At 40.4% G+C, this 72,089-nt stretch overlaps 1 non-coding gene across 1 annotated transcript; it reads left to right on the forward strand.

The window, feature by feature from the left end:
- Positions 1-29,950: 29,950 nt before the first annotated feature.
- On the forward strand, positions 29,951-30,056 carry LOC122695819. The gene has a single exon (XR_006341569.1). It is a non-coding gene; the product is annotated as a U6 spliceosomal RNA (small nuclear RNA).
- Positions 30,057-72,089: the final 42,033 nt, after the last annotated feature.

Genomic DNA, 72,089 nt, shown 5'->3' on the forward strand with positions numbered 1-72,089 from the left:
CAGTTTATAACAAGATAAAAATTACACTCCCTGCAACAGTGTTTGCGGTAGTAAGGATGCTACTAAACTTTTAGCCACCAGCAATTACCTGAAGATAGACAGGACCCGGCGAGTACTCTAGAAAAGGTTCCCATGTTGATGGGTGAGACAGCTGAAGGTAGGGAGGATTAACTCCCGTACAAAATGTAGCTCACTGGTGTGGGGACCTTGGCTAGACCAGTGGCCCACGCCAAGTTCTTTAGGCAAAGAGGGCCGCATGGCAGTTGAGTGAACTCTGATGTTTGGCTTAGTTGTCTCAGACGTGTTTACTTTAGTAGAGGGTTATGGAAAGGTTGAATCAATAAACACTTTCTTTTCAGTCAGCAGACTTGCCATGGACATCAATAGTCATGCTTAAAGTGAAACTGGTCTTTCTCTATGAATGGAAGCATTTCTTGTTTCCTTAGAGAAAATGAGATCCCATAGATGCTGAGTGCTAATAATCAGGGGCCTGACCAGACACTCTGATACCTTTCATTTTATTCTGGACAAGATTTTGAGTAACTGGTAAATGAAAATCTAAACAGTAAACTTGCTTTTTACATCTTTATTATCAATTTGAATAAGAGATGATAAGTAAACTGTGTAACGATTTTGTGATTTCCATCCTATAATCTGCTTGGAGTAAAATAAATCATGATGGTCATGGTAATCTTATGACCCTAGGTCACATACAGAATTTAGGTCTTCCATCCTAATTTTGCTTTAATATTTCCATACATGAACACTTTATTTAAAAGAAAACAAATTTAATTCTCTGATATAGCACTGTCTTGTCATGTGTCTCTAGCAAAAAAAAAAAAATAATAACACACAAAAAAGCAAATTAATGAATAAAGAGGTTGAAAAATAGCCATGGGAAAATTATAAACACAAGGTGAAAAGTGTAGACTTGTTTTTCTGAAAATGCAGCTATCTTAAGATGAAGAAAAACAACCAAATGAAGCATACTTTCAAACCTTTCTCTCTTCTAATCTCTCAGAGCTACCTGTTCTGTTATGCTGGGCTAGTAGAAAAAGTCACGTGTGCAACCTTAATTCCGGAAGTCATGTATAAACACCAGACGAGCTTAGAAGATGCCTGTCTTCCATTGGACGTCCTCTGTCACATACACGCATTAACAAAGCCACCACACAGGGAAGTTGAAAACAATACGATTTTACAGTGTGTGCAGTTTGTTTTTAAAGAGCTTCGTTTCTTATTATGCCTTTGACATCCAGTCACTGCTATCAGCCCCGAGAGTTCAGTTTTCTGCAGACAAAAGCTTTTAGACATCTTCTGGGACCGCGTCCAGTCTGACTACAATAAGGTGTTTATTTCTTCTCCTGTTTGGCCTGTTGGGTGCCCACAACACACAGGTGCACATCCAGTGCCATGGCTTTCCCCTTGTCCTTGAAACGGAAGAAACTGATGAGGAAGTACTGAGTGGATCGGGGAGGACCGGAAGCCGGTGGGGAAACCGAGCCTCGGCGCCAGGATTATCACCTCGGTGAAACCACGCTCCCTCTTCCCGGGGTCCACGTGGGGAGGGCGTGAAGGCGGGCGAGGCCTCTGCAGACCCAGGGAGAACTGGAGGCCGCTGATGAGGCTGTGCAGACCATCGGACGCCTCTGCTCCCACAACATGACAGAGAGGCCACCACGAGGGACGTGGCCAGCCCCGCGGGCTGAGGCCACCGCCGTGAGAAAGAGTTCTGCAGTGACTGTTGGAAAGCCCGTAATCGATGCTCTGGAAACGGACCTGAGAACATACGTGCACATCCTTCTTTGTGAACAAGTGGGGGTCCACGATCATTTTATAGCTATCTTTGTTTTCATTCTGTCTTTTTCATCTTAGTTTTCTTAGCTATCAGTAACAAGCAGTGATGAACACTCAAGGTTTGAGTCTGGCCTTCCATCTTTTGCACTGTCCTTTCCCCATGTTTGCTAATGAACAAAGGCTGGGTTTTTGAAAGCCTTGGAAAGGTTAAATATAATAAGCTGGCTGAAGGGCAATATAAGAAAATAATCGTGGATAGGTGGGAAGATGAATGCACAAAGATGTTTACGACAGAGAATGAGAAACTGGAAATACTCTGAAGTTGAACCACAGGAGCTAGGCCGCATAAGTTATGGTTCAGCTAAACAGGCCAACACTGCCGCTTTTTAAAGCAATTAGATAGAACAATACATATTGATATTGAGGATATGTTTTCAGCATTTTAATTTAGTGTGGTTTTGTGCGGTTTTGATAAAATTCAAACCCAAAGGTCAGTAGTGTGCTGGCTGGCAGGATGATGACTGAGTGCAGAAGTGGCCTTTAAGTTCCCCCTGTGCTAACCCTCCCATCAGACAATGGAGTCCATGACCCCGCCTCTGGATTCCAGGATTGCCCACGTGAACTGCTTTCTCAACATGCCATTGGCATATATGATACAGTTAGAGACTCGGAAGGAGCGTGTGACTTGGGACCTTCCTGCTTGCTTCTCCTAGCAACCTTGCTACTGCTGCTGTTAGAACAAGGTTGAACAATGTGACGCTGATGCCCCGGTCACCTCCGAGCGATCCCCAGGAATGGAGCCACCTAACCTACTGATGGCAGGAGGACCTTCCAGCCAAGGCCAGCCCAAATGGCTGACTCAGAGAAATGTAAACTAAATAGATGGCTATTATATTAAGCCATGAATTTAGGGATAGTTTGTTATGTAGCAAAAGCTGTGTGTGTGTGTGCAAGCTTGTTTCTGATGAATATAAACCAAGCTTTGTTTTACCTTGGGATGTGGGATTATGGGTGAACTGCTTGAGGGAGAGGAGTGGTAAATAGGCAGTTGTTCAAAGGATCTTTCAGTTCAGTCACTCAGTCATGTCCGACTCTTTGTGACCCCATGAATCACAGCACACCAGGCCTCCTGTCCGTCACCAACTCCTGGAGCTTACTCAAACTCATGTCCATCGCATCGGTGATGCCATCCAACCGTCTCATCCTCTGTTGTCCCCTTCTCCTTCCACCTTCAGTCTTTCCCAGCATCATGGTCTTTTCCAATGAGTCAGTTCTTTGCATGAGATGGCCAAAGTATTGGAGTTTCAGCTTCAGCATCAATCCTTCCAATGAATATTCAGGACTGATCTCCTTTAGGATGGACTGGTTGGATCTCCTTGCAGTCCAAGGGAATCTCAAGAGTCTTCTCCAACACCACAGTTCAAAAGCATCAATTCTTCAGCACTCAGCTTTCTTCACAGTCCAACTCTCACATCCATACATGACCACTGGAAAGACCATTGCCTTGACTAGATGGACCTTTGTTGGCAAAGTAAAGTCTCTGCTTTTTAATGTCTCTGCTGTCTAGGTTGGTCATAGCCTTCTTCCAAGGAGCAAGCATCTTTTAATTTCATGGCTGCAGTCACCACCTGCAGTGATTTTGGAGGCCAAGAAAATAAATTCTCTCACAGTTTCTATTGTTTCCCTGTCTATAAAGAGGATTTTTTTTTTTTTAAGAGGATCTTTAGGGCAGTAAAAATGCTCTGTCTGATACTGTAATGATGGGAACCAGTCTTTCAACTTTTGACCAGAAACAGAATATGCAAGACTAAGCATGAACCATGATGTTAAACTGTGGGCTTTGTGTGATTATGATGTGTTAGTGTAGGGTCGTCAGTTGTAACCCATGTCCCTCTTTGGTTGGAGATGTTGCTGGCAGGAGAGGCCATGCATATAGTGGGTAGGAACATATGGAACCTCTGAATCGTCCCTTCAGTCCTGCAGTGAATCTGAAACAGCTTTTCTGAAAGTCTTAGTTTTTAAAATGCTTCCAAAAAGCATGGGAAAGATGAATACAGAGCAGAGAGAGATTCTGTTTGAGTTCCTTGTTATGTCTAGGTCTCTGCATTCTTTGGGCTTCCCTGGTGGTTCAGAGGTAAAGAATCTGTGTGCCAATGCAGGAAATGCAGGAGATGCGGGTTGGATCCCCGGACAAGGAAAGATCCCCTGGATGAGGAAAAGGCAACCCACCCAAGTATTCTTGCCTGGAGAATCCCATGCGGCCTGGCACACCACAGGCCTTGGGGTCACAAATGAGTTGGGCACAATTTAGTGACTAAATGACAACAAAGCAACAACTGCCTTCTTTACATCAATGAGAAGATTGGAAAATGAAAACGCCTAACACCAATGGCATTTTTAAAGGGCCCATGCTCCTATTGCTTGGACTTTGGCTTTTTCAATCATATTTTATCAATATAAACACAGAAGAAAAGTGAGAAGGTGTGAAAAGGAAAAATTTTCATGGCTTGATCGATTTGATACCAGAGTGGTAATACCATGCTTCAGAAAGACAATGAAACACCAGGCATTGAGCTGAATAATGAACCTTCAGAAGCTGGAAGGCATTTGCCAGTTGGGAAGACTTCCTATTGCACTGGGCCTCGAAAGCGTGTGCCTATGAGCTTATTACACTCATCACATTGTTTAAGGATGAGTGAGAATAAAGAAACCACATTTGAAACTCCAAGTAACCTTCCAGTGAACCACAAATACAGTATCTTCTGAGAGAATACGAACTCACCTTTATATTTTGTGGGCTTCCCTGGCGGCTCAGATGGTAAAGAATCCACCTACAATGCAGGAGCCCTTGGTTCCATCCCTGGGTTGGGATGACTCCATGGAGAAGGGAATGGCTAGCCACCCCAGTATTCTTGCCTGGAGAATTCCATGGACAGAGGAGCCTGGTGGGCTACAGTCCATGGGGTCACAAAGAGTCTGACACAACTGAGCAACTGCCATTTTCACTTTATGCTTTGTATAATCACACTATTTTAAAAATCCCTGAAAAGTTTACCATCCCTTTCTTCTTACGAACTTTCTCTTTATCTCAAATTTCCAACTGCTACTTTATGGCCTCAATTATCGATGATTGAAGGAAGGTTCCATTCATAAGATAATTTAGGACCGATTTCTCTACTTTTGTCTGAGCCCTATCTTTGTAATATTCATGAGGTTTAATCTCTCAATACATATAAACTATTTCAATTTTTTTTTTTTTCAGAGTTTAGGAAGGTGCCACTTACCAAATGCAGAAGACTGGGATATTGTAAAAGGGTTGAGTTTAACAGAGAATATTCAATTATTATTGCGTAAATGGAAGAGCAGGGAAAAAATCCAGTGAGTGGAGTTGGTTTTTCAACAGCTTTACTTAAGTCTCGAAGTTTCCTTCTCGTTTGCTCCTCTTTTTTGGGTATTGGGGCAGTATTTGGGGGTTGGGGAGAGGTAGATTGTGCCAGCTACTGCATGCTGTTATGCTGGGAACATCTTGAAAACTTCACTGCATGCATCTGTTAGGTCACAGTGCTTGCTTTCTCAAACAGTTTGACATTTTGAGCCGTCAGCAGCCTGGAAAGTTTGCCTTCCAGATGCAATTGCTCCGAGTGCCAGTTTCCACGTGGTCCATTTCTGCCCCCTTCGCCAGCGGTGGGCCAAACTCACATACCTGGCTGACCACACTGGCTGGCTGTACAACGCAATCACCTATCAGGGTTTCTCCCCACGAATGCCAAATCCTGTCCTCCGCAGACACACCTAGCCAGCCAGGCTGGTGGTGGTTGAAAACTCGGCTCGAAGTAAAACATTTATTTTCTTCCCCATACCTGATTTCTTGTCAGATCTTGCTTCTTATGCTGAAACATAACTTTAGTTTTCTGCCTTTTTTTGAACATGGAAAATAGTAACTTATTGCAAGAGATGTCTCCCGCACTGGAGATACTGATTCTGTGTTTCCAGCAGCCTCTATGTCTTTGGTGGTGGTGTTTACTAATGATTTTTGAAGACATCCTATTTCTTATATGGCATACCAATTGGGACAGTTTTATTGAGAACTAAAAAAGAGATAAAATAAGACTTTCCTCAGATGTAAAATGAAGATAAAATAGTACCTGCAGAAAATGTCTAGCGAAATAAAGTAGATTATTGGTTGCTTAGAGCTGAGCACAAAGGATTTTACTGAGATGAAGAAATGCTTTAAAAGAGGTTGTGGTGAAGGTTGCACAGTGCAGGAAATTTGCTAAAAATCATGGAATTTTACCTTTAAAATGTGTACATAGTAAGGTCCATATACTATGCCTCAATCAGGTCGTTTAGTCAAGGGGACGGTGGTGTCTGCTTAACAAGGTTCTTTTGAAGACATTTGGTTTTCTTCTATATTTCTTGGATTTAATACATGCTCATTAATATCAACCCAAATTGTTATAATTAACTTCCGTCAAAGTCAGCTCATTTCCAAGTTTCCTTTATATCTCTAGCAGTTATTCATACACACAAGTGTGCGCACACACACACACACACACACACACACACACACACCCCTTAACTTCTGGGTCTGATTCTGTCAGGTGACACAGTACCAATCGAGATACTCTCCCCTAAGCCCCTTCAAGACTTTCTCAGCTGTCATTTTATTACCTGATTTCTTATCATACTGTATAGCTCTATAAGTCCGTCACTGACATCAAAAGCCTTACAATTTCTTCCTTTAAGATTTGGAGCAAATCTTACCTCTGAGAATCACGCATCAGTGTTGCTAGGCTCACTCTCCATTTTATCAACACCACACCAAACGAATCTTTCATTCTTACAAACTCCACAAATACAAAACTGAGTTTCTCTCTGGGGCTCCTGCCTCTGTTTCATTAATATATTTTTTCTTTGGTCTTGAAACCTCAGAGTTATCTTTGACCTGTTTCTTGATGCCTAGCACATAGAATTTCCACAGACCCACTCAGTCTGCGCTGGAAGGACTCGGCTCCGTGCCTCCCTCTTGATCTTGTATAAGGATTATGTTGAGAAACAAAGCGGACATTGAACCGATTTCCTTGGTCTGTCCCTCTGTTCCAGGATATCCTGATTCCCTTGCCAGATTAATGCTCCCAAATGTCAGATTTTCTCCTTTTCCCTCCTCCTAGAGAATGTAATTATTTAGTACCACACTCGATGCACATTGACAAACATTTTAAAAGCCTAAAAGTTTAAATTCTGAAAGCCCTTGATGTACACACGTGTGTATTTGTGGTGGGGCAAGTATACAAAATCTCATCCCTTTCCTGAATTTCAGAATGCATCATGGTGCAGTAAAGAAACTAAAAAGTGTTGTAGCAAAGAAATCTTAATTCAGCTTAATCTGAAGTTTGTTAAGGTGTTTTGAACATAGACTACTTTAATAATGTGCGTAGAATCAGCCTGTGCAGGACTGTTAAGCAAAGAATAGATTTGGTGACTGAGATGGTAAAGAATCTGCCTGCAAAGCAGACCCAGGTTTGATCCCTGGACTTGGAAAGATCCTGTGGAGAAGTGAATGGCTCCCCATTCCAGTGTTCTTGCCTGGGAAATCCTCTGGACAGAGGAGCCTGGCAGGCTGTGGTCCGTGGGATTGCAAAGAGTCAGACAGGACTGAGTGACTAACACGTTCAGATTGAGAAATACTGTATAAACACAAGCCTCAATAGGAGAAAAAGTAAGATTTGTCTTCTCTTTTTAAAATTTTATTGTCACTATTATTATTTTTTGTTTTTCATTTTATTATTTTTGTTTTTAAATTTTTACATTGTTGTTATGGACACAGTCAGGGGAGGCAGAGAGTGGGACAGATGGAGAAAGTAGGATCAACACAGATTTAGTCTTTTCTAAATTCCAAAGTGGAAGAATTCAAGTCCAGCTCATTCTAACTTGTCCTATACCTCATAAGCTTAAACCATTATCCTTGTTCAGCCTGGTTGCATCTTGTCAGGAGTTTTCTTTTCCTCCTTATCTTCCGTGTCCTTGGACCAGTTCAGGACCCTTCCTGTAGGAGGTGGCTCTGATGATGAAACTTACCAGGACTCAGGCACATCCAACAAGTATTTTTTAATTAAATCGTTGGAAGCCAAGCCGGTCCTAACTGCGCCCAAGTGTGGTAATACAGAGGTGGGAAATTTGATTCCTCACCAGAGGTCCACTCTCTTTTTCCGGGTTGGCCACAAATATTTGGACCTGTGTGGTGTCTGTTCTCTGCCCGTGGCATATTATGAGGTTAACATCCATGGTGCACATATAGGCAGCCAAGGGCATATATGGGCCAGGTCTCTGACGGAAGAAAATGGTGTCTCACACCAAAAGCCAGCCGTCATTCCTACTTAATCTTTCTAGGAAAACAGTGTCACGCAAAAACATGCGAATCTATAATTGGCATCTTTAAAGATGCTTGCCATCTGGACCTCACTCAGTTTAATTAGTCATTGCAGGGTGGCGGTTCCCTTGTAAAAATCTTGCACTCCATTAACCTTGACTTTTCACACATTGCCATTTTGAGCCCCTTCTTTGCTTTCATATGGAGGAGTGGACACGTTTCCATTTAATGGGAGTCCACCTCAGGGTTCATGAGCCAGACGCTCGTTATTTGGCAAGGCCACTGAACCCAAGTCTATAAACCGTGGCAGCCAGGAAGGGTTGCAGGCGGCTAAAAACGGCAAGAGAGCAGGGGTTATGGGACTCACTCCACCCTTCCTCGGAGACTTCCAAACAGCCCGGGGAGCGAGAGCTGGGAAGGGCAGCTGAGGGAAGCAACACGTCGCCGTGAACCTGAGCAAAACGCAAGGATGGGTTCACGCACGAAGGCAGCGCTCCTCAGCGGCAGACAGCTACCCGAAGACGGATTATTTAGCAACTTCTGGAGCCACACGTTTTACACAGCTCACCATTTGTGTCTTTTACCATTTAAGCGCAGTATTGTCAAATGTGGGCGTCAGGAAATAAGGCTTCTGGTGTTTCGGAGCAGTCCGTGACATTCAATATTGTCTTCCCTTACCACTCTCTCCTTCCTCACCGCTTCCAATTCCCATTTGTTACTGTTTATTTTCTGAGGGTAGGTTTCAAGAATGGGAGTGACTGTGGTTGGTTGGTTGGTCAATAGAAGGTCTGTTTTACATAATTTGAGAGAATTTGAAGCTGAGCAGTGCAAATGGCCATAAGATGTGGCAAGAATGATGTCAGAGGGGTCATGGTAACAAGAGACAGTCTTTCTTCTTGGACCCAAGGGGAGTCCATATTTTATAGACTGACAGGTTTCTCTTCAGGCTTGTTGAAATACTGTGTCTTCCTTCTGAACTGTATTTTTAGCATTATTTCTGTGTTTTATTATTATAGGTATCATTATCTTAATTGTTATAATACATCAAGTGATCTCTTCTCATGGAGCATTTGACCATCTCTTTCTACCTTTCTATAATTATTGTATTCACTTAATAAACATTGAATGTGTGCCAAACTTCAGATAATAATGAAGGTCAGGAAACTAAGTTCTAAATCGTTATTCAGTGGGTACCAGACATGGAACACGGTCAAACGGGAGAGCTGACAATTAGTGATAAGTTAGAAATTACAGTCGCCGAAGTGCAGAAGTGGTGCCTTTGGGAGCAGGTCTCCAATGTGTGCAAGTCACTCAGTCATGTCTGACTCTTTACGACCCCGTGGACTATACAGTCCATGGAATTCTCCAGGCCAGAATACTGGAGTGGGTAGCCTTTCCCTTCTCTGGGGGATCTTCCCAACCCAGGGATCGAACCCAGGTCTCTTGCATTGCAGGTGGATTCTTTACCAGCTGAGCCACAAGAGAAGCCCAGGTCTCCAATACCTGTGCTTAAATATGTCAGCATCTCCAGAAACAGACCCCATGCTGTGTGTGGGCCGAGCTCCAGGGATAAGATATGGATGAACCAACTAAGTAGCTCTAGCTCTGGCAGATAGCTGCCATGTTCTAAAATTTCCCCAAATGTGCCAATTGCATCTTCAAACTCTCTTCCCATATTTTTGAACTCTAGAGGTTCACCATTGTGTTTTACCAACACAGTATGATAGAAGTATATGCTATTGAAATGGAAATTTCTCAAAGGGTGTTAGGCCTTTTTATTTTTGTGGGTGTATGTATGTGTGATTTTTTTAAAAATTATATTTATTCATTTATTTCATAGAATGGCTTGGAGTATGAGATTCAGTAAAACTGCGTTTCAAACCCTGATGTGGCTGTGAGAGGAGATATTGACCCCAAAACCCTTTCTGCAGGTTTTAAATTTTTTCTTTTTTTATAGTCTATGTATTTTGATAGGGATAGGAGGTAATAGAGGGCCTTTACTTCCTGTTTTCTACTAGTTATTTCTGTTGTCACAATAGTACTGTATCACAAACCACGTCACAGATGGATTAAAACAGGAAGCATTTTAAAAATCACGACTCTAGGAGCTAGCCGCTGATCCAGACTGTGCTCAGCTGTGCAGTTCTTTGGTTCCAGACGGGACCACTCAGCTCTCCGGTGTCTGAAGGCTGTGCTGGGACTGAGACGGCAGTGGCGCCTGCTTCTCACTCTCTAGCCGCCTAAAGTCCTGGTGAGTTTCCACGGCACAAGAGGGAATCCGGACAGAGCAAGGGAAATGCACGTGATGCTTATGCCTGGCGGGGAGCTGGTGCGTCTTCAAAATCACATGGCAAAGAATGTGATGGGAACAACCAGGGCTGAAGACTTGGACTGTTAACACGACTAATCTGAATGCATTTATTACTTAACAGAAAGATTTTGAACAGAAAAGTTTAATTTTCTCAAGCTTATTAAATGTCAAGCTGTGTATAGACACAAATAGTACAGAATTAGAAAACGGGAAGTTATTAAAGAGGTATCTGTAGGGTTGGCCTTGCTGGTCTGCCCACGGGAAGCATTGATTGTGCCTTTTTCTCCAGTCAGTAGCATACATTCTGTGCTATTTATGAAAAACTATATCAGTCCATTTTGGAAATGCCAAAGCATTGCATGGTACCTTTCATAAGAAACATTGCGACTTCAGACTTTACGACACTTGGTTGACCAAGTTCTGGTGTCTAACCATATCTTCCTCTGCCAACCTCCAGTTTTCCTAAACAGCCACATTATGTTCTTTAAAACCAGGTCCTGGTAGTGCTAGTAAAGGAATAATGAGCCAGTTAACAGGAACCTGGGCTGGTTTTTCCTTCCCCATCAGCAGTGCAGGTTTTCCTGTGAAAGAGCTACAATTTAAAACGTGACATGATGTGAGTTAACTGAATCTAGAGTCTTTCCTACCAAACCTACTGTTGCAGCTGGAGAAATAAACTTCAAACATGGATTGTTTGGAATCAATTGGAAACAAATGAGCCATTATGAGGAACTTACCTTATTTTTAATGCTTTTAGGTAAGGGTAAAATTATCCTCAGAGTAATTTACAAATAAGTTTTTGTTAAATATGCTATAAAACAATGAAAGTAAAATTAGTCACCATCACAAGCAGGTAACCAAATTTACCCGAACCTGAGGGGTTCCTGAGACATGGACTTTCAGGGCTCAAACATGAAAGGTGTCAGGAAGACTGTGCAGAGTCGGTAGCCCTACTCAGAAGTGTGCCTTCTGTAAGGTGATGTTTTGTATGGTTCTAGCAAATTTGGTTAAACTGAGTCTTCAAGTATTTATATGGGCTTCTCTGGTAGCTCAGCTGGTAAGGAATCTGCCTGCAATGCAAGAGACCCCAGTTCAATTCCTGGGTCAGGAAGATCCCCTGGAGAAGGGATAGGCTGCCCACTCCAGTATTCTTGAGCTTCCCTGCTGGCTCAGCCGGTAAAGAAACTGCCTGCAATGTGGGAGACCTGGGTTCTATTCCTGGGTTGGGAAGATCCCCTAGAGGAGGGAACGGCTACCCACTTCAGTATTCTGGCCTGGAGAATTCCATACACTGTATAGTCCATGGGGTTGCAAAGAGTTAGACACGGCCGAGCGACTTTCACACAAAAGGTATTTATATATGTTTTTCATGTATAGTAGTTTTATTTCATGTTATATGGCAAATTTTAAATTATTCAACTTTCATTTGCAGCTCAAAGCCTCTAGTGAAAGAAAGAAAAAAAAAAGTGAGATAGACCTGCTTTCCTTATGTGAAATTGGCTAAAAGAAAATAAATATTTTTGTGTAGTATAAGTATCAGAAATAAGATGTCATTATTTTAAATAATTATACAAAAGCCTTAATGCATTTCTTCTTTTTTTTCTGTCAAATAAAGGAGTTCTCTGATGATTTCTAAGATCCTACCAGCTATGATGATAAACTGTGATGTCCTAAAACTCTATGCTTATGATAAAACATATCAGCAGACATGAGGAGAGAAAGTACTTCAGAGTGAAGACTGACTTTTAAAGAGTTAAATAGCACTGCAAAGTGCTGCCATTTTAACAGAACATTTTAAACCAACCAAGTATACTAACTACTGTTATTGTTTATTTTCTTTCTAGTCTAGAGAAATTTTTTTTTCTTTTTAATCTGCCAGAAGGGACCTTAAGGATTTGAGCCTTAACATTGTTCTTAAGACTTGTATTTATTTTTTAATTAGAGTTAAAATAAAAATAAATGTTCACTTTCTAGAGCTAGGCAAGTTTGGGGAAGGGGAAAAAAAAAAAGAAATTTCCTCATCTGAAAAGATTTAATAGTAATCTATGCTGTAAAAGAGCATTTTGAAAAATATAAAACAAAGAGCTTTCAAAGTGGTCAGAGACTAATGTAAAGTGATATATTTCAGACCGGAGAGATGGTGTAACTTACTCCTGTCACTGCTGCCTATTTATTGTGTTTGTCTGGTTGGCCTGGCAACCAGCTCATGCCATTTCACTCATTTTATAACGTTCCTGTAAATGTTAGGTAGGCCTGGATTTATTAGACACTGTCAACACCTAAAATGGAACCCACTGCTTAACGTAGTCTATTTGGCTGGATTCCTCTGGCTTCTAAAAAAAAAAAAAATTATGCGTGTGTGTGTGGTGTGCTAAAGAAAAAAAAAAAAAAAAATTCTGTCGTGCCTCCAGAAGAAATGTAGCCCAGGCATGAGTGAAGTTGGGTGGCATGGGCTTCGTCAAAGGACCGTCTGAGCTCCGCGCCCCTTGTGTCTGTAGGCGGGGACGTCTGACTCACAGTATTTGTGACTGGGATTTAGAGGGACAGAGGACCAGGAGTCTTGTTTATGGCTGAATTTATCATCCCCAGTGAGACCAGATGGCCAATCGCTGTTGTCCAGAAAGGCCTGTGAGCCATCAGAGGATGAATCACAAGCTTATTAGAAGTTGGACGGGTTTCTTTCCTTCTTAGTAACACGCTGGTTTTAGCTGTCTGCTCGGTGACAAGGCAGTTTTGCTAGAGGCCCTGGAGAAGAGGATCATAGGGAGGCCACCTTTTTGGGTCACCTTGATAGAGCTTATACATTCTACTGAGATGGCCAGAGCATTAGGGTGAAACACACTCAGAGGCAAAGCTGCTTAGAAATACGTAACGGGGGAACGTGACGCTGTGGTCAGAACCAGTGGGGCAGACCCAGCCCAGCAGTGATGGAAATCGCAGGCAGGCACCCCAGCTTCCTTTCTGGCCAGCCACATGGTGGATCTGTGTGCTGGTCACGGAGGGAATTCCAGGAGCGGGGGGTTGGCTCTTAGCCACAGGGGACTTATATTGACAGGTCTGTTCAATATCAGTGAACAGATCATTAAATCCTATATTCTTTGGGTCAGCCAGTTCATCCTGTCCTGACCTCTATCAACGTGCATCTTTAACAAAATGATTGGCTATCTAGGCTGAACGCAAAGGGTAGCAGAAGCCAGGACCCCCTCTCACGAGGCTTTGCTTGAAGTCACATTCTTCCAACCTCGTTCCGAGTTGTGCATCTAATCATTACTGTTCAATTTTTAAAAATGGAAAAGATTTTTTACGAGAAAAAAATGTAGCACTCAGGCAATTTGAGAACCAAAGCTATTCTCAGTTTGTATTTTGTTTGTGTTCTAGAAATTGTGTCTGTTTACTAGTTGAGTAGTTATTACACTTACAGTTAGATGTACTTTGGGCTTACAATTCACCTGTGAGGAACATTTTAAAACAGATCAAATCCATTGATTACATTGCATTTTATTCCATCCCTACATCCAGTTTGAGTATTTTATGAGCTAACTAAGGAAGGGACAGTTTTCCTAGAAAAGGACATTTTTCTTTCTATTCTCCAACCTCCAAACCTAATGAACATGTGGGATCAACTTTCTGAAGAAAAATTGGAAAATCTGTTTTTAAAGCTCTAAATACCATGTGAAACTTTTGACTCAAGACAGATACATTTCAGAAAATTATCTTAAAAAAAATATATATATATGTATATAAAATCTGTGTGTCATGTGTGTGTGCTCTATATGCATACATATATTTGTAGCATGTGTACATACATATAGATACATACACATATATGTAATAGGCGTGCTTATATTGTATGCATATCTGTGTGTTTGTATATGTGGGTGTATGCATTAGGCATATGTATATAGTGCATATATGTTTACATGTGCATACATGTTTACATACATGTATATATTGGGCTTCCCTGGGGGCTCAGTGGTAAAGAATCTGCCTGCAATGCAAGAGACCCGGGTTCAACCCCTGGGTCAGGAAGATCCCCTGGAGAAGGAAATGGCAACCCGCTCCAGTATTCTTGCCTGGAGAATCCCATGGACATAGGAGCCTGGCGGGCTACAGGCTACTCTGTAACCCACACAGAGTCAGACATGACTTAGGGCCTAAACAACAAAAACATAAGCATACATGTGTATGTGTGATTCCCTTTTTATTTTTTTTTTGTATTGTGTAGGAATACTAAGTTTAAGAAAGACAAAGGTGATAGCTTTGGGATTTCTCTCGATGCAAATAGAATCATGCAGGCGTCTCCGGGGTCGTCTGTGTTAGGTAGCCCCTGTGAAAGCCCCTGGGAGCCCCTGGGAGAACGGGGCAGAGTCTGGTGATGGGGGAGCAGGCAGGCCCCCACTGGGGCCACTGCATTAGCTGGTCTGTGGACGCCTCAGGCTGACACGAGCCGTTTGAAGGAGCAACAGTCTGATTCATCTGCTTCCTGAATTAGGGCTTCCTGAATGCCTCTGTGGTACAGGAGTCCTTCCTGGTGAGGAAGCCCTTAGGTCTCTAGTGGACCTGATGGATCCAGCATGGCATTTGGAAAGTGATAACCTTTAGTAGTTAATCAAACAGCCCTGTTCAAACAAAATTTCACAACAAAAGCTAACTTGGGGGTGTTTTTCTCTTTCTGCATATGTTCCATGTCGGTTCTGTTTCTCCTGTGAGGTGACCCATGGTTTGAATTCACCCTCGCTGGCCCCAGCAGGAGAGTTAGATCCTCAGCAGTGATGACCGGTGATCCTACCAGCAAGGTCGGGGCTCAGGGGCCAGCAGCCTGGCGAGCCGGAAAGGATGGGAAGCTTTTGTGGATGACTCTGTTCCTTCTGAGAGGATCAGGCACTTTACCTTTACTCCTCAGGGAAATACACACAGCTGTCTGCTTCCGGATTTTCTGTTGGTCCAGATTTTTCCTCTTCTTTGGTTATACCACATTTAAAAAAATATTTATTTTAATTGGAGGCTAATTACTTTACAGTATTGTGGTGGTTTTTGCCATACATTGACATGAATCAGCCATGGGTGTACATGTGTCCCCATCCTGAACTCCCCTCCCCCCTCCCTCCCCATCCCATCCCTTAGGGTCATCCCAGTGCTCCAGCCCTGAGCACTTGTCTCATGCATCGAACCTGGACTGGCGATCCATTTCACATATGGTAATATACATGTTTCAATGCTATTCTCTCAGATCATCCCTCCCTCGCCTTCTCCCACAGAGTCCAAAAGTCTGTTCTTTATATCTGTATCTCTTTTGCTGTCTCGCATATAGGGTCATCGTTACCATCTTTCTAAATTCCATATATATGTGTTAATATACTGTATTGGTGTTTTTCTTTCTGACTTACTTCACTCTGTATAATAGGCTCCAGTTTCATCCACCTCATTAGAACTGATTCAAATGTGTTCTTTCTAATGGCTGAGTAATATTCCATCATGTATATGTACCACAGTTTTCTTATCCATTCGTCTGCTGATGGGCATCTAGGTTGCTTCCATGTCCTGGCTATTATAAACAGTGCTGCGATGAACATTGGGGTGCACGTGTCTCTTTCAGATCTGGTTTCCTCAGTGTGTATGCCCAGGAGTGGGATTGCTGGGTCATATGGCAGTTCTGTTTCCAGTTTTTTAAGGAATCTCCACACTGTTCTCCATAGCGGCTGTACTAGTTTGCATTCCCACCAACAGTGTAAGAGGGTTCCCTTTTCTCCACAGCCTCTCCAGCATTTATTGTCTGTAGACTTTTGGATAGCAGCCATCCTGACTGGCGTGTAATGGTACCTCATTGTGGTTTTGATTTGCATTTCTCTGGTGATGAGTGATGTTGAGCATCTTTTCATGTGTTTGTTAGCCATCTGTATGTCTTCTTTGGAGAAATGTCTGTTTAGTTCTTTGGCCTATTTTTTGATTGGGTCGTTTATTTTTCTGGTATTGAGCTTCATGAGCTGCTTGTATATTTTTTAGATTAATTCTTTGTCAGTTGCTTCATTTGCTATTATTTTCTCCCATTCTGAAGGCTGTCTTTTCACCTTGCTTATAGTTTCCTTCATTGTGCAAAAGCTTTTAAGTTTCATTAGGTCCCATTTGCTTATTTTTGCTTTTATTTCCTTTACTCTGGGAGATGGGTATACCACATGTTTTTATTTTTATAGTTTTGCTGTTTATCACCTGTGCCCCTTTTCCATTCTTTTGTTATCTGTACTCAAATTATTACCATTTCTCGATGAACTCCAGAACCATTTTACCAATTAAAGCAATACCATATTGGATTTCAAAAATACCTAACAAATATTTATAAATTTAATTTTGGAAAATGCATTGTGGAGTGTTCTCATTTAAGAGTATGTCCTTATTTAACTCTTTGCTTAACTTCCCATAAATATTTGTAGTTTTTAGACTATAGATATCATATTTTAGAACTGATCATTCCAATCGCTTCTCAGCCTTTTGGCTAAGATCAAGTGTAGAACTGATCATTCCGGCCATGTATTAGATAATAACTTGGTATCTATGTGTACTGGGGTGGAACACTGTCTGTACAATTCCCTTTGGGTTTTAATAATTATTCACTTCATTTAAATGTGTTTTTCTAGATATTGAATATTTTAGTTACAAATTGTGATAGGTAGTCTCCCTTTTTTAGTTGGCTGTCTTACTGCATTGACTGGAACTTCTGGAATAATTGTAACGATGGATATTCCTCTTTTCTGAATATGGGAATTCTTCCATTTACAGTTAAGAGTTTTATCATCTATCGATTTTATAAAATATATTATTAATTAATTAATTTTTTTTTACTGCATCGGGTCTCAGTAGTGGCAGGATGTTCAGTAGTTTTGGCACTCAGGCTTAGCTGCCCTGTGGGATCTTAGTTCCCCAACTGGGAATCAAGCCCAAGTCCCCTGCATGGCCAGGCAGATTCTTAAGCACTGGACCTCCAGGGAAGTTCCAATCACCCGCTGATTTTTAGCACATTTATAATACATGTTAAGTGGGTTTTTAAATTTCTGATTATCTTAGGCATATAAGGAGAGATTTTCTCTTTTGACATAATCATGCAGTTGTTATATACATAGAACTCCTAATATTCAAGTATATATAAATTTGGGATACACTTGACTCAGATATGGTTGTTGGTAAATTACATGAAAATATAAATTGTTTCCAATATTTCGTCTCATGCAGTAGCTCATAGTAGGTGTTCAATCAAAGTGTCAGTTCTTAAGTGGATACAATAGTGTCTCTTATAAAAAGATTTATACTTCTTATAAAGAATGTCCACATAGGTTATATTTCAGCTACATAGATTTCCATTTTCAAATTCAAATGCTTTATTATTTTGGCCTCTCAATTGTTTCTCTTCAATGTTTAGCCCTGGGACTTCCTTGGTGGTCCAGGGGCTAAGACTCCACGCTCCCAACACAGGGGTCCAGGGGCCCCGGTCAAGGAACCAGATCCCACATGCCACAACTAAGATGAGGTGCAGCTAAATAAATGTTTGTTTGTTTGTTTTCAAAGTTTACCCCCTGTCACCAGTGGCCTCTGCACCACTCTCCCCTCTGCCTGGAACACTACACCTTGATGCCCACGTGGTCAGCGCGCCTCCTCCTCAGCTGTGCGCTTGTCCCACTCACCGGCCGTGGATGCTCACTCACTCGGTTGCATTACACTCTTTGCGGCCCCATGGACCGTGGCCCACCAGGCTCTTCTGTCCATGGAATTTTCCAGAGTTGGTTGTCATTTCCTCTTCCAGGGGAATCTTCCTGACCCAGGGATCAAACCCGAGTTTCTTGTGCCTCCTGCATTGGCAGACAGATTCTTTACCACTATTGCCACCTGTCTAGTCCCTTATAAAGTTTGCTTTCTAGATTCTGTTTGCTCTCTCTCTAACTTTGTGTTGTTGACATATTCCCCATAACTGATATATAATGGGTACTTGATAAATATTTATTTAACAAATAATTTTTTAAAACTATATACTATAAACATTGATTGGCACATGCGAGTATAATGAAAAGCAAAGATATGCCAATAGAAAACTACTTTGAATCCTGGTTTCCATCATTTACTAACCATGTACCTTTGGGAAAATTAGTTAAATATTATACACCTCATTTTGCTAATGAAAGCAATGTAAGTAACGATTGTGTCCACATAGGACACCTGTATACATGGAGTAAGTTAAGTGAATGTCAAACATCCACTAGAATGTCTTGTTCTCAGGACACACAAAGCAAATATCAATTACTTTTTACTCAATGTATAATCAAATTACATTTAATCATTTAAGATGCATACTTACATGAAAATCATAGAATAAAAATTAAATAAAGGATGCCATAAGTGAGAATGTAGTCCTGAAATGCACACATCATCGTGAGGGAAGACCCCTTTAGGCAGGAGACCAACAGAAGCAAGTGTAAGACACCACACATCATCCTTCAAATGTGTAAAGCCAACTGACTGTTTCCTCAACCCTAAACAATCACATTACTTTGAAACTGTTCTCCATGATACAGCCTTCTGATTATTCACCGTTTTCATTATCATATGCTTATAAGCATGTTTTACTGATTTTATATTCATCTGAAAACCAGGGAGAAGCTTCCCAGGTGGTTCAGTGGTAAAGAACCGGCCTGCCAATGCCAGAGCTGCAAGTTCAATCCCTAGGCTGGGAAGATCCCCTGGAGAAGGGAATGGCAACCCACTCCAGTATTCTTGCCTGGAGAATCCCATGGACAGAGGCTGCAGTCCATGGGGTCACAAAAGAGTTAGACACAGCTGAGCAACTGAACAACAACAGCAAAAGCCAGGGACCATGAACTTCATGTAAATTATCCTGAAAGTGCCAAAATCTAAAATCAAACGAACAAGTTATAACACCCTCCCCTTTCAAGATGGAGATAGAATTTCTTACAAGTTCTTATAATTACTGCCCTACAATATTTTTTGTCCAAACCATGTCAGCCTGAAAAGCCTGATTGCTATCTGCTCTGGAAGCTGATATTGTGGCATTAGAATTGCCACTTTAACCACTTTAAGAAAGAGTGTTGTCTCATCGTATCTGCTGGTCCATTCCATGTTGGTGTCTGATAGCTTCTTCCACAAATATGATGACTTTCTGCAGCTCTGCATTAATGACCACCTACATAACGAGATCGAATCTTAATTCTTGGTGACAAACAGTAAATATATGGGGAGTTTATTTAGGCTGTATTTTGAAATGACTAAGTAGCCTGAGAAAACAAAGTTTAACAGGCTCATAAAGGTATGCTGTCTACATAACTAATGTGGACTTTGTTATTATGTTGCCTATTACAGACTATAAACAGTAACAATGAAGTCTATCTTTTATTCCACAGAGTTGTAAAATGTCCTGGCTATGACAACATATAGACTGAACACACTTTGTAAAGATGTTGCATTTATTTTGTATTTAAATGAAAGCAATAAACTGTTTAAAAAAAAAAAAAACAGTGTAAACTGAAGATAAACACGTTACACTGGAAAGGTACTTAAAATTAAATAAAATACCGAGGAGTTGTCTCTTAATATAAACCCTGTTATTGCAGAGGAGAACTTTCCTGCAGCAAAATTTGCATGTTTCAAGTTGCTCTTTAATCAGTCTTACCCGGAGTTCCTGACAGCACAGTGGCAGGGCCATGTCAGCGGAGTCATGACCGCCCCGTCTAATTATCTCACAATTTGCTCACTGGTTTTGGGTAATTGGAACAATTTGCTTGCAGAAACCTGTGAGGAATCAGATGTTAATTGACTTTGTCTTGCTTAATCAGCCCCTCAAGAAACAGGCTTCATTTTCCTGACTGTTTCCTAAGCCGTGTGCTGGCATCCTGTGATACAGTGGAAAGAAAACATACAGACAGTTGCCTTGGTATCGACCGGCCAAATCTGATTATGACTCCAGCTCTGAATGGAGAGATTCCAGGAATTAGCAGAGGGGCCTAGAGAAAATATTCAGAAATATGAAGTGACACTGAGAAGTATTGCTATGATTTATATACAGTCCAGTAAAAAAAGCAAAATGCGCATTTAAACTCAGGGCTCTAAACTCTCTGATTCCATCGCTCTGGTCTGGAACAATTCAGTTGTAATATACAGCTCAGTTTATTTGAGCGACTTGTTTGTTTCACTGTTTTGGACCATTCCAGGTATCAAAATTTAGCACCCCTGATTCACCTTTTCACTTGGAAATAACTTCCCAGTTTGTTTTATCTGTCTGCCCTGTCCCTCTCAAAGCCTCATAATAAAGATGGCTAAAAAGCATCTGAATTATCTAAACTGTAGATCGCTTTAAAAATATTCTATTTTTCCATATCCCTGATTCCAAGAATCCAAAAGTTTTGGTAAACAGTGGGGAGGAGTGAAGCACTGGACAAAACATAAAGTAGTTAAAAGAATACTATTTTTTCCTCTCCGTAGATCATGTTCCATCTGTCAGTCGCTGCCCTGTATATCCTTTATCTCATTTAATATGTCTTTTTTTTTTTTTTAATGAGGGAGAGTTACCATTTAATTTTTCCCATGTAAGTTTCAGTTCAGCGAATGGTTGCAAGTTTCTAGGCAGCTGCTTTGGTCTGTGATGTGCAATGTGGCTAGTCTATGGATTTTAGTCTACGGATTTCTAAACAGCCCTTGCATTCCTGAATCAAATCAGCTTGCTCATAGTGAATTCCATTGTATACAGCACAGAATTCAGTTTAGTTTGATGGCATAGTCTTTGGAATTTTTGCAGCCATGTTCATGAATAAATGAGCTTTTCCTTTTCTTCCCCATTCTGCTCTTTGTATGTGGGTTTCATACCAAAATTACACTGGCTTCCAAGGATGAGTTGAGACATAGACTCTGCCATTTTCTGGAAATTTTGAATGAGATTGAAATAATCTTGCACTCAAAATTTTGGAAAAATTGTCTTAAAAAACCCTGATGCCCTGGTATTTTCTTTGTGGCAGTATTCTAACTGTATGCATTTCTCTTTTCTAAAGCACACTTGTAGGGATTTTCAGGATATTCTTTTTGAGTACTTAAATCAGTAAAATTATCTATTCTAATTCTCGAATCAATTGATCAAAAATTGTTTAAATGACCTTTTTAAAAAAGTCTCTGTTGTACCTATATTAATTTGCCATTTCTATTCCTGGTCATTATTTTTGATCTTGAGAGAGTTTATTTCCCAGTTTCTCCAAAGAATCAATTTTTGACTTTGCTGATTTCCTTATTTAATTTTTATTTTTATTATGCTAATTTAAAGCTCTTCAATTTATTATTTCCTTTGTGTTATATTTTAAGGATTACATTATTATTATTTTTCTAACTTGTAATGATGGATGCTTAGTTCATAATTATCCCTTCTTTTTTCTTAAAGTGTAAATCTTCCATGAAGCTCCATTATCTTATACATCTCATAATTGTTAATACATAGAATTTTTTTATTCAATAATTATATTTCAAATTTCCATTACATTTTCTTCAGTTCAGTCGCTCATTTGTGTCTGACTCTTTGCGACCCCATGGACTGCAGCACGCCAGGCCTCCCTGTCCATCACCAACTCCCAGAGCTTTGCTCAAGCTCAGGTCCATCAAGTTGGTGATGCCATCCAACCACCTCATCCTCTGTCGTCTCCTTCTCCCCCCACCTTCAGTATTTCCCAGAATCAGAGTCTTTTCAAATGAGTCAGTTCTTCACATCAGGTGGCCAAAGTACTGGAATTTCAGCTTCAGCATCAGTCCTTCCAATGAATATTCAGGACTGATCTCCTTTAGGATGGACTGGTTGGATCTCCTTGCTGTCCAAGGGACTCTCAAGAGTCTTCTCGAACACCACAGTTCAAAAGCATCAATTCTTCAGCACTCAGCCTTCTTCATTGTCCAACTCTCGCATCCATGCATGACTACTGGAAAAACCATAGCTTTGACTAGATGGACATTTGTTGGCAAAGTAAGTCTCTGCTTTTTAATATGCTGTCTAGGTTGGTCACAGCTTTTCTTCCAAGGAACAAGCATCTTTTGATTTCATGGCTGCCGTCACCATCTGTGGTGATTTTGGAGCACTTCCCACCCCCCCCCCCCCCCAAAATACACTTTCTTAGAAGTTCATTTTTAAATACTAAATATGTAATTTTACATTTTCTTGACTTTTTATATAATTTTGTATTTACCAAAAGCATGGGCATTATGGTACTTATTATATTTTATAAAATTGACTGAGTCTTGAATGATGGCCTACTAGCATATATTTACACTTCCTAAAGTTTAGATGTACACTCAAGAAAAAATTGCATTCTCCAATGGTTAGATATATAATTCATGTGTGTCCATTAAATCAAGTTTGTTAGTTTTGTTGGTAAATAATCCATAGATCTAATTTTTTTTTCTATTTGCAACTTATCCCTGTGATAGGTGTGTTGGAACCTCCCATTGTGATTATGAGTCTTGTCATTCTTTTTTGCAGTTCTATCCATGTTTTGTTTATACATCCTAGGGCTAAATTAGTAGATGAATACAAGTTTAATTTATTTTTCTCTTATTGATAAATTGAACTATTTATTATTCATTATACAGTAACTATTTTTGGTAATGTTTTTGCTTTCATTTATCTTTTGCATGATACTTACATTGAGATATCAGCTACCTTTTAGTTAGTATATCTTGATTATATCTTTTTTACAATTCCTTTATTTGTTAAAAAAAAATAACTGTCTTTATGCTATAGAAGAGTGTCTTAGGAGCAGCATAAGGATTAGGGTTGGTATACTCTAAATATATATCTATAAACTGGGGTTGTTTTAAAGTACAGTTTGATCAGGTTTTTTAAATGGCAAGTTTATTCCATTTACACTGTCAGCGTCATTGGGCTCACTTACAGTTATATAGCTTTAAAGTTTTGTCTATCCTTTTTGAAAATCTCCTTTCTTGTATTCTTTAGGATTGATTAAAGTTTTTTGAGTTGTTGAGGTTTATTTTTCTTCTTGTTTTTCCAGATTAAAAAAAATTCCACCGTGTTTTTGTTGGTTTTGTTTTAATTGGAGGAAAATTGCCTTACAATGTTGTGTTGGTTTCCGCCCTACAACAATGTGACTCAGCCGTGATTATACATCTGTCCCCGCCCTCCTGAGCCTCCCTCACCTCCCCCCATCCCACCCCCCTAGGTCACCACAGAGTGCCCAGAGGCCCTGGGTTTGAAAAAAACCTATTTCTCCCTTCATCGAGGTCATTCTGGAAATTACATCATGAATATTTAAATAGGTCTAAAGTACAACATTAAAAAATGTTAAACCAGATTTAGAATTAAGCTTTATATTGCAACTCTTTCAGAGATTACTCCTGAAAGTTTATCAGACGAGTTTGATTATTCAAGTACAAAGGTTGATTAATGCTGTCTTAAACCTGTTTTTAACCACCTTCCTTCAATTTAGATGCTATCAGTTTCCTGCATGGAAGTAGTGTCCTTTAAAAATCCCTCATTTTGTTTTGTTTATTTGTTTTATTGAAGTACAGTTGGTTTACCATATTATATTTCAGGTTTATGACATAGTGATTGAATATCTTCGTAGATGAGACTCCATTAAAGTTACTACAAAACAATGGCTACATTTCCCGGTCTGTGTGATGTATCCTCATAGCTTAGTTATTTTATACGTGGTGGTTCGTCTCTCAACCCTGTACCTCTTTCTCTCCTTCAGTCTGCCTGCTGGTTTGTTCTCTGAGTCTCTGAGCCTGTTTCTGTTTTGTAATATCCATTCATTTGTTTTATTCTTTTAGATTTTACATATAAGAATCACTTTTTTTTATTAATATAGTGTTAACATTATTGCTTGTTTCAGCTTAATATATATGCACCACTTTTTCCCTTACTGTTTGTTTTTACATATTGAATTTCCTCCTAGACATATTTTCTTCTCCTTGAAGTTTATTTTCAAATGTGGTGTATTAGTGGAACCTTTGTTTTTTTATAAAAATTTTTGTTTCATCCTTATTTTTTGAAGATCAGTTAGCTTAGCACATTATTCTAATTTGACAGTTTCTCAAAGCACTATTATCTGAACAGTTCAGTGATTTCTGACTTTTGTTGTGACTTTTAAGAAATCTGTTTTTAGTCTAATTCTTATTTCTCTGTCAGTGAGAGTTCCTTTTCCAATTGTGCCACAAATTTGTAAATTAAAAATTCAGCTGATTTGCAGATGTTTACCCTATTAATGATGTATTCTACTGTCCTTTTCTACTTAGTAGTAGGAAATTTGCCATTACAGAACCTGAAAAAATAGCCCCAAAAGTTAAACCAGGGTAAAAAAAGAACAACTATTACATGCTTCATTTAATTTTATTTAACTAGATATTTAATACATATTTAGTATAGTATATATGTGTTATACACATACAAACACACATTTATATATGCAAGTATACACCTTAAATATTTTTAATATGTCATATTTACTTAAGCAAATAAATAGTAGAAATCATAAATAACTCTTAAATATCTGGTGCTGTGTAGATGTACTTATTTGGGGGTTTCTGTAGTTTAATATTACACCCAGAAGAATTTTTAAAAAATCATCACCCCCATGTAATGCTTTATGAACAGGCCATTAAAACACATCTGATCCACAGCCAAGTTTTGCACTACAGGGTTGGGAGACTCTGAATAAGTATTTGTGAGTTGGGTTCTTAACCAAATCAGACCTCACCACGTAGCGCTGTTGTCTGTGACATTCCTCTGCTTGTGTACAAAGCACGGTAACCAACTGTGGAAGTGACAAGTCCAGAAGGACATGAGACTTTGGAGGGGCTTCAGAGGAGCAGAATGATGATTCAAGGCTCAGAAAATCAGAGCTTGGAAAAAAGAACAGAACAGGGTTTTTGCAGTTTGAAGAATAACTAACTGAAGAGTTATTTAATAATAGTTTTCAGCCCGATGAGGAACTCTTAACAGGTGATGGTGACCCAGGGTCTTTGATAAAACACAGCTGGGGTATAAGGTAACCTTTGCGTTCAGTATGGGAATAGAGATTAACCACAGCTCATTGTCTAAAGGCTTCGGTTCTGTTGAGAAGCTCAGAACCCATCTTCCTCTCTCTCTAGCTTTACATGAGCCCCCATCCCCAACTCCCAACTCAAATCAACCAGATTTTCACAATACTTTTTGCATGTCACTATCACAGCACCTTCATGTAAGGTATCAAATAATTTACTTCCTAGCACTGGTGTCTGGCAACAAGATGGTGCTTCATAATAGACTTTGGCTAACTTGAGTTGAATGGATTGGAAATCTATGACTGTTACTAGTACTGTGTCTCACATATCAAGGAATAGTGATCTAAAGTCTTCATAAAAGAGGTGGTATTGAATTGGATCTTGAGGAATACAAGACTAGACATAAAGGAGTTTGGGAAGAAATAAGTCAAACTGAGTGCTGAAGAATTGATGCTTTCTAACTGTGGTGCTGGAGAAGACTCTGGAGAGTCCCTTGGACTGTAGGGCAATCAAGCTAGTCAATCCTAAAGGAAATCAACTCTGAATATTTATTGGAATAACTGATGCTAAAGCTGAAGCTCCAATATTTTGGCCACCTGATGCAGAAGCCAAATCATTGGAAAGTACTCTGATACTGGAAAAGATAGAAGGCAAAAGGAGAAGAGGGTGACAGAGGATGAGATGGTTAGATAGCATCACCAACTCAATGGACATGAATTTGAACAAAACTCTAGGAGATAGTAAAGGACAGGGAAGCCTAGTGTGCCGCAGTACGTGGGGTCTCAAAGAGTTGGACATGACTTAGTGGCTGAGTAACAAGAATTACAACAAGGAGTTGATACAAATGTTTCCCAAAATATGTTATTTAAAATATTCAATCTCAGAAACATTAGTAATTTTTACCTGCATGGAAAAAAAAAATGTTTCCATGTTCAATTAAATTTGAAAATGTGGAATACTAAATAAAATAAACCAAGTTTTCCATTGAGAGATTCCTTCAAGTCATTGATCTGCTAAGGAATATTGTAAATTTACTAAGGAGGACACTGCAGGCAGCCTGGATGGATTTACTCACCTGACCATTTGTCACCAAACAAATGACCAGCCGTGCTACACAGATAAACACAAGATAGACACATGGAGAAGGAGAGGAGGGTGGCAGAGGACAAAACTGTTAGATAACGTCACTGACTCAACACACATGAATTTGAGCAAACTCCAAGAGGTAGTGAAGGACAGGGAAGCCTGGTGTGCTGCAGTCCATGGGGTTGCAAAGAGTCAGACACAACTTAGCAACTAAACAATAAACAGCTTGAGACCCTGAAGGTGAATAACATGATCAAACTGATGATTAAAGAAGATTAATCTAGTGCCAGGCTAGTTAGATGAGAAAAGGGTCCAATACGAAGAGTACCATAGCTGAACAGGTGTGAAATAGTAGGAATTTGAATTAAAACCTTGCCATAGGACAAGCAAGGTAGACACAAAGAGGAAAGGACATAAAAGAACTGAATAAATCTGGTAAGTGACTGGGTTCACGGGGAGACAGCCAGCAGAATGAAAGCTAATTCCACAATTTCAAGCCTGGATGGCTGTAAGAATGGTGGCCCCATTGACAGAAAAAGGGAAGGGAGCCAGGAAATACCCTGAGTTCTGAGTGTGACGTGAGCGTGCAGCGTGAACGGCTGTGTTTCCCAGACTCACACGACTGGGAAAGGTCTCACGGGGCTTCACATTCACGTTCCCGTAGGCTGCTCAGCCTCCAGCTTACCTATCTCGGATGATGAAGAACTGTTTCAGAGAATGCTGTAAGGAAGGGGATTATAAAATATTTATCAGGGTAAGGCTCTGCTGTGTCCTCCAGACGAACATCCTTCTCTTCAGTTAGTGGAGATCTTCTGTTTGCTACTTGCAGTCACCCCCGCCTTATTCCAGGTACAGAATCAGCTGTTGCTTTTCACATGCAAACTTTTGTCTGAAAGTGAAGGCGTCCCTGGTGACTCAGTAGTAAAGAATCATCCTGCAATGCAGGAGCCACAGGAGATGTGGGTTCAATCCCTGGGTCAGGAAGATCCCCTGGAGAAGGAAATGGCAACCCACTCCAGTATTCTTGCCTGGAGAATCCCATGGGCAGAGGAGCCTGAAGGGCTACAGTCTATGGGGTTGCAAAGTCAGACATGACTGACGTGACTTAGCACATGCTTATGAAGGTCATTATAGATTAATTTTTCAATCTTTTCCCTCTCTATGAAATCATGGAATTTCTTAAATCTTTATAAGTTGACATTTATAGCTGTAGTGATTAAAAACTTAGTCATATGTAGGTCATGTTTATTGGATAATATACTAAATATATTAATAAATGGAAATCTGTGGAAAAAGAACACTGCTCATGGGAGCATTCTTGGTTTGAGAAATTCATCCCATTTTTTTAGAGTTTTACAAACTATGATCCCGACTCTTTGTCAGTAGGGATGTAGAGTCTGAAGGATTCTGGACCTAGAATAGCAGCAGGTACATTCTTTATAAGATATAGTAACCACAGAGACTGAATATTCTTGATAATATAATCTTCTGGGCTCAAATAAAATAATGCCTGCAAAAGTGATTATACAGTCAATTCATTTAAAAAATAGTCTATGTGTTATTAAGTAGTAACCACATGATATAAGAATGATGTCAAAAAAAAAAAAAAAGAATGATGTTAAGAATAAAGTATTTGCCTAAATCTCCTATGTATGCTTCTAAGGTTATGCTGTGGTAATGAATGACGTTGAATAATATGTTTACCAAACTGGACCATTCACAAATCTGAGCTGATATCAGCCACTGCCTCTGCATCATCAAAGATGACATGGAGATCAAGCAGCAAAGACAGGACAAGATTTCCTAACTACTTGGTCATATTCAGACTTTCAAATAAATCAACTACATGAAATATACATATAATTGTGAGTAACCTGAAAAATTAACATGCCCTTTTTATTGAAGGGGGAGGAAGCTGTCTTTCTAGTTTCCTTGATGATAGGGTATTTAAATGCAGATGCATCAGTCAAAACAAAATCAGATGACTGTTCTTTTAACACTCTTTTCCACCCTGCCATCTCCTCCCCTCTCCCAGCTCCTCAGGTCTTCGTTCTGCCAAAATTTATAGGTTGGAGACCTTGCACGTTGTATCTTCTGGACTCTCTCTCCCTTCCCTCTTCCCCACTGCAACAAGAACACTCAGCTCAAAGTAGTGGCTCAGTTTTGTATAAACCCATGAAAGAGAGCCCAGCTAGATGCAGCTGGAGGACTGGCGTCTATCCGATTGGTCTGCGAGGACCAGAGCCTTCGGCATCCAAGCAAGCATCAAGCTTCTACTCTCCAGCATTTCTCCACACGGAGGGGCTTCCCTGCTTAACTAGGCTTTTAACCCGGAGTCTGACGTTTCCTCCACTCCTCCTCTGACCTGAGGCTCAGACCTGAAGTCCCTAAATTCATCATCTGAGGCTCCAGGCTTCTGTCCAATCCCCCACAACCTCTTTTCTCTCAAGGTAAATCTACATCCTTTAGCCCTTTTAAAAACTCACATGGATTTAAAGTTTTCACATCCCTAGATTAAAAATACCGATCTGTTCTAAAAGTTGCTGTGCAAAAACCTACCACATCCACTTAGATGGGCCATGTTCTATGTTTCAGTTAACCCAAGTTACTATGCATCCAAGATGGTGGAGTAGAAGAACATGCCATCAGTCTCTGCCATCAGGAAGCTTCCATAAGCCACTTATCCTTCTCCATCAGTGGATAGGCAGAATGAAAACCACTATCACAGAAAACTAACCAATCTGACCACATGGGCTACAGCCTTGTCTAACTCAATGAAACTATGAGCCATGCCATGTAGGGCCACCCAAGACGGACGGGTCATGGTGGAGAGTTCTGACAACATGTGGTCCACTGGAGAAGGGAATGGCAAACCGCTTCAGTATTCTTGCCTTGAGAACCCCATGAACAGTATGAAAAGGCAAAAAGATAGGACACTAAAAGATGAACTCTGCAGGTCACTAGGTGCCCAATATGCTACTGGAGATCAGTGGAGAAATAATTCCAGAAAGAAGGAAGAGATGGAGCCAAAGCAAAAACAACACCCAGTTGTGGATGTGACTGGTGATGGAAGTAAAGTCCGATGCTGTAAAGAGCAATATTGCATAGGAACCTGGAATGTTAGGTCCATGAATCAAGGTAGATTGGAAGTGATCAAACAGGAGATGGCAAGAGCGAACGTCAACATATTAGGAATCGGTGAACTAAAATGGAGTAGAATGGCTGAATTTAACTCAGGTGACCATTATATCTACTACTGTGGGCAAGAATTCCTTAGAAGAAATGGAGTAGCCATCATAGTCAACAAAAGAGTCTGAAATACAGTACTTGGATGCAGTCTCAAAAATGACAGAATAGCTCACTTCAGCAGCACATCTACTAAAATTGGAACGATACAGAGAAGATTAGCTTGGCCCCCTGTGTAAGGATGACAGGCAAATTCATGAAGCGTTCCATATTTTTAGACTTTTGGACTCTGTGGGAGAAGGCGAGGGTGGGATGATCTGAGAGAATAGCACTGAAACATGTATGTCACCATATGTGAAATAGATCGCCAGTCCAGGTTCGATGTATGAGACAGGGTGCTCAGGGCTGGTGCACTGGGATGACCCTGAGAGATGGGATGGGGAGGGAGGTGGGAGGGGGGTTCAGGATGGGGACACATGTACACCCATGGCGGATTCATGTGAATGTATGGCAAAAACCACTACAATATTGTAAAAAATTAGCCTCCAATTAAAATGAATTAATTTAAAAAAATGACAGAATGATCTGTTCTTTTCCAAGGCAAACCATTCAACGTCACAGTAATCCAGCTCTGTGCCCCAGCCAGTAATGCTGAAGAAGCTGAAGTTGAATGGTTATATGAAGACCTACAAGACCTTCTAGAACTAACACCCAAAAAAGATGTCCTTTTCATTATAGGGGACTGAAATGCAAAAGGAGGAAGTCAAGAAACACCTGGAGTAACAGGCAAATTTGGCCTTGGAGTACAGAATGAAGCAGGGCAAAGTTTAATAGAGTTTTGCTGAGAGAACGCACTGGTCATAGCAAACACCCTCTTCCAACAACACAAGAGAAGACCCTACACATGGACATCACCAGATGGTCAACACTGAAATCAGATTGATTATATTCTTTGTAGCCAAAGATGGAGAAGCTCTATACAGTCAGCAAAAACAAGACCGGGAGCTGACTGTGGCTCAGATCATGAACTCCTTATTGCCAAATTCAGACTTCAATTGAAGAAAGTGGGGAAAACCACTAGACCATTCAGGTATGACCTAAATCAAATACCTTACGGTTATACCGTGCAAGTGACAAATTGATTCAAGGGATTAGATCTGATAGACAGCCTGAGGAACTATGGACAGAGGTTCATGACATTGTACAGGAGGCAGGGATCAAGACCATCCCCAAGAAAAAGAAATGCAAAAAGACAAAATGGCTGTCTGAGGAGGTCTCACAAATAGCTGAGAAAAGAAAAGACACAAAAATCAACAGAGAAAAGGAAAAATATACCCATTTGAATTCAGAGTTCCAAAGAATAGCAAGGAGAGATAAGAAAGCCTTCCTCAGTGATCAAGGCAAAGAAATAGAGGACAACTATAGAATGGGAAAGACGTGAGCTCTCTTCAAGAAAATTAGAAATACCAAGGAAATATTTCATGCAAAGATGGACACAATAAAGGGCAGAAATGGTATGGACCTAATAGAAGCAGAAGATATTAACAAGAGGCGGCAAGAATACACAGAAGAACAATACAAAAAAGATCTTCACGACCTAGATAATCACGATGGTGTGATCACCCACCTAGAGCCAGACATCCTGGAATGTGAAGTCAAGTGGGCCTTAGAAAGCATCACTACGAACAAAGCTAGTGGAGATGATGGAATTCCAGTTGAGCTATTTCAAATCTTAAAAGATGATGCTGTGAAAGAGCTGCACTAAATATGCCAGCAAATTTGGAAAACTCACCAGTAGTCACAGGACTGGAGAAGGTCAAATTTCATTCCAATCCCAAAGAAAGGCAATGCCAAAGAATACTCAAACTACTGCACAATTGCACTCATCTCACATGTTAGAAAAGTAATGCTCAAAATTCTCCAAGCCAGGCTTCAACAATATGCAAACCGTGAACTTCCAGATGTTCAAGCTGGATTTAGAAAAGGCAGAGGAACCAGAGACCAAATTGCCAACATTCACTGAATCATCAAAAAAGCAAGAGAGTTCTAGAAACACATCTTCTGCTTTACTGACTACAGCAAAGCCTTTGTGTCGATCCCAATAAACTATGGAAACTTCTGAAAGAGATTGGAATGCCAGACCACCTAACCTGCCTCCTGAGAAATCTTCATGCAGGTCAAGAAGCAACAGTTAGAACTGGACATGGAACAACGGACTGGTTCCAAACTGGGAAAGGAGTACGTCAAGGCTCTTTATTGTCACCCTGCTTATTTAACTTATATGCAGAGTACATCACGAGAAACGCTGGGCTAGAATAAGCACAAGCTAGAATCAAGATTGCCGGGAGAAATATCAAAAACCCCAGATACGCAGATGGCACCACCCTTATGGCAGAAAGTGAAGAAGAACTAAAGAATCTCTTGATGAAAGTTAAAGAGGAGAGTGAGAAAGTTGGCTTAAAACTCAGCACTCAGAAAACTAAGATCATGGCATCCAGTCCCATCACTTCATGGCAAATAGATGCGGGAACAGTGACAGGCTTTATTTTGGGGGATTCCAAAATCACTGCAGATAGTGACTGCAGCCATGAAATTAAAAGATGCTTGCTCCTTGGAAGAAAAGCTATGACCAACCTAGATAGCATATTAAAAAGTGGAGACACTACTTTGCCAGCAAAGGTCCACCTAGTCAAAGCTATGTGTTTTACCAGTGGTCATGCATGGATGTGAGAGTTGGACAATAAAGAAAGCTGAGCACCGAAGAATTGATGCTTTGAACTGTGGTGTTGGAGAAGACTCTTGAGAGTCCCTTGGACTGCAAGGAGATCCAACCAGTCCATCCTAAAGGAAATCAGTCCTGAATATTAGCTAGAAGAACTGATTCTGAAGCTGAAACTCCGATACTTTGGCCACCTGATGTGAAGACCTGACTCATTGGAAAAGACTCTGATGCTGGGAAAGATTGGAGGAAGGAGGAGAAGGGGACAACAGAGGATGAGATGGTTGGATGGCATCACTGACTCAATGGACATGAGTTTGAGTAAGCTCCGGGAGTTGGTGATGGACAGGGAGGCCTGCTGTGCTGCAGTCTATGGGGTCGCAAAGAGTCTGACATGACTGAGTGACTGAACGGAACTGAACTGAACCTACGTTACTGAGTTCCAGCAATGAGCTCACTCAGGTTCAGAATTAAGCTATCTGGATCTGTCTGTGGATATCTTAGCTCTTCCCCTATCAAAGGACAAGGCAGCACCTGAAGGCTAATTCCACTGTAATCCTCCTCAGTGGTACTTCTGTTTCAAGGAACAATATACATTCATGGCAAAGAAAATATCAGAGAAAAAAGGCACCCTCAGACTCTGGTTCTCTGCAGTGTTCAGACTTGAGACTTTGTTCCCAAGGTTTTGATTTTCCAATCAGACCTTCCTTTATAGTCCGAGTACCATGCAAAGGCATTCTGGAGAATGGCAGGGAAGTGAGCGAAGCCAGAATAAGTCACTTCAAAAGGTCTGCAGGGGTAAATGGCAGAGAGGACTGAAAGCTGCAGAGTGCTCGCAATCACCAGGAGAGTGTCTGGCAGGTTGCCAGGCTGGCGGGAGAGCGAGAACTGGACCCCCAGCAGGGCTGCCCTGCACAGTCTAGGCGGGACACCTCGCCTCTGGGTCCAGATGATAACGCACCGCCTTTGAAAGTCGCCTGGACAAAGTCCATGCCCTCTGTTCACTGCAGAGTGAACTTTAGCCCGGCAGTTCCCTACTGTATAAAAGTCACAGGTTTACGGGCACACACACGCGCCTGTAGTCACACACACACTGTGAATTACAGGGTGATGTTGCACATAAATCCCCTCTGATTAAGTACAGAAAACGCTGTGATTAAGACAGAAAATCTACTAAGCTGAGCTCAGATGAAGAGCAAAACCTTTAAGAACTCGATGCATTTTTTTTCCTTTAACTTGTTCTGTATCCCTACCCTCTCCATTTTTCTCCGTAGGCCTGCAGTTTAAATGAGAAGCTTCCTTTCTTTCTCTCTCTCTCTTTACGTATGTGTGTGTGTGTATAAATAAGAGGGGCATGTGTTTAAGAAAAAGGCCGTTTGCTGTCGAAAACCATCAAGATTTGTATAATCCCTAGGCCAGTCTTTGCATAACCTTATTCTTGGGCTCAGAAACGTATAAAAGAACAGAAACTTCTGGGAGAGTTCAGTCTGGGGGTAATAAATGAAGCTGTGCTCCCTGGGAGTTAGCAGGGAGGCGGCAAGAAGGGACGAGAGTAGGTTTGCTACTGGGAGTGTACCAGAAGAGAGTGGATGGAGTTGTGAGTCCTGGGAAAATGTGAAGAAAGACTGTGTTTCCCCTACGCCATTTTCCTCTCTTATTTGTCTTTTTCCATTGCATTGCGTTGGGGTGGGGCAGGGGGGCAATGTAACTAATGATGCTGATGTTATCTTCTGCAAAGTTATTGCTCAGAAAATATTTTTTAAATGACATTTATCCAGGGAAAAAGACAACGGTCACCACACAGTTGAAGCTGAACCTGAAATAGGTGGTTAAATTTTTTAACTGAAAAAGTCAGGTTACTTCACCTTGTAAAAACATACTTGTGTTTTTTACAAGTGTCAAGGATGGTCTTCGGTTTTAACTTTGAGTGATAGGTAAATTGTAGACAATAATGTGTTACTGGAAAATAGTATAGAAAACTAACATTTTTTTTTTTTACAAAGTAAATCCTGTTTCTCCATTAGCTCACATAATTATTTATGATCTGGTTTATCTTTAGTGGGTTTTATCATTATTTATGGGCTTCCCTGGTGGCACAGTGGTAAAGAATTTGCCTGTCAATGCAAGAGACACAGGTTCGATCCCTGGGTCAGGAGGATTCCGTGGAGGAGGAAGTGACAGCCCACTCCAGTATTCTTGCCTGAGAAATGCCATGGACAGAGGAGCCTGGCGGGCTACAGTCCAGGGGGTCAGAAAGAGTCAGACATGGCTGAGCGATTAAGCACACAGATCATCATTTGTCTCTCTTCAGAGCATTGGCCACTAGCCTCACAGTAAAATGTCCCTTTCTACACATTCTCAGAGAAGGCAATGGCACCCCACTCCAGTACTCTTGCCTGGAAAGTCCCATGGACGGAGGAGCCTGGTAGGCTGCAGTCCATGGGGTCGTGAAGAGTCAGACACGACTGAGTGACTTCACTTCCACTTCTCACTTTCATGCATTGGAGAAGGAAATGGCAGCCCACTCCAGTGTTCTTGTCTGGAGAATCCCAGGGATTGGGGAGCCTGGTGGGCTGCCGTCTATGGGGTCGCAGAGAGTTGGACACGACTGAAGCGACTTAGCAGCAGCAGCTACACATTCTATACCAAGTCAATCTAGAAACCAACCTTACATATACTTAAAAAAAAAAAAAAGACACACAAACACACTTGGAATTCAGCAAAATGTTTGGCTAAAAAAGACACTCTGAGGTGGAAAGTATTTGGCTAACATGCTTGCAGTTTAGAGTTTAGCGTACTCTCAATTACATACTTGAGAGTTTCCTCTAAAATACCTTCCTGAAGGTTTTATGCTAAAATCTGATGAGCATTTCGTTGAGCTTGATGCTCTGTCTTCCAAACCCAGGACTGAAGCAATAGCCGGGAAAAGGCTTCTGGATCACAAAAAGGAGTTTCGTTGTAGTATTTTAAGAAGTTTATTTTCTTTTTCTTTTATCTGTTCTTTCAGCTTGGACTTCTTTGTTAAATTTTGTTTGTTTTAGATCATGAATTCTGTGTGTGTATGTGTCTGTATATATATATGTGTGTGTGCGTGTGTGTGTATATTTATCATCATCATTGCCAATGTCTGAGGAACTGTTTGGTGTGGATCTGTAACTGAGACATGCTTTTTAGCAGATATGTGCCCTGGTGGTCTTGTTCTGGTATTCATAAATATTACAGCCAGACTTTTAATGGAGGTTCTAAACGAAAATAGAACTGACTGCTAAAATTTAATTTTCTGTGTAAAATAAAAGAAGTAGCAAGAGACTCAAACACGGGCTGGGCTTGAGCTTCTTTGGGGAGCTCCCATGGGCTGTATATCACCTTGTGTGGCTTTCATTTTCTTGGCGCAAATTGATTTAATGGGCACCATTATTAGATTAATCAAGTCCCAATGGAGACGTGATCTTGCCAGAGAGATTTTGCTTAACTCTGCTCCTCTGCTTCTTTCTGACCTAAGGAGTCATTTTTGATCATTAAGAGGAAAACGAGAAAATCGAGGGTATCTCCGGCAACAACCCCTATGTAATGAAGCATGTTCATCTGCCCTGGCCCACAAAAACACAAAAAGTTTGAAAAACCAGGCCTCATGAGTTCGAGTAAGAATTCATTGCTTCCTTTTGTTTTCTCGATTGGTTTTGATTTCTGTATATTCTATAATAACACAGTTTGGAAGTCTTGCCTGCTTTCACATGCAGTAACTTTAACAGTCAATTCCTCTTAAAGGTTTGGCCTAGGAAGCATCTGTATATCCAGACGAATGTGTGTGTGTGTGTGTGTGTGTGTGTGTGTGTGTGTGTGTGTGTGTGCGTGTGTGTTTATAATGGGCTTCCCAGGTGGCACCGGTGGTAAAGAGCACACCCGCCAATACAGGACACACAGGAAATGCAGGTTCGATCCCTGGATTAGAAAGATCTCCTGGAAAAGAGAATGGCAATTTGTTCCAGTAGTCTTGCCTGGAAAAGTCCGTGGACAGCAGAGCCTGGCGGGCTATACATTCCATGGGGTCACAAAGAGTCAGATATGACTGAGCAACTATGCACTTAAAAGAATATCCCAGACACTGTAAGATTATTGTTATCATCAAATTTTATTTTGTTGACTTTTAAGGGTCTCTCCCTTTTTTTTTTCAATGCATATTTAAATATATTTTCATATTGTAGGCTGCCTTAAACTCATTCTGCATGCAAATTACCTGCATTATTTTAACAAATAACATGTACTCATCTACTCTAACAATACAATGGCAATGCATATTTAGTAGATAAAATTTGGAATTATGGACAATCATACAAAAGACATTAAAGGTCACCTATAATTCTCTCACTCAGCAGTAGATACTTGAAGTTCAGAATGCAACACAGTGCTGAAAAGCTGAAGGCCCTGAACTTCCCCTCTGTCTCTTACCTGGAAAGAAGCTGTTTCTCACTCCTTTATTCTTCAAAGTACAGGCTCATCATTTTGAGTGCTCAGTTGTCCACATTTCCCAGTGATCTTTTGAAAAAGCTACCAAAGTGGCTTTGGACAGGAGGAACAAGGACTTATCTCTTCTGGATATCTCTGGCTTCTCATCCTCATCCTTACTAGGTAGATACAGATTTAGTAACCCATTTCCTAGACCCCAAATGTCAACATGCATTTTAGTGTTGTGCTGTAAAATGTTGACAGAACAGCATCATCCCGATGTGTTTAGTAAAGGAAAATAGGTATCAGACAATCATCTGTGATCAAGGCTCTGACAGAGCAGAGACAACAGGCAGAGAAGTATATGGGAGATGCCTTCAGATGTCAAAGGCTGCTTCACAGACATGGGTGATGCTTAGGCCGCTTGATGACTGGTGCTGTATTAACATTATCAGGGACATGCAGTGTGGTAACCAACGCTGCAAACGTGTGTGGCCAACCTATTAGAAGCTTACTTGTCGTTCCTGCCAAGTCTAGCATGGTGTTCTTGATTGGGTGGCCCTCCTGGATAGGTTTTTCTCCAGGTGGTAAGCCAGGCAAGCCCAAACCCCTCCATGATGAGAGAAACCATCTTCTCAGGGTGTGAGGGCTTTCGCCGGGTCTTCTGTATCTAATAGTCACCTATAGTGATCATGGAGGATGATAAGAGAGGTTTGGCAGGGCCAGTCTTGAAAATAGTGTTCTGTTCTACAGATCTAGTTTAGCTGGGGACCCATCAAACAAAGGCAGTGAGGTGATATTCATTAGCAGAGTCTCTGCCATAGAGGTGGAGTTTTCCCCGTCAGCAAAGACCATGTAGAATTATATCTTTCAATCTAATTTTCTATTTAAGGAGTAAAAACCTAGGATCGAGATGGAAGCAAAGATGGAGATGCCTCTATAGTTAATTGATGCATACTTGACATTTTTATGGTTTGGGTTTGGTTTTTTCTTCATATATTTATCTGTCTGGAATTTTTTTTTTCTTTAATGATATTCCTTTCTGGAAAAGAGTTTGAGGTCACATTCTCAGAACCAAATATACACGTGCCTTTTCTATTTGATCCCAAGTTTGTGGATTCTCTGAAATGTATATTGAAAGTCCAAAATATATACTGAAATATAATATTAAAATATTTATATTGAAAGATATATTTATATTAGGTAGAATATGAAGTTGGTTTTCTCTAATTAGGAAAGGATTAACCAACCTATTGATTATGTTTCTAGGAGAGCATAGAGTAAATGAAATGAAAGAAAAGACAAAAAAAAATGTTGCATCTGTGAATAATTTCTAGGAGTTTAAAGAAGCATTAGAAGCTGTCCACCCATTAATAGGCTTTTATTTCAGATGATCCTTTTTATTCGAAATTTCAATGAATTCAGTAGACTTTGGGATAGCATTAAGGTTTGCAATTATCAAGAGTTCTCATGTGAAGCCTGCTTCTTACTTTCGAATGTGATTGTTCCTTGTGAATATTGCAAAAGGGGCATATTTAATAGAAGTCTGAATATATAATCTATTTTTTTCCTTTTCCTGGGTGATAGAGCCTGTAATCCATGATCTCAGGAACAAGTGAAAAATCTAGCTGCCTATTTTCTGGCCTCTTGGGTTAAAATCAAGGTCTCTAACACTGCTTTCACGAAGGGTGGTGTTATGTTATTTTTTTTTGAGGTGAGGCCGGGGAAGAGGTGGCGGCCGGTTAATATTTCAGAAAGGTAGTAATTACCTGATTGCAGAAAGCGGTAGGGACTGTGTGCTGTTACCGCTCATTTTAGAGATGCCAGATCAGCTGTGGACACCACCATCATTACGGCTTCAATCGGCCGAGGTCACCTTGGTTCATGTGTTTTATACATTGGTAGCCTTCTCCTTATTACTTGCCAAACAAACCTTTTTATTTTTGCACACGTTTATGTTGATTTTGTGGTTTCTGAAATTGGATTCTGGCTCCTGGAGACCCGAGTTTCCACAGCAACTGGAGGCCTTATCGGCTACTGCTTCTTGGCAGGCAGACAACTAGGGCTTTCAGTTTACTTTGGGTCTTTTTTTTTTTCCTTTAAAAAAAAACTTTTTCTTCTCCCCTCTTTTTCCTACACCCTGTCATTTAGGCATCACATAATTAATTGCGAACATCCTGTGCCACATGCAATTGCCCCAGCTTTGAAGTCCCAATAGATCATTTTATAGGGCAATGGGTGCCATTTTAAAAGAGAGAAATTAATGAAGACTTGGCGCCGGGGCAGAGCTGGGGCGATTTTAGCAGATCCTTCTCCAGGTATGATAAAGAAACCCGGGCACCTTGTGTTTCTTTTTCCTCATTTCCTTTCCAAACTGGCCGTTTCAATATATAGGAAAGACCTCAAGACTGGGTTTGTTATTTTTCTCTCTGGAGCTAATTCCTTTTACAAAACCAGCAAGCATTGCCTCGTTTGGTGCTGAGATGAAGGTTGCTTATTTTTTTCCCCCCTTTCAAATTGCAAAAAAAAAAAAAAAGGTTTGATTTAGCATCATGTCATTTGGAGGCTGCTACTGGTTCAACAGGAGTGGAAAAAACAACAAACAAGAAAAAATATACTGACCCCTTATTTAGACGCCATTGAAGTTTAGCAACAATAAATGAGCTCATTGCCTTCTTGATGTTTAAAAAATAATAAATGGAATCATTTACTTCAGCTAAAAGACCAAATTTATTGGAATAAGAACCCAGAGTCTTTATGAAAAGGATACACTCACTTTGGAAAGCAGAAATATGTAGATAATAGACAAGGTTTTATAGAGTTTAATTAGTTTTCACCTTGATTTACAGAGAGAAAGTATATGAACATATGGGGCTTCCCAGTGGTGCTAGTGATAAAAAGTCTGCCTGCCTATGCAAGGACAGAAGAGACACGAATTTGATCCCTGGGTTGGGAAGATCCCCTGGAGGAGGGCACGGCAACCCACTCCAGCATTCTTGCCTGGAGAGTGCCATGGACAGAGGAGCCTGGCGGGCTACCACAGAGAGTCAGGCATGACTGAAGTGACTGAGCGCGTACACACATATGAAAATACATCTTTGGCAGTTTTGGTCTCTTCTTTGAGAAGACGCATCCAATGATTTCTCTTGGAAAGAAATGAGCCCCATTTTCTTCACAAAATAAATGTTGCATGATTCTTTTGTATTATAGACAAAAGTTCAGTGTTGGTAGAATGGACTCTTCAGTAGTTTTATGTCTTTATTTCCACCTGCTTCTGTTGGCATCTTTGAGTTTCTTCGCTTTTGCTATTTCATGGTGTGGCCCATGCCCTCATATCTTCCCACAAGAGTGAGTCTATAGGAGGAATATCTCCATTACCTGACGTTTTCCTCTTTCAGACCTATTTGCCTAAGGTCGCCTTGCCTTCGGGCGTTTGTGCTTCCTGCAAGAGCAAACAGGAGAAATGCATTCTCACCTTATTAGAGTTTGGCATTGGATCTTGTGGCTCAGACTTGAGCTCAGACCTTTAAAAAAAAAGACCTTTATGGCTGATTTACCTAAAGAACCACACTTTCAATCCACCCCTCCAACCCCCATCTATTCATATAATCCACTTTATTAAGTTTATATGATTTTAGGCTTTTATTTATGTATTTATACAATGATTTTGTTTAATTGGATAGATGATTTTTTTCTTTAGTATTTCTGTAAAATAGAGGGTAATTCATTGATTAAATTATTTAAGGAATAGTCAGAGTCCTAATTGTATATCTGGCAGTGCAAGAGGTCCCTGGAATGTGGTGATGAATAAAGTGACCGTAACCTCTTACCATCAAATTGTCCATTTTTGAAGATGGAAAACTCTGAAAGAGTTTGTGAAGGTAAGCCAGAATGTTATTGAGGCAATGGTTTAGTAAGTGCTGGGGCTTAGGTGTTTCCCAGGTGGCGCAGTGGTAAAAAAATCTGCCTGCCAATGCAGGAGATGCAAGAGACAGGGGTTCGATCCCTGGATTTGGAAGATCTCCTGGGGTAGGAAATGGCAGCTCATACCAGCATTCTTGCCTGGAAAATACTATGGACAGAGGAGCCTGGCTGGCTACAGTCCATGGGGTCACAAAGAGTTGGACACAGCTGAGCACACACACGTAAGTGCCCAGTGTCTGCAAAATGTTAAGGGGTCCTGGAGTCCTTGAGCATTGGTAAAAGCTTAAAGGAGAATCTGATATCTAAGCAGAAACATGAAATGCAAATAACATTTCCTCAGATGGGGTTTGGGGAAGGACTCTCAATTGGAAGGAAGAGCATTTCTAAAGCCTCAGACCTAAACAGGGTCTCCCGGGACCCCTTCAGTTAGTTCCAAATGGCTGTCACAGAGTGTAGGAAAGAATGATAATAAATTTGACAATGAACCAGGTAGTGGAATGTCCTTTGATGCCAAGCTAAGGGGACCAGACCCAATGAATCTGTTAAGTAGGGGAAAGACATGATCAGATTGTATCAGATTTCTCTTTTGTAGATTAATCAACAAAGACTGGTTTGGAGGAAGAAAATTCTAGCAGCATGGGAATCAGAGAGGGATTTTTAGGAAACCCATCCAGGAGAGTCAAGATGGTGGTGACAATCAGCTCACAGAGTGGATGTGGGGAAGGAAGGAAGTGTCTATATGTAGGAATGATGAGGAGGCCCTTGTTAGATATGATTTCATGGTCCTGGTTTGATGGGAGAGAACAGGGAGTCTCCTGGCTTAGAGACCTGGTGAGATGGTGTCCACTCTCTTTCCATTAAGAGGTTCTTTTAAAGAATCTGATGAGATGATATGTAATAAAATTGTTTTAAATCACACACACTACTAAAACACAAGGGGAAAAGTTACAGGACTTTTTATACAGTGAGACCATCATGTGCTGTGAATGAGAGAAAAATATTCTGATGATTAAGAGCTGGCTCTGAAGCAAATGTCACATTTGAAAAGAGTATTTTGATATGAAAACATGTACACATGTTTTGGTTTTTCTCAACCGAATACAGATACTTGGTTCCTACATAATGTGCAAAGCAGTTGATTGCATTTGAATCTGCAGCCTTATTCTATCACTCAGCAGAGGGAGAACCAGGGACAGTGTAACATTTTAGTGTCAGATTACAGCATAATGGATAACATACTTATGGAAAGAAAGACATGGATTCAAATTTGGGTCGCTAAGTAATTGACTATTCAAACTGAACCCTTGAAAGTGAGAAGGTCCACTAGTTAATATTATCACCAGACAGACCCATTTGGTACATAATGCCCCTAATGGGAGTTCTTCATAGTGTGTCCAGTGAAATATCATTGCTCAGTTGCTTAATGTGTGTGATGGTTCATTTTATAAGCCTAGATATTTGGTTACACACTGTCCCTGGGTGTCTGTTTGTAAGGGTGTTTCTTGATGAGGTTAATACGTGAGTTGTAGCCTGAGTGGGACAGGTTGCTCTCCTGTTGTGGGTGGTACTCATCCAGTCCACTGAGTTCTTTTGCTGTTGTTCAGTTGCTTACTTGTGTCCGACTCTTTGTGACCCATGGACTACGGCACGCCAGGCTTCCCTGTCCTTCACTATCTCTAGGAGTTTGTTCAAACCCATGCCCATCGAGTCGGTGATGCCATCCAGCCATCTCATCCTCTGTCATCCCCTTCTCCTCCTGCCCCCAATCCCGCCCAGCATCAGGGTCTTTTCCAATGAGTCAACTCTTCGCGTGAGGTGGCCAAAGTATTGGAGTTTCAGCTTCAGCATCAGCCCTTCCAATGAACACCCAGGACTGATCTCCTTTCCGATGGACTGTTTGGATTTCCTTACAGTCCAAGGGACTATCACGAGGCTTCTCCAACACCACAGCTCAAAAGCATCAATTCTTCGGCACTCAGCTTTCTTCACAGTCCAACTCTCACATCCATACATGACCACTGGAAAAACCATAGCCTTGACTAGACAGACCTTTGTTGGCAAAGTAATGTCGCTGCTTTTTAATATGCTATCTAGGTTGATGGATGTATAGTAATACCTCAATGCTGTTTTAATTTGCATTCCTCTGATGTCAATCACTTCTGTATGCTCACTGATTATTCCGGTAACTTCTGTGTCAAAATCGTTGGCTTTGGAATAAAATAGATTAGGATAAGCACTCTGCTTTTAATTTGCTTGATAATACAGAAATAGTACTTGTATCTATCGCATAGATTTTGGGTCAAAAAGCAACTCATCTAGTAAACATGTCTAGCAGAGCACATAGGAACAATCCAGCAAATACTAGTTCTCATGTTTATTAAGCCAAGGTTAAAACATATTTAAGTGGTAGGAATGGCTCTATACAGTCAGCAAAATCAAGACTGGGAGCTGACTGTGGCTCAGATCGTGACTTCTTATCACCAAGTTCAGACGTAAATTGAAGAAAGTAGGGAAAACCACTGGACCATTCAGGTATGACCTAAATCAAATCCCTGACGATCATACAGTGGTAGTGACAAACAGATTCAAGGGATTAGATCTGATAGACAGAGTGCATGAAGAACTGCGGACGGAAGTTCGTGACATTGTACAGGAAGCAGTGATCAAGAAAAAGAAATGCAAAAAGGTCAAAATGGCTGTCTGAGGAGGCTTACAAATAGCTGAGAAAAGAAGAGAAGCTAAAAGCAAAGGAGAAAAGGAAAGATATATCCATATGAATGCAGAGTTCCAAAGAATAGCAAGGAGAGATAAGAAAGCCGTCCTCAGTGATCAGTGCAAAGAAATAAAGGAAAAACAATAGAATGGGAAAGACTAGAGACCTCGTCAAGAAAATTAGAGATACCAAGGGAACATTTCATGCAAAGTTGGGCTCAATAAAGGACAGAAATGGTATGGGCTGGCTTAAAACTCAACATTCAGAAAACTAAGATCATGGCATCCGGTCCCATCACTTCATGGCAAATAGATGGGGAAACAATGGAAACAAGTGAGAGAATTTATTTTTTGGGCTCCAAAATCACTGCAAATGGTGACTGCAGCCATGAAATTAAAAGATGCTTGCTCCTTGGAAGAAAAACTGTGACCAACCTAGACAGCATATTAAAAAGCAGAGACCCTACTTTGCCAACAAAGGTACATCTAGTCAAGGCTATGGTTTTTCCAGTGGTCATGTATGGTTGTGAGAGTTGGCTATAAAGAAAGCTGAGCACTGAGAATTGATGCTTTTGAGCTGTGGTGTTGGAGAAGACTCTTGAGAGTCCCTTGGACTGCAAGGAGATCCAACCAGTCCCTCCTAAAGGAAGTCAGTCCTGAATATTTTTTGGAAGGACTGATGCTGAACTGAAACTCCAATACTTTGGTCACCTGATGCGAAGAACTGACTCGTTGGAAAAGACCCTGGTGATGGGAACAATTGAAGGTGGGAGGAGAAGGGGATGACAGAGAATGAGATGGTTGGATGGCATCACTGATGTGATGGACATTAGTTTGAGTAAACTCCGGGAGTTGGTGATGGACAGGGAGGTCTGGCGTGCTGTGGTCCATGGGGTTGCAAAGAGTCGGACATGACTGAATGACTGAACTGATCTGATGGCACTGAACAGAAAGCCCATGAAGATAATTTCTGGGGAAGATGCAAGATGGTCTCTACTTGGGCTTCCCAGGTAGTGCAGTGGTAAAACAAGTCAGCCTGCCAATTCAGGAGATGCAAGAGAGGCAGGTTTGACCCCTCAGTTGAGAAGATCCCCTGAAGAAGGGCATGGCAACCCAGTCCAGTATTCTCCCTGGAGAATCCCACGGACAGAGGAGCCTGGCAGGCTACAGTCCATAGCAGTCCATAGGATCACAAAGAGCCAGACACAACTGCAGTGACTTAGCACGCACACACACCAGATTCATCAGTGCATCTGGGTGTGTGTTTACATGTACATTTATGAACTTTCCAACCACTGAGTAAGATCAATAATACGAGACATATCAATGAAATTTGCTTTTATGAACTATGGCATGTGGATGTTTAGCACGTGGCCATATGTTTCTCACCAAATGTAACTTATAATCTGAGAATTATAACTAAACAACACACATCATTGCAATAATTTCTTCCCAGCAACAGTTCATATCCCATTTCTTTCTCAGAGGGTCTGCTTTCATTCCTGTTTCCACCCAAGGATCACTTGTCTCTGGCAACACCTCTTTTTTTTTTTTTTTAATGAAACCTGGAAATACGGGGTGTTATCCTTAGGCTGAAATAGCCCTTATTTTCTTCCATGAAACTCTGATTGGCAACAGCCAGTGACTGTCTCTCCTTTTTAACTACAACCTTGAGCCAGGATTGAAATATTCATGAATAATTCGCAAATAATTAAATCCTTCAGGTTTTGTTCTTATTCACGGGAGCAGAGCCATTTTGGTCTCCTTATGGATTAGATTATCCATAAAGGTTATGATTTAAGCAGTCTCTTTCTCAAATGTGATCCCTTTGAATGTGTGGGCCGATAGGACTCTGAGCAGCACGGGGTCTGTGTTTTCTCTGTAAATAAAAGCCTACAAAATTTCAACAAGTCAGCCCTTGTTTGCCACACGGAGAGATTGATGACAAACCACGTTATTTTTCCCCTTAATGTAACAGTTCACAATCACACATGCGCTTTCTCAAAACATTGATTTACTTCTGCAAAGCTTATGACACATTAGATGAGTCAGTGATCTCTTTAAAGAGTGAAACTTGCACACAGGAAAGCTCACAGTGTAAAATATTGCTATTTTTGAAATCTCACAGTAGGGAGAATGTTTTCAAAATAAAAATTCAATATGGTACTATTTTGTTTCAGTAAAAGCAAAGATGGCATAAATGGTCACCTATTGATATCTACCTGAATATATACCATTCTACCCACAAACCTCTGCGCCTCTTCAAAATCACACACAGAGAAAAACAAAAGCAAGGACAGAGAGTTTAAAAGATAAGTGCAAATATGTAGATAGCTACATTCAAAAGAATACACAGTCATAAAGTTTAGACGATCAAGTCTGAAAGGGACCTACATCTCCTCTCCTTTAACAAGGTTTGAATTTGTGTTGTGAGACATAAACAGCTATGGATAACAAACTCGGCCTTGATGGCCACTCCTGTGTTTATGAAAACGACATGCATTTTTATCAGGTCACTAAACCTTTACCAAGCCTGCATTTCACAGACTCAACCAATACTTTCACTGGTTGACAAACTATAAACAAAGTACTGTTTTAAAACTGTCATCTAGGGTCTCTTTATCTTTTATTTTCTGTGTTTCTGAAGTTAAATTATTGGTCTTGGAAAGTTAGGGAACCAGGGTTCTGGTCATATATCTCTGTTAAGAGTTACCTTTGGGGAACTTCCTTGGTGGGTAGATCGTTTAGACTCCATGCTTCTACTACAGGGGACTTGGATTTGATGCCTGGTTGGGGGACTAGGATCCTACATGCCATGGGGCACAGTCTAAAAAAAAAAAGCATATAAAATAATAAGAACCCAACCAAAAGTTTAAAAAAGAAAAAAAAAAAGCATTCCCTTTGGAGCAAAATATAGACTTCAAGGTATGTGCTACCCAAAATATATCCCTCTCCTCTCATCCTGCAAATGTTCCCCAAATTCCTGTTTCTTTTGCACTGTCCTTTTGAGTTAAGGCTTTGTCACACAAAGCTGAAGAGGAACAGTTGATAATATCCCTGGTTGGACTGCTTATTCTGATTAGTTAAATTGAAGGAAGAAAGAACACTTCTGTAATATAAAAACTTAGCACTGGAGAAAGAAACTCTGATTAGGGAACTGATGACTGTGAAGTTAGATAAAGCCTCAAAGTCCAGTAGCTAACGGGACCAGAATACATAGAGCCAGTCCTCCGGATCCATAGATATGGCACATACTCCAAGGATGCGGAGGCTGAGTCTTACTCCACCACTTTATTTAAGGAACTTGCCACATACCCAGATTGGGAGACCTCAGGGAATGCTGGACCAGTGCCCTGCAGATCCTGAGGGATGACTGCAGATACAGACATGGATACAGGTATAGTGATGGAGTGTGGGGAAGAAGGGGCGGAGGCAGGTGAGTACTGGGCGGTGAGGAGAAAACGGCAGAGATTGACAGTTTTAGCAATTTCTTTCCAGTAAGGACTCTGAAAGGAATCTAGAAATTTTAAAAATACATTTACATACATTGTTCACCTGCCCAGTCCACTGCGTAGATAAAGGTCAGACCTTTAGTATAAAAACACATTACATTGTTATTGTTATTAATCACATGTGAATGATTGTTCCTTCCAGTGTGTGGACAACTGCCCACACACGTGGGTCCAAAAGAGCTCACTGTGATGAATGGATGTCAAGCCCTTTAAGAATAACTGTAGCACCCAACACGCAGTAGCCACATGAGTTTTGGCCAAGAGACACGCTTAGGTTTTACTTCTAAGCTGAGGACTTCCACAGAAAGACATCACCTATGCTGCCGTGTCCTTTTACCAGGAAGGCTGACCCACACAAAAGTGATGTCAACCTCCATTCTAAGTCAGAGGTTCTCAGTCAAGTTCACTTTTGCTCCCTGCCACCTCCCCCCACCACCCCACCCTCTGCCCTAAGCACCTTCCAGGGTATGTAGCATTGTCTGAGGATGTTTTAAGGTTGATGCAACTATTGGGGGTAGGGCAGAGATGCTCCTAGTATCTGTGGGTAGAAGCCACGGATTCCACTGAGCATTATTTATGAATTTATTTTTGGCTGCGCTGGGTCTTTGTTGCTGCACGTGGCCTTTCTCTAGCTGCAGCGGGCGGGGCCTACTCTAGCTGTGGCTTCTCATTGCAGAGCCTTCTCTTGTTGCCGAGCACGCGCTCTAGGGCAGGTCGGCGTCAGTAGTTGCGGCTCCCAGACTCGAGAGCACAGGCTCAGTAGTTGGGATGCACCGGCTTAGCTGCTCCGTGGCACGTGGGATCTTCCCAGACCAGGGATCGAACCCTGTCTCCTGCACCGGCAGGCCAATTCTTTACCACTGAGTCACTGGGGAAGCCCTCCCCTAAACATTTTTAAGTGTACACGACATCTCCACAGCAAGTGATGATCAGACCCAAAATGTGAGCAGTTCTTGCCTGAGAAACTAAGTCTGTGAACGTGCATTTCCCAGCACTAATAAACGGTCTTCAGGAAGGCGTATTGTGAACACAGCCTCATCACTGTCCTTAGATGTCTGTCATCCTTGTGTGTCTATGCACGCCCCGTCGCTTCAGTTGGGTCTGACTCTTTGTGACCCCACGGACTGCAGCCCGCCAGGCTCCTCTGTCCATGGCATTCTCCAGGCAAGAACACTGGAGTGGGATGCTATTCCTCCTCCAGGGGATCCTCCCGATCCGGGGATCCAACCTGGGTCTCCTGCCTCCCCTGCTCTGCAGGCGGATCTTTCCCGCTGAGCCGCCGGGGAAGCCCTTTCACCCTCACTTACTTTCACGCCCAGTAAGCTGTGAATAGCAAGTTGCCAGCTAGACGGTCAATCATGCTTGACTACGTATGACCTTCAGAATCAGCTTTTCTTTTGAATCCTTTCTTAAAGTTATTTTGTCCAGTCGATTGAGAATTTAAGGAATGGATTAACACTGTGTATTCCCAGAGTGTGTATCAGGCCAACAACTCATGTTTGTTTTTTTTTCCTGAAACGGTTTTGTGACCCACGTTCTCAGATGGTTGAGGCCAATGCTGTAACCTGAGCCCACAGACCTTTAAACAGAAGTGTGCGTATAATTGAACAGTTTTCAGAACTGAAGCCCTTGACTGCCCATTGAGGCTTAGTCTGGGATCCCACATGCAAACCGTCTTGTTTTTGTGCGACAGGCGTATACAAAAGATGGGACAGAGTTCCTTCTAAAACTTTTTGAGGCGCTAAAGAAAGGGGAGGTCTGTGCCGTGCTTCTTCTTTTTCTTTTTTTTCTTTCCCTCCTTGTTGTTTCCCTGAAATGAAGGGAGACTAAAAAGCAATAAAGCCAAAGGCATTTCCTACAGGTAGCCTTAAATCATTCAGCACGGAGGTCTTCAGGGAGCCACGCGGTTCCTCTTTCCTTTCCAGAATGAGCTTTCTGGCTAAACACTCCTCGTCCAGCCCGCGGTGTCTTCACCTGCCTCTCCAAGGGCAGCTCTGCAGGCTGGTCCCAGCACAACAGCATTCCCACTTCTTCAGAAATGGGTCTTGACCCATGCATCACATCCAAAGACTTTTCCAATTGCTCCCCGGTGGCGGAGGCCGAGGGCTCTGTTTTGCTTGTGATAATGTGCTAATCTCCGGGACCCGACATAAATTCTCTTCTTGCATTGTCATTTGTCAAAGTCGCAATATGGGACTTGGATAAAAAAAAAAAAAAAGAAGAAGAGGGAGGGGGCGGGGGAGTAATGACAGAAAGAAAACTTGGCCTTGGGCTTGTTTTCCCTCGTGAAAAACTTTCCCCCACTTTTTCCTTAATCTGTAAAACATCTGACGGAGAGGGCCCTGCAAACACAAATAAATAAATACTTCTCCACGACTCTGCCCTTATGGTTTTCTTGTTGGGTCAACGTTTTAGACAGACAGTTAAGGCTAAGAAGTAATGGTAATTTACACACAAGTCCCAAGGTTGATGCCTGAAGCTTTGTGAACCTGTCTTCTCCACATTTTCACCACTTGTTCCAATAACAGCAAGTTGAGAGCTACGTGGTCATGCGTGGAGCCTTCATCAGCCGCCTTTCCACCAGTCTCACGTCTCGGACAAGGCTCCAACCACTGGGGCTTTCCTTACGACGGCCTTTTCAAACTTCCCTGGGTTTGCTACAGCGAAAGTGTTCACGACGAGTAGGAACAAGGTCTGTTTTCTCCCATCAGTATTAACTCGGACGAGAAGTACGAATGTGCAATTTGTGTTGTTTTGAGAGATTTAGTGGGCTTCACTGGTGGCTCACTGGTAAAGAATCCTCCTATCAATGCCAGAGATGCCAGTTTGATCCCTGGATTGGGAAGAGCCCCTGGAGAAGGAAATGGCAACCCATTCAGTAGTCTTGCCTGGGAAGTCCTGTGGACAGAGGAGCCCGGCGGGCTACAGTCCAGGGGGTCCCAGAGAGTCAGACACTGAGCAACTAAACAAAAAGAGCTTTAGTAAGGCATAATTACATACCATGAAATTCACTAATTGTAAGGGTACGAGTCAACGATTTTTAGTACGTTTACCAAGGGGTGGAAGCATCACTACGATCCGATTTGAGAACTTCTCTGTCATTTGCTTACAGCCCCTGGTGCCTGTCTGAAATCATGCCCCCTCCCCAAGACCAGTCCCCAGTAACTACCCATCTATTTTCTTTCTGTAGAGTTGTGTTTCTGGATATTTCATAGAAAAGGAGTCATACCCTCTATGGTCTTTTGTACTGACTCCTTGCACTCAGCCTAACAATTTGGGGGGCAGCCTCTGCAGTGGGGACCAGTACTCCATGCCTTTTTTATTAATAGAGAGCACTGTATTGTAACACCACATTTGGCTTATCTGTTCATCAGTGGATGGGCATTTGGGATAAAATTGTTTTGGAAAATGAGCAATGGCAGCCGGTCAACATGATATTAAATTAAAGAGCTTGTTTAAAGAAGAGCATGTTAAGCTGGTGAAGCAAAAATTGTTCACCGCAGTGGCCAGCAAACCCTACCCCAGATTTTGTCTATGGGTGGAGGCTTCTCAGAATATACACTTCCAAGAAACCGAAAATGCTTATTATAGTCCAGCGCGTAGTGAAAACTAAAGAAGTTGCCAGTCTTAGCTCGTGGCAAAATATCATTGGTACTGCCAACGTCTGGAAATTTCACGTGACTCATTTTCTCACACAGCCTCTTCAGAACTCTTCTGAGAGTTCTGGGGACACTGAATAAATAGAAGAAATGGGTTTGAGACTCTGAATCCAGTTTGAAGACAACCTTATAGAACTTAGTACTTAATGCTATATTTGCCCTTCCCTGGTGGCTCAGACGGTAAAGAATCCTCCTGCAATGTGGGAGACCTTTGTTCGATCCCTGGGTGGGGAAGATCCCCTGGAGGAGGGCACGGCAACCCACTCCAGTATTCTTGCCTGGAGAATCCCCATGGACAGAGGAGCCTGGTGAGTTACAGTCCATGGAGTCATAAAGAGTCGGACATGACTAAGCGACTAAGTACAGCCCAAGCGCTATACTTAAGACATAATTTTTAGCAAAATTACCATTAGTTCAGTATGTGCGTGATAAAACCAGACAGAAAGTTTGTAGGTTATTCTGACAGCAAGCATTACAGTGATAAAAGCAATTTACCCAGAGATCCTCAAAACAGAACCTCTAGCAGGCTAAACGTGATTATTGTAGATATTGACATTTTGTTATTAAATTTGCTTCTGTTAATGTGCCAAGGACTCTGCTTGGTGATTTACATGCATTTTTATGCTTCTCATCAAATTACCTTGATTTATCGATGAGAAAACTAAACAAGGTTCAGACAGGAGATATTATGTCAATTCCCTACAAGATATGATGACTTAAGGGAAGGAACTGGAGTTTAAATAGGTATCTGTCGGCTCCAAAGATGTGTTCCTTTCCTTCGGCCCCAGAAAGATGAAGAGACTAAAGGCAGACACGTCTAACATTACAAAACATGCAACACTGAAAGACTACTTCTTCTAAACTATGCAAACCGAATAGTTAACATTATGGGCCGTATCAGTGCAAGAATACCTTTTTATTGGGACGATGATAAGTCTGTATCTACCGGAAGTTGCCTGTGTGTTTCACTTCTTAAACCTAAGAACCCATGGGCTAGCAATCATCCTTTTCCAGCCCTACTCGATGGCAAGTCTTTGAATGTCACAGGGACAGCAGGCATTTGAGTCCCAGGGAGAAGAATCAAGCCCAGTTGGACTGTATGCTGAAAAGACAGGAGTGTAAATCGCCCTGAGGTCACGGCCCTTGGAATCAGCCTTGCTTCAGGTCCCCCATGTTCTCACTAACACATTTGTTAATTCCCGCTTCAAGAAATACTGAGGGCGTGGGCCTTGGTACCTAGAAGTTGCCACTGCAAAGGGAGATTTGCCAGAATTACCTCTGTTGTCATGTGATATGAAGTTTTGTAAAGGGTGGAAAAGTAAAAGGAAGAATATCTAATTTGGTCTTTATAAGCTCCATGCATCCTCACCAGGGTTGAATAAAGTGTTTTATTAAGAATTTTTTTTATACCGTACAGAAATTTGGTCCAATCTGGTTACAAGTCATTTTTTAATCACTGATCAGATTCACACTATATCACTTGAGTGTAAAGTGTCACTTTGTTTTGCTAAGGAAACCTGTGAGACTGCTCGGTAAATCCTTTCCTGTGTCCTCTCCTTAAGCACTGTTGGCTGCATCACATTACCACGTAGAGAACCCAGTCTGTACAACATAATTTCATTGAAACCATTAAATGGACGATTTTGTAACTCATGCTGGCAACACCGGAGCCTCAGCTAATGAACGAAAGTCAGCACAAAACTTCGAGCTCAGCTAAACTAGGCAATAGCCATCTCTCCAGCGGGATCTGTTGTCACATTCTGTCATTCGATATATGGCTGTTACGCACAAAAATGTGATATTTAATGTTGGTTAGTTCCTCTCTGTTGAGGAAACACAGTTCTATTTTCAAATGCTTAACAACCACAGACGCTTTATCATCAGAGCCGAGAACATGGTACCTTAAATCTCAGCGTGAAATCAAGCCACCGCTCGCTGTGGATCAGCCTGCCTGCTCCCTCTCGTGCCTGTGACATCCCTTTTTGGTGGCCAGTGTACCAATTAGATTTCACCCCAGGTAACTCTTCAAAAGAAAAAGCCTAATCATCTTAATAAGATGGGCGACATCTTAGGGGGGGAAAAATAACAAAATTAAAGTTGATTTTAACCTGCAATGAAAAACAAGCCATGGGCTGTTTCCATGTGAAGTTTTGGACGTGGTACAATGGATGGAGGGAAAGCAACCGGAACCAGGGGAGGGAAGGGGGGGAGGCGAGCAGGAAAGTTTGCCTGAGTTGTTTTCGGCCAAAGTCACTTCTAAGTAAAGGCTCATGGAATGAGTTTAGAATTTCATAATACTGCTGACAATTAGCTACACTCGGCGTCAGGCACCAAGAAGAAAAGCTTTAGGAAGAATTCTTGCTTTCTTTCCTTAGCCTGTCTCAAAGGTCAAGCCTTCATGTTGACAATCTTTGAAAGAAAAAGGCACTTCCCTTTTTTTTTTTTTTTTTTTCTGTCCTAGTAAATAAATAAATCATTTTCTCTGTGGCAAGGAGCCTAAGGAGAGAGACAGAACTCCAGTGTTCAGGTCTGCGATTTTATTTTAGAGGTGATTTTTTTTTTTAATAACTTTTCTTTCAAAAGAAAGAAACTGAAACAAAGAAAGGGGTGGGGGAGGAGGAGGAAAAGGAAGGAAGGAAGAAAGAAAGAGGGGAAGAGAGAGAGGGAGAAAAAAAGACATAAAAGAGAGGGAGGTAGAAAGCTCTGCTGCTGCTGCTAAGTCGCTTCAGCCATGTCCGACTCTGTGCGACCCCACAGACGGCAGCCCACCAGGCTCCCCCGTCCCTGGGATTCTCCAGGCAAGAACACTGCAGTGGGTTGCCATTTCCTTCTCCAGCGCATGAAAGTGAAAAGTGAAAGTGAAGTTGCTCAGTCGTGTCCGACTCTTAGCGACCCCATGGGCTGCAGCCCACCAGGCTCCTCCGTCCATGGGATTGTCCAGGCAAGAGGACTGGAGTGGGCTGCCATTGCCTTCTCCAGTAGAAAGCTCAGAAAGAGCCAACTGAACCAAATGTGGAAGACGAAACAGCAGCGATACTCTTTCTAAATTCATCATTTTTCCTTTGTGTGTGTGTTGCTGTTGTTTTCCCTCTTTCACTCTGATGCTCTGTGAGTTATGAGGAAAAGTTTGAAAAATCATTCTTCTTCCCTTCACATAGAATAGAGAACAAGCTATCTCTGTCAAATGACTAGTTAGTAAAATATAGAAGAAAAGAATACAGTCAAAAGAGCACTTACTGAACTAACTTTGCTGTCAATAAGTACTTTAGGCCTTTAGGGGTCCAACCAATAAAGTTTGGGAGATGAGAGATGAGGTTTTAATCTGCTTTTTCTACCAGGGGAATTGCTCTTTTCCCATTCTTTTTCTTCCATTTTATTTGTACTTTTATGATCGAACTTTCTGCTGATGGATTAGCATGTCTTACAATGCTTGCTATGAAAAATGGTTGGTGGCAATTAAATCTGTTTGTCCTCAGGCCTCCCAAACTACTCACGGAAGGAGGCTTGTTCCGCACTTGCTTCACAGCTCAGAAACTCGGCAACAGAAGCGGGAGTCATTGCGTGCACACGAGCTTTGACATTTGCTCACCCACAATTTTACACGTGCGTTTTGGGGGTATCTTTCCTCTGACTCTCATTTTTGGTTCTTCTCTGAAGTGACTTTCCACTTTCATTTCCTGAACTCCTGGCCCCATGGTATAGAACTTACATTCACAATAAGGATTCTCCAAACTGACCCTTGCCTTGTATCACTAAAGGGCATACCTCGCTCTTTTCCTGGGAACTGTGTTCTTTCGTGTGCAGAAGTATGGGACGATTCTGACTGCGTCTTTAAAATGCAGCCGGCATCTTCCCTGAATGATCGGGAAGCCTTCTGATCCGGAATCTACCGGGATGCCCCGCCCTGGGTTTTCTTCTTTCTCGCCGTGATTAGCGTGGAGACCGCGTGCCCAAGCAGCCCATCTGTTCTTGCTGCTTACTCCTCACTGAAGTCAAGCCTAATGAAAGATGGCTCTCCGAAGGTTCATAAGTTTGATTTGCATAGCCATTCAAAGTTTGAATATCCATCAGAGTTTCTCTGGCCTGGAAATCAGGTTAGAGACGCCGTGAGACTATGTCCTCATGGGAGATGTCTCTGAATCAATCTTTCTCTCTCTCTCTTTTCAGACCAGCTGGAAACAAACTACAAAAAGAATGCTCTCTTATTTCTCTTTTCTTTGTTTTATTGGAGCTATCAGTCTATAGTGACTACTTTTTAAATTTTTAACTTGATTATAAATGTGTTAGAGGTCTCTAAATGCTGTCAGATATTGATCTTGAGAATCATTTTAGATCCAAAATTTTTTTTTTTTTTTGGTCATTTGTGTATCACATAAGTCACAGGAAAAGAGATAATTGATGGAAACGGGCAGATCGTCTCTGAACTGAGCATGCATGGACTCTGACTTACATATATCACAACCTCAAGACAACCAGCCCACATTTACATTTACAGGAAAGACACATTATCATATTTCCAAAGTAGATCGTGTCCCTGAGCCTCACCAATGCTGGAATTGCACTTAGTGGCGTGTTTCTTTCTACTAAGGTGGTTCTTGCTCTGTCAGCTGTCCGAATCTCAATAATCTGCAACATTTCTTTACCAAAAGTTATGTCTCCTTTGGGCCTTCCATTTGTAATCGTAGTTCTAAGAAATTCGTTATTTATATGTATACACATTTACATATCCCGCATGATAAATACACTCAGTACGCCCTTTATACTCTAAGGGCTTCCCTGGTGCCTCAGCTGGTAGAGAATCTGCCCGCAATACAGGAGACCTGGGTTCGATTCCTGGGTTGGGAAGATCCCCTCGAGAAGGGAAAGGCTACCCACTCCAGTACTCTGGCCTGGAGAATTCCACAGACTATATGGTCCATGGGGTCACAAACAGATGGACATGACTGAGCAACTTTCACTTTCATTAGATGAAAAGTTGATATTATCAATAAAAATTAAAGTAAATCTTTTTAAACAGATGTTCTTGTATCCTAAAGTATGACGAATAAGGTAGATTTGAAATAAAAATATTTTATCATACTGCTTTATGTATTTAATTTTACTTAAATCTAGAATATGTAGAAATCTCACTTCTTTATTATTTACTATAGTTCTAAAATTACATAATGTTTAGGAAATTACTTAGAAATTATATACAATATGAAATTATATTGATATAAATGAAATTAAAATTAGCTAAAATGTGATAGGGGACTATTGGGCTTTACCTTTTTTTGAGATATAAATGCATAAATTTAGGCTATCAACAAAGACCCTTATACCTAAATAACCAATAAGCTTATGAAATGCAGTCAGAAGGCCCAGTCGTGATTGCGCTAAGTTCTCAAGACCTTGATTAAGTGTACATTCTGCTCCAGGATCCATCCCAAGAAGTCAGACCAAAATTACTGCAGGTGCTTTGGTGAATGACCCACTAGTCTGTAAGCATCAGGACTCTGATTTCCCCTGAGAATCCCAGCCAGCTATTATTTAGAACTGAGATGGGGCATTTGACTTATTTTTTGCTTTTGCTTTCTTATGATTTAACTGATAACAAGAATCTGGCTGACGGTTTTTCAGAAAAACTCTCCACACTTAGTGTATTAAATTGGTGAGCGATTCTTCTCTCGCATGTTATTGTTACAAGATGACAGGAGCACGTTGGAAATGCACCATGGCTCCGCGGAAGTGAAGCCTGAGCGTTATCATGTTAAACATTACATACCGATACAGCTTCCAAAAGCAATCTCTAACATATATGTTTTGATTAAAAAATAGTGCTAAAATGTCAGTTCTGATATTCTGATTATAGTTAAAATAGAAGATGAAAATAAAATCCAACAACAAAACACCCTTTCAATATATAGAAATAATTCAAATTCCCTAAATGGATACACAAAGAAACAAACAAAATAAGTCTTGCATTTAAAAAGTCTTGTCTTGACTTTAGTTACTCACACCAGATATCACCCCAGAAGAATGATTTTCAGATCAGCTCGTCTTCACATATTAAAACAAGGACCTGCCCTCTGCCCTTGACTGGTGTCCAGTCTTGAAGGATGAGTGTGCACGTCTTAGGATTGCCTCCCTCTTCAGGCCTGAGATGAAAGAAAGGAAGTAGATCCACCAGGCAATCACCCTGAGGATGTCCTTGTCTGGTTCCAGACAAAAAGCACATATTCTATTTATTGTCTCAAGAGTAATTTGCTTAAACAAATTACATAAATGTACTGAATTACATGTTTACATAGTAAATTAAATAATAATAATACTCAAATTCCAAGTTAAGATGCTAATTGCAGCTTCCAAAATATACTTTAAAATAATTATTTTCTCTATCTAATAATTATTATCAAATTACCTGGTGCATACTCTACCTCATATAACAGGAAAAGTAAAATGTAGATATGGCTAAGCAAAGCAAAAAAAAGAAAGAAGAAAGCCCATATCCAAATAGACCTTCAAATTTATAACACAAGAGCATTTTCATTCTGATAGTTGTCCCTTAAACTGATGCAAATTTGAATGTTGTTTTTATGAGCTCCAGTTTTATTTTTGAATCATCTCCAAGAAAATTATTAACTGTCTTTAAAGTCCTTAATGTAATAGTTTGCATTTATAGTCATTGCAATTTGATAAATACTGACTGTGGTGTTGGAGAAGACTCTTGAGAGTCCTGTGACATTACTTCCTCTTGCCCTAAGACACAGCTCAGCATTCCAGTGTGGCTTCATTGAATTAAAACTTTCTTTAGAAATAAATTTATAAGATGCATTTGTCGGTGTGCTATTTACTTATAATCATTTTTAGTTACAACTCAAATCAAAGGGAATAATTACTGTTTTAATCTGCAGTTTTATCAACACATTTCCTCTGCATGGTAAATAAAAGATACATTTTGTTGACTATTAAAATATTCTCCAAGTCCTTGCGGCTTATTTTTTCAGCCTTATGGACACATGTTCTATGGACACATGTGTCCAGCATTCGTTTTTTGCTTTTCTTTTCATGTGTCCAGCATTTGAATGGCAGTACTCCACAAACAAGATGACTGGATACCAATTTGCCTTTTTGTCTTGTGTGAAGCCTAGGAGCTTATTTGGTGTGACAGATAGCTGAGCAGCTCTACCCGACATGAAGGAAGAAGCCTAGACTCACTGTCAACGTTCGACAGTGTCCTGGTGAACTGGAAACGGGCCCTAGGAAAAGAGTGAAGACAGAAGAATAGCTCCCCATGGAAGAAGTTAAGAATTTCTCTAATAACAGAACGAGTGAGCAAATCAAGAGAACCACGGCTCTGCTACTGTTTAAAGACCCCAGATAACAGTGTAAACATCTCAGGGAAGGAACCATCTATTTCCTCTATTATCCTAGTGGGTGAGTGTGTATTAATGCTTTGGTGCCGTGAACAAGAGTCCTTTCACACAGTGTGATTTTTCCTTCTATTCCAATTCTCCCCATCTAGTCAAGCCATTTGCTATGTTTTTTTCAGAGAATAAAGTGAAGGAAGAAATGCATTGTCAAATACTTTCTGGTAATGATCTTTAGAAAATTCCGACTCAAAAAGGGGAATATCTTCTTTCATGGGAGTAAGTTTTTGAAATGTCACTGACAAGAGGATGAAAGAAGGGGATGTCCACATTACATGTTTGAAAGAAGAAGGAAGAGGTCTTTTATCTTGGAGTTCTGGATACCAGATTCAGCTTATAGTTTTATTAAAGCCAAGAAGCCATGGTAAACCTAAAGCAGCGATGTCGTCTTGGTTGATGGGTGGTCCCTAAATCGGGGAATTAGCAGACATTTATTAGAGTCCAGTTCAAGCATTAATTAGCTAAACATTTTTAATGAGTTGTTTAATCTATTTAAGCATCATTACTAACAACAGAATAAAAGTGACCTCTTTCAGAGATGGAGGGAAAATAATATAAAATCGCAAATAGAAATATCTTTGAAAAATTAAAATTTTAATTGAACTCTCCAGTTAGCAATCCTTTTGTTACATGAGTATATAGTTTTCAAATTAAAAAATGTTTGCATAATTGGGGGGAAATCCATAAAATTTTTTACTTCTCTCATTTTTTTCTAAAGTTGAGACAAAGTTTTTTTCCAAATTGGGTTAATTTTGCTACCACTAGCTGCAAGATGCCTGAATTCATACTCTCAATACTTAGTATATTGTACAATAAATTTTTAAATTGCAGAATATTAAAATAAAATCCATACACTTATTCAAACATATTACCAAAGGACTGCAATGTATTTATTGGTATAATGCTCAACATAAGAAAAAGAAACAAAGTTGTAATCCATTTATCCCACTGGCCCCATCTAGTCCGGCCAATGATTATAGCAGATGTGAATTAAATGTAGGTATATTTGCAATTAGACCAAAAGACAACACTGACCCTATCTGAACGCGGACCTGCCAGCTTCGCAAATGTTAATGCCGTAATAGTCTGGATTATGCAGTCACCGTTGCTATAATAACATTCGTTTCCTGTCAGCACTCCTATGTTAAAACAAATTAGCCAGATGATTAATGAATATCAAAAACAGCGTGTGGATTCTCTGTGCTGAAGTCTCACCCAGTGTGAAATCCACTGGCCTCCAAGTCAGTGAGATAATTTCTGGATCAAATCAGGCTGCTCTGGACTGCAGAAGCATGCAGAAAAATGTTTCCAACCACTGAATTGCATTTGATTGCAGGATAGCATATGCTCCTCACTTCATAACAGATGGAAGCCAGAGTTAAGGGTATTTGTTTTTGTTCCTGTTATTTGTTTTTAGGACAAAACAGAAGGAGATTATTTCGTTTTTTAAAAAATGAACCAATTTGACCCAGAGTAAAAAGTGGGAGGTTTAAAGAGCTATAATCCGATAGACTGATTTTCTAACAAATTCTACTCTGGGCTTCAGTAAGAACTGGAGATCACAAATACTCCTCTTCCACTTGCTTAAAAGCAGAAATTCTCTAGTTTTCTTCTTTGCAAGCAGTAAATGCCCAGAGGTAAAATATAAAAATGCAAATGAAATTAACCTTCATAAGACTGTTAGGTCACATTTATTAAGATGAAAAGCAAAATCCAAATATACATATATAATATATATTGATATCCTGATAACAATATTTATAATTTTGTCTTATATTTATAAAACTTTGTATATATATGCATATATCCACATATATATTATACTAGTATATTATATGAAAATATTATTTTATTTATCTATGTATGTGCATATGTACACAATTTGGAAGGCATTATCCATTATCACAGGAAATAGCAAAACCTATAAATATATTCACACTCAATAATTCTGCTACTTTAAACTGATTCTCAAGAAGGTATTTAACAGAAGTAATAAAATGCCACATTAAGATGTCCCTACCAAAGCTCATTCTAAAAGCAAAGATGAGACGCAAGCCAGTATTTAACCTTAAGGAAAGGTTGACTAAATTTTATTGAATCAATATGATTTGATGTGCCATTTCAATGGTAAAATCTTAAAGTGATATATTATGAAATTATACAGACATTATAAAATGATTGACGTATAATATATATATGAAGAAAGGAATGCAGAAAAATTACTTTAATGTCAACCATGTCAAACATAAACATAAATTTAAGTAGTATGTAAATTTATATAAATTATAAGAATAAATGTAGTTGAATACTTTTATCTCCTTTTGTGATTTATTTAAAATAAATTATCTATTGTAATTATAATATGTTCTGTGGTATAGTGTGACGACGTGTCTAATTTTGTTGTCAAAGGGTTATTACTAACTGATTGAGTACTGTTTACTGAGTAAGTGTGAAGTTCTGATGAATATGAATAGTTACAGAAGTTAGATTTTTTTAAATGTCATAATAATTTTGGGACAATTTCCTCATAATTATGCTTCTTGTTCCAAATGGTCTAAATGTTTAGATATTTTTATATTAACTTTGGCAACTTATCATTATCACTGAATAGAAACTTTACTTAATTTACAAAATAACTTGTAAAGATTTCATCCTTTGTATATTGAGTTTTTCCATCGAGGAAAATAGTACTATCTTGTAATTCAGTATCTTTTTTCTGGTCTTTCATCGATGCTTTATTGAATTTTTAGCATAGTTTGTTAAGGTCACTCTTAGGAGAGTATGAACTTTTCTCATGCAAACATATGTTTTTGTATTTTCTGATATTTGCAGATATATTAGAAACCTACTGAGTTTTGATTATTAAATTATGCTCTGTTTATTTTGAGCTCCATTTCTAGATCAATTCTTTTTTCCCTCAGGTAGAGAGTCACAAAAACATCAAATAATTATCAAGTATCCCCACATTTGTGTTTTAGGGGTTATCGTATTGATTAAAATTTCCACATTTTAAAAATGTCAGTTATTCTGATTTGTGTTTGGTTTTTCTGTTTTAATTTTGAAAAAGTTTGCATAATTTAGAAAAAAAGGTAAAAATAATTTCTCCCCAACGTCCCATATGCCCTTCGCTTAGCTTCTCCAGCTGTTATTTTACATACCCACAATAAGATCAAACCCAGGAAAAGACGTACAGTTCTACCAAGTCATCTACCAGCCTTCTTCAAATGCATTGTCTTCCCACCGTTGTCCTCTTTTAGGGCCAAGATGCAATTTAAGATCATATATCGCATTTAACTGTTTCATTTCCTTATTCCTTTCATTGGGGACAGTTTCTCAGTCTTTCTTTGCTTTACATGACCTTGACGCTTTCAAAGTGTAGTGGCTTAATCTGAGGTAGAATGTTTTTCTTTGGGTTCATATGATAATGTCGCATGATTGGAATGAAATTATGCATTTTTTTGGCCAAAGTATCTCAGAAGTGATGTATCCTTCTTATTGTAGCATATGAGGACATACATGATGTCTACATGTGTTATTACAGGGGATGTTCACTTTGATCATGTGGTTTAGACTGCATGTCAGCCTTCTCCACTGTAATTACTGTATTTCCTTTTGAAACTAATAAGTAGCTATGGACAAATAATTTGAGACTGTGCGGATACCCTATTTTTCATCATACTTTTTGCTGACTAATTTTAGTATCCGTTGGTGACTTTTGTTTATGACGATTGTTTGTCCATGTTGGCAGGAATGATTCTTGCTAGTTTTATGTGTCTGCCATTCCTTCTATGCTTATTAATTGAAATTCTGTGTGATTCAAGAGCTTTCCCTTTTCCTTCATTTGTTTATGCTTTCAATCATTTACATTAACTGGCATTCATCAATGATTTCATGAGTTATAGCCCATCATTATTCCTTTTTATTTTATTGTTCAGATTGCTCCAGATGTGACCATTGGGAGCGTCTTCCTTTGACATATTCCCAACAATTTTTTTAACGCTTCTCTTCTTATGAGCAAAACAATCTTGTTTTCCCAGACTCATATTTCCCTTGCCCCCACTCCTTCCCCAAGGAATCTTGGTTCATCTTGTTTGAAAATGATATTTAGAAAATGAAGATCTGTGACCTTGATGCAATTATTGCTACCTAGATACAATTGTTTCAAGACCCTTTCAAGGATGGAGCTAAGAAATATTTGTATGTGATGCATAATTGGCCATCTGTCTGTGTTCATTAAACTATGAGGTCATCCACCTCTGATTTCAGTCTCACCCATAGGACTCACTCTAGCTTTCCCACTTTCCTTACTTATAACTTCTATCTCCAGCAATGTGAAACCTGGCTCTCATTTCACACAGTATATTTTTACTTATTTTCTCCATCCCAGGATACACACAGGACGGCTTTAGTATTGTAACCTATTTGCTAACTAAAGTACCATATTTGTGTAGACTTCTTTAGGCTATAGCCTTATAGTATAAGTGTTTTACCTCCTAGGATAGTCAAATACTTGTTACCTCTTTACTTAATATTTATCTTTCCCAACCCATTCAATTTGATTGTTATTCATTAGTAATATGGTTGGGTATTATTAGTGGTTGTACTCCATTTGGGGTTCTTTCTTAAAAAGCTGGTTGATTTTGTTGATTTGTTGTCTATTATACACACAAAAAAAGCAAATTAAAAAACATCACTGTTTTCATTATATCTAATGAAAGCTGTCTTCTCAGTCCTCAGGATCCCTACCCTGTTTGGACTCATCTTTTTTCAAATAATCAATACCGTTAGTTTCTGGCTTATTCATTCTGGATTTCATCTTGTTAAATGAGAAAATGCATATGTCTTTTCTTATGTCCCATCTTTCACTTTTGAAGGATACTATAGAGAAATGTATTCATATTTTCAAGTAATATCCCAGAAAGCACTCCATCTCAATTCATAGTAGGGATCTTCCTTATTTTTTTTTTTACAGTTGCATAGTATTCCACCAGGTGAATGTGACATCATGGATGTAACTGCTTGCTTAGAGGCATTTCTTTGTTTTCAGTGCTTTGCAATTATGAATAATGATGCATGAATAATTTTATGCTCGTGTATTTTTGTACAGATTTCTACAAGTGGGTTTGCCGGGTCAAAAAAGGAAGTATATAGATAGTTTTGACAGGTATCGCTGAGTTTCCCTCTGGAAAATTTATGGGAGATTATGCATGTGCAATCAGTATGAGAGGGTCTATTTTCCCTCACCCTCACTAAAAGTAGAATTTTTTACTTTTCACAAATCTAAGAGAAACATTTTATCTTAGTGATTTTTATATGTATTATATAAATCATGAAAGAGATTAAACACATTTTGTATGTTACAGGCCATTTTCAAATCTGTATATGTATCACTATAGCTTTTAATAATAATGGTGACACTTATCTCCAAATTTACTCTGCTGATTCTAGGGTAAGTGCTTCTATTGATTTTGATCTCTTAGTTTTGAGAAAGATGCTCTTTATCATAGTAAAGAAATACATATTTCTTGTTCTACAATTTTTTAAGATAAGAGCTGAATATAGAATTCATCAAATGAGACCTTTTATCATCTTATAAATATATTCATGGACATAATAAAATATATTGTGCTTATAATTTCCTTTTAAATAACTGTTTCATCTTAATTGCATTATATTACTTATCAACTAAAATTATATCAGTTTAGTGACTTTAGATTTACTTTGTTTTGTTCTGTTTTGATTAGACTTTTCTTGGGAGAATTTGGGCCCACATTTACTATGAGCAAAATGGCCATAGCAAAGCACAGAATGAACAATTATGTTTTGTTTTAATTCCTTCTACCAAGTTATAGGAAACAAAAATGACTATATGAATGCATTGTATTTGTATGAGTGTGTATGAATATGCACATATGCACACTTATTCACACTCACTCCTTAACAAAGTGCGTCATATCAGATCCACTTTAATCTATGTCAGCATTATATAGAATTATTGTTAAACATAGCATATAGCTTGTTCCAACAAACTATTGTATATCCAGTTTTGAACTTAGATTAACCGAATAAGAGGAGGCAATGAATAATGTCACTTTTTTACTTAGGCTTTGTTGATCTGTTATAGGAAAGTGAGGACTTAATGGGTTAGAGGAAGACATAGCTATATACATCTTTCATTCCTGGACTGACTTTCTTTTCACTTTCTATTTATTCTTGTGAAAGCAATGCCTGCTCCTTGTAGGAAATGAGACCATCCAAACGCCACTGTAACATCCCCTTTCTAGCTATTGCCCTGCTAACGACATCCTGGTGCCCATTATGTGCCTATGATATTTGGGCTGAAATCTCAGTGGTGTCACAAGTAAAAGCAAATAAAAGGACATGTGTATTTTCTCTGCTAATGAAATAACCTAAATACTTCGACCCTTTTCATCACAACATGTCACCGCTAATAGACCGAAAATATGCATATGTTCGGCTGTTCCTTCACATTTTCTTCTTTATTGTGTTTTACTTTTTAAACATCTAACTTTTATTACTTCCTAGATCACATACCTGAACGGAATCAGAGCAAAATCCAACCACAAGTAACTGGCGTCTGTATTCAAAATATACCTCTAGAGGTTTCATGTTTGTTTTTCTATCTGTACACATGTGTTCTATAGACTTGTGGTGTTTAAAAACATGGTATGTGTGAAATACCCACCTCCGCATCTTTTGCAAAAACACCCCTTTATTCTACAGAACATGCTGAATTGTACACACGGGTCTGTGTGGTAGCATAAATGAATTTGCCTTATCCATATGCACGTCTTGCAAAATAAAGTGAAGCATATTTAAAACCATAGAAAAGTCATCAACGAGAGGCAGCATCTTAGATAGGAGTCAGGTCTGGTTATTAACTGAATCACTGGAAGCAAGGAAATCCCTCCCTCCTAGTTTTCCCAGTGTCAGGCCCTTACAGAGTGTTTAGGAACAAGAAATGTGCCTTCTAACTAAGACAGCCAGTATTTCCCCCAGTCACGGCACTCTACGGCGGTTTGAGTAACGTCCATATGCGTCTTTCTTAGAGAGAAAATAAGGTGTAGGTCACTTGTTTAAAATGTTAACATAATCGATATCCACATGTCTCTTTGGCTTAGGGGAAAAACGTTCCTGTAAGTTTTCTTTTAAAATGGGAAGAATGAAAAGAAAAATGGTCTCCCGAAGATGATAACAGCGACGCTGTATTCAGTAGGTTGCACCGCGTGTGAAACGCCCTATTCTCCCCTTCCTGTTTATTTGCTGACTTTTGGCTGCGTTGGGCCTTCGTTGCTGTGTCCGGGTTTTCTCTGGTTGTGCAGGCGAGGGCTGCTCTCTACTTGTGGCGCGTAGCCTTCTCAGGGCAGTGGTTTCTCTTGTTGTGGAGCACCGGCTCTAGGACAGAGGGTCCGGAGTTGGGGTGCAGGGGTTTAATTGCTCCAGGCATGTGGGATCTTCCCAGGCCAGGGATCAAACCCATGTCCTTGGCAGGCAGATTCTTAACCACTGGACCTCCAGGGAAGTCCCTAATTTTCTATTTTCATTCATCTAATACTGGTCAAAGCTAAACACATACTTTGTGAAATACAAGCCCCTCGTTCCTTCTAAGTGATTATATAAGGGAAAGAATCCTTTGGCCAAACTTCCATTAGAGTAAAGGTTTAAATTTAAAGTCTACTGAAATGTCCATTGACATATTTGGTGGATGTTAAGCCAATTTTTTTTAATTTCTAATTTATTTGAAAGACTTCCCATCCAGAATTATGTATAGGAGCATCCTTTAACACACACACACACACACACACACATGCGCGTGCGTTACTCTGCCTCTCTGAGATGCTCTAGCAGTTCACGTTCTTCATCCAGGAGGGCATTTGATATTCATCTGAGACTCTGTATTCACTTTCCCAGCCCTCTCTCCAGCTCACTCATGATTCTCACAGACACAGACACACACAGACACACACACACACACACGCACGCACACTATTCTACCTGGGACTTTCTGTATTCTATTTCCTAGCCCTGTCTCCAGTTTATTCATGATTCACACACACACACACCCACCCACCCAAGCACATACACACACACACTATTCTACCTGAGACTTCCTGTATTCTCTTTCCCAGCCCTTTCTCCAGCTCACTCATGATTCATACACACACATACACCGATCATGGGAGAATCATGTGTGTGTGTGTATGTTCAAGATTTGATGTGATTTTGCTGGCATTCTCATTTCACCAAACAGGAGACCTTCATTCTGACAAATAGTTACTATTATTCTCTAATTTTAAGTCTGCCCACTTCTTTCCCATTCAAATTTGTATCTTTGAGGCTATTATTTGCTTTTATTTTCATTTAGGCAAGCAAAAATTATGCGTGATACCGAGAGTAGCATACCAAGGATGTATAAAGAAAACGTTAACAGTACTTTCCTCTTCTTTCCCTCTTTTCTCTCTTCTAGGAGCCTATTGCCTCTCATAACTTTGTTTACACATATTTCCTTAGGAATTGGAGATTTAAAGTGACTTTTTAATTTTTTTAAAAATTATTTGTTTAACCCAAAAAATCTAAAGTAACCAAAGAAAAGGAGGATTTCAGAGGTGTTTATGCAAACTAAACTTAAAAATGCAAAACAAAACTTGAAGAGAGGTTGAAAATATTGCTGAATTTCTATAGAGTAAGTATCCTATTGAAGCATTTGATAGTATAAGTAGAAATCTGAAGGAATTTGGAATTAAGGCATGAGCTAACGGAGCAGTTAGACGGAAGTCTGAGAATAGGACTTTTCTCAGTTACTTGATTTTGTTACTTTGCCCGCAACTCTTTATAGGCATGTTTACAACTTCTTACTTGCCAAAACAGAGAGTAAGACAAGATAAATATGCAGACGTTTCCAACACTAAGACTCTATGATACTGTAATTGACTTTCAGTCCATATATAATACTATAAATACTGCTTAGCCAAGTGACATAGTAAATGCTGATATAAACTGGTTTAATCTCTGGCTTTAGAAACACAATTAACCCATCACAACATATTAAACAACTAGATTTTTATAACGTATGTGAATGTACCAGTATAACCTGGTTATGTTTGAAAGTGGATGTTAGTCCAATCTCTTGTACCATCAGTTGGGAGAAATTCCTACCCTAAGAGAAATGCTGAATCAAAAGGCAAAGCAGCTTTTTATCTGTACTATTTTAAGTATTTTTATTTTCACTCTTCCCACATGGCACCTGGGAAACTCACTTTTCTTCCGTTCCATTTCCTTGTACCTGACGAGTCTCTCCTAAATTCAGAAACACTTGTAGTTTTATGTTTGCTCTGGAGGGTCTTGAGCAGAAACTTTTCCATTTATCACTTCCCTGTCGGTAACCTATGTAGACGACACCCATCAGATGCGTTTTGAATGGAACATTTTCTTGTAGCATCTACTGTGCTTTTAAATGTCATTAGACTAGTATCATCATCTTCGTCTTGAGATGAAGGTCCTCTGTCTCAGAAAGGTTGTCGCCTTTGATGCAGGTCTCGCAGCTGTAAGGTGATACGGCCAGAATCTGACCCTTGAACTTGGGTCCTCCACACCTCACTCCATAACCTTCAGGAATTCTGGGTCTGACAGCCCTCTCTGATGATTACGCATAGACTAAATGTTACATTCTTTCGCTGAAATTACCAGAACTTCAGGGTAGGACTCACTCAACATACATTCCGAACAGGAGCAAATTTGTTTGAATATCAGCCTTTCAGTCTATCCAAAAGCGCCCTGCTGTAGCTAAAAGAGGTACAACAATCAAAAGTCACTCATGCTTATTTCCAGGAATAGGCGCCTTTTTAATCAAATGTGTTTTTATTGAATTCGCTTTTGTGTGCATCGAATGGCCTTAGGGCAAGTTTTTCAATGCATTTGGCTCTTTGGTGTTAGAACAGCATGTTTTAAGGGACAACGATTGGGGACTTTTTATTAAAACAAAGTGGTACAAGGCCGGAGATTGAAGAGAAGCAGGTTGCAGTGTGGAGGTAGAAAGAGATCCCCATGCTCCGTCATTTATTTTCATTTGTTTTAATCTTTGTTTCTCATCACAAAGCTTAGAATAATAGTGCTCCGAGGGCCAGTGCTAAAGAAACAGAAGGAAATTGAGGTTCATTGTGTCCGGGGCACACACCGCCAGCCTCACCAGGAAAGGAAGGGGAATCTGAGAAATCTCAGGACAATTACAGTTTGATTCCATATCCTTCACTGACAATGTGCTACTTACCTGCTATGGGATTTCAGCCCCTGCCATATCACAGTTCCTCCAGAAAGGGACTGGGCCAGATGTAAGCGACTGAGTCATACTCTGACCTGGGTAACTGACTGCTTGGCTCTCCACGGTTGGTGTTGTGTCATTTCGAATAATGAAAAACCGGGCATTATAGAGTAAGGCGAATAGGAGAAGTTGCCTGCTCTAGGTAGTAAAAAGAGGCTCAATTTTTTTCTTTTTGGCATTTATCGGGTTAATTGGTCCCCCCACCCCCACCCTTTAACATCCACTGAGAAGTTATAGAATATAAAAAGCTCTTTTTCATATCCCTTCAGCATGTACTGGGACTCCACATATAGAACACCCCCTCTCCCGCAAAAAAAAAAATTCAGACGGTGCCAAAATCTACATTTTCATTTGGCGAACTAGTTAAATCTATTCATAATCTGGTGCCTGAATCAAATTTCAGAGCCGACTAGACTGCCTCGGCTCCTGGTTTTTGTTGCTCGACCTGTCGCCGACTGAATTTAGCTATGATGTTACATCTCTCGCTGTAGAAAATTTCTAATAAGGGTGGCCTGTTTTTCTTTGCCATTGAAGGCTTCATACACAAGATTCAGCATTTCCGACCAGGGGCCCTTCTGGAGCCACCACGGAGGATTTTTTGGAAAGAAACTCCTTGTTTCTTTAACTTTCCACCCCCTCCTTCTTCCTTGAAACGTTCACTTTAATGGCTCTAGCACCACATAAAACTCATGTACCCACCAGTGAACAAATTGTGCAGAGAACGTTGTCAGGAATCAGAGAGAAGGCAGGGAGATCTTAGGGATTAGTTGTAAAAACGCATGGGATTTCTCTATTTGCGATACAGGGAGACTGTTGGAAGAAAGGGAAGAGGGAGGCTGGGTGCCCAGTTACCTAGGGTGAGGGCTCCTTCCTTCTAGAGGGATATTCAGAGAGAGAAGAAGAGAAAAGTCAGTAGAGATAAAAAGAGAAGATCAGAAGGCAGTTGCTAGAAGACCGTGTAGTTGGAGACTCATTTGACATGAGAAAATAATGATTGGGCTTCCCTGGGGGTTCAGACAGTAAAGAATCTGCCTGCAAACCAAGAGACTAGGTTGGATCCCTGGATTGGGAAGATCCCCTGCAGAAGGAAATGGCAACCCATTCCAGTATTCTTGCCTGGAAAATCTCATAGACAGAGGAGCTTGGTAGGCTACAGTCCCTGGGGTTGCAAAAAGTTGGACATGACTGAGTGACTAACACTTTCACATTAACAAGCATTCAATAATGATTGGATCATTAAACATTAGGAACTGAACATGGAATTCAGTCTACTATGGATAGCCCAGGTATAATTACTGTTGTCCTATATGATTTATAATTCAGATGATAAATCACAGGTTTACTCTACACATTGTTTTTTTTCAGGAAGCCCATGATAAGTAACTGCTTTAATGAATGGATTTTTTTATTGAATTAAAGGAAATATTGGTTCAATTTTTTCTTTTCTCAAACAACAGGAAGTTTTGTTATTCCATGAAGAGATTAAAAGTATCAGTCCAGTTCAGCCAGTCAGTCATATCCAACTCTTTGCGACCCCATGGACTGCAGCACACCAGGCTTCCCTGTCCATCACCAACTCCCGGAGCTTGTTCAAATTCATGTCCGTTGAGTCGCTGATGCTATCCAATCATCTCACCCTCTGTCGTCCCCTTCTCCTCCTGCCCTCAATCTTTCCCAGCATCAGGGTGTTTTCCAATGAGTCAGTTCTTTGCATCAGGTAGTCAAAGTATTGGAGTTTCAGCATCAGTCCTTCCAATTAATATTTAGGACTGACTTCCTTTAGGATTGACTCGTTTGATCTCCTTGCAATCCAAGGAATTCTGGAGAGTCTTCTCCAACCCACAGTTCAAAAGCATCAATTCTTCAGCGCTCAGCTTTCTTTATGGTCCAACTCTCTCATACATACATGACTACTGGAAAAATCATAGCTTTGACTAGAAGGAGCTTAAAAGTATGCCACACCCTGATTTACTTAAATACAAATGCAGGGTTTTGTTACAGCCATATTAGAACAGTTATTGGAAAGCGACAGGATGGTAAGGAGTTGGCAAGATGGTAAATGTTTTGGTATGTGTGGGTCAGAGTCTCTGTTACAGTTATGAACTCTGCCAACATAGTTCCTGACCATACACACACAGAGATGGAAGTGGGTTTCCCAGGTGGCGCTAGTGGTAAAGAATTCATTTGCCAATGCAGGAGACAGCAAGAGACGCAGGATCGATTCTTGGGTCTGGAAGATCCTCTGGAGAAGAAAATGGCACCCTGTATTCTTGCCTGGGAAATCGTGGACAGAGGAGGCTGGTGGGCAATAGTCTGTGGAGTTTCAGAGAGTCCGACATGACTAAGCAACTAAACAGACACGTGGTCGTGCTGCAATAAAGCCTTCTTTACAGTAGAGATGACGGTGGCATTTACCTGTGAACCAGAGACTGCACGTCTGATTTACAACATCTAGAGCGGTGAGGCTGGGTTGGGATTATGTTGACAAATAAAAAGGCAGCTACAATGCAATGTTCATATTATTACTATGTGTATATATATATATATATATATGTGTGTGTGTGTGTGTGTGTGTGTGTACGAAGAAAAACTAAATGACACTCATCAGTCTAATATGTTAAGAGTTGTCTGGGTTGTGAAATCACTAGTCATTTAGGTGGTGTCCATGAGCACCCCTGTGGTTTTCCCAGCTTTTCTGGGGGTTTTGTACTGAGCATTAACTTACTCTTCTACTAAGGAAAAAGGGGCAAAATAGCCCAGTACCCCAGGTCATGAGATCACTGTCAAGTATGTGCTGACATATTTCTATGGCACGTTGATCTGCCTCAATGCAGAGAGTCAAACTGCCCCGGCTGGGATGTGGGGCCCAGCATTAAGCAGCTGGGCACTGGGACCACATTATTTAACTGCTTCTTATCTTAGTTTTTTCATCTGTCTACAGAGACCATCAGGAAGAAGTACTTCATGAGGTTCCTGAAGATTGGGCTCCTCTAGAGAAAGATCTTAGAACAAGATCTTGCAGATATTCAATAATACAGTTCTTTTTGTGTTCTTTTTAGCCATACTCGATGTTTCTCTCACTGAAGATTTTAAAGGTTCCCTGAGAAAATATGGTAAAGATTTTTATTTTATTTATAGTTTATGAGTATGCTAGATCAAGAAGAACAAGAAAATAGCAGGATCTGTTGTAGAAATCTTCAGTTCAGTTCAGTCCCTCAGTCCTGCCCAACTCTTTGCGACCCCATGGACTGCAGCACACCAGGCTTCCCTGTCCTTCACCATCTCCCCGAGTTTGCTCAAACTCACATCCATCGAGTCACTGATGCCATCCCACCGTCTCATCCTCTGTCGTCCCCTTCTCCCACCTTCAATCTTTCCCATCATCAGGGTCTTTTCTAATGAGTGGGCTCTTCACATCAGGTGGCTAAAGTATTGGAGCTTCAACTTCAGCATCAGTCCTTCCAGTGAATATTCAGGACTGATTTCCTTTAGGATGGACTGGTTGGATCTCCTTGCAGTCCAAGGGACTCTCAAGAGTCTTCAACACCACAGTTCAAAAGCATCAATTCTTTGGCACTCAGCTTTCTTT

This window comes from Cervus elaphus, chromosome 5, assembly GCF_910594005.1.
Source record: "Cervus elaphus chromosome 5, mCerEla1.1, whole genome shotgun sequence".
Taxonomy (NCBI): domain Eukaryota; kingdom Metazoa; phylum Chordata; class Mammalia; order Artiodactyla; family Cervidae; genus Cervus; species Cervus elaphus.